The 71,430-nt window shown below is 43.7% G+C and overlaps 4 protein-coding genes and 1 pseudogene across 5 annotated transcripts; 1 reads left to right on the top strand and 4 right to left on the bottom strand.

Annotated features, from left to right (window-relative positions):
- The first annotated feature begins 568 nt into the window (after positions 1 to 568).
- LOC120660629 (transcription factor bHLH30-like) lies at positions 569 to 3,705 on the top strand. The gene is made up of 2 exons (XM_039939228.1): positions 569 to 1,465; positions 2,745 to 3,705. Exons 1-2 carry the CDS (start codon positions 1,013 to 1,015, stop codon positions 3,342 to 3,344), a joined length of 1,053 nt encoding a protein of 350 aa, XP_039795162.1. The 5' UTR covers positions 569 to 1,012; the 3' UTR covers positions 3,345 to 3,705.
- A 7,008-nt stretch (positions 3,706 to 10,713) lies between these two features.
- LOC120660628 (transcription factor TB1-like) lies at positions 10,714 to 12,056 on the bottom strand. The gene has a single exon (XM_039939227.1). The coding sequence runs from the start codon at positions 11,712 to 11,714 to the stop codon at positions 10,920 to 10,922; it is 795 nt and encodes a 264-aa protein (XP_039795161.1). The 5' UTR covers positions 11,715 to 12,056; the 3' UTR covers positions 10,714 to 10,919.
- Positions 12,057 to 29,392: 17,336 nt separating this feature from the next.
- Positions 29,393 to 37,414, bottom strand: LOC120662660. Its single transcript, XM_039941761.1, has 16 exons — positions 37,378 to 37,414; positions 36,891 to 37,239; positions 36,150 to 36,240; positions 35,977 to 36,061; positions 35,795 to 35,879; positions 35,358 to 35,427; positions 34,464 to 34,533; positions 34,154 to 34,199; positions 34,021 to 34,072; positions 33,611 to 33,679; positions 33,021 to 33,226; positions 32,840 to 32,914; positions 32,044 to 32,113; positions 31,891 to 31,971; positions 30,906 to 30,985; positions 29,393 to 30,793 (listed from the first exon to the last, which is right to left on the bottom strand). Exons 1-16 carry the CDS (start codon positions 37,412 to 37,414, stop codon positions 30,682 to 30,684), a joined length of 1,578 nt encoding a protein of 525 aa, XP_039797695.1. The 3' UTR covers positions 29,393 to 30,681.
- A 1,382-nt stretch (positions 37,415 to 38,796) lies between these two features.
- On the bottom strand, positions 38,797 to 55,006 carry LOC120660627 (transcription initiation factor TFIID subunit 2-like). Of its 2 annotated transcripts, XM_039939226.1 has the most exons (26): positions 54,655 to 55,006; positions 53,384 to 53,435; positions 52,482 to 52,938; positions 52,242 to 52,393; positions 52,087 to 52,153; positions 51,681 to 51,880; positions 51,384 to 51,537; positions 50,575 to 50,659; positions 50,394 to 50,485; positions 49,449 to 49,574; positions 49,313 to 49,366; positions 49,004 to 49,060; positions 48,404 to 48,501; positions 47,972 to 48,307; positions 47,792 to 47,879; positions 46,829 to 46,954; positions 46,699 to 46,755; positions 45,826 to 45,905; positions 45,669 to 45,711; positions 44,844 to 44,930; positions 44,578 to 44,667; positions 43,963 to 44,021; positions 43,787 to 43,877; positions 43,354 to 43,519; positions 43,100 to 43,283; positions 38,797 to 40,139 (listed from the first exon to the last, which is right to left on the bottom strand). In XM_039939226.1, exons 3-26 carry the CDS (start codon positions 52,875 to 52,877, stop codon positions 39,074 to 39,076), a joined length of 3,954 nt encoding a protein of 1,317 aa, XP_039795160.1. In that variant the 5' UTR covers positions 52,878 to 52,938; positions 53,384 to 53,435; positions 54,655 to 55,006; the 3' UTR covers positions 38,797 to 39,073. The 2 variants fall into 2 exon arrangements, with proteins under 2 accessions (XP_039795160.1, XP_039795159.1); XM_039939225.1 differs by lacking the exon at positions 53,384 to 53,435 and having other exon boundaries at positions 38,874 to 40,139; positions 54,655 to 55,005.
- A 4,391-nt stretch (positions 55,007 to 59,397) lies between these two features.
- On the bottom strand, positions 59,398 to 60,581 carry LOC120662659 (annotated as a pseudogene).
- Between the last annotated feature and the right edge of the window lie 10,849 nt (positions 60,582 to 71,430).

Raw genomic sequence — 71,430 nt, 5'->3', positions numbered from 1 at the left:
GAGGCTCAAGTAATCAAGGTATGTTTAACATCCCATCTTAATTTTGTGGTCCCTTCTTGGGCTAGATGATCCTGCACATCTAACAATGTACACCGTTGCGTTGTCATTGTAGCCAAGATTTACGGTTTCCATTTCGAATTTTTATTCACACTGAACTTTCTGGAAAAGAATAATATCCAAAGCTACGAGCATGAAAGAAACCTCACTTTTTTTCTTCTAAACTAACAACACCTTTTTTTCAAGAAAATACTTCCTCCGTTTTTATTTACATGTTGTATTAGGTTTGTCATAAGTCAAACTTAACTAATGTTGACCAAGTATATAGAAAAATAAAGCAACAATTATATTATCCAACTTATGGACTATCAACAGATACTTCATGGTGAATTCAATGAAATAAATTTAATATTATAAATATTATTATTTCTTTCTGTAGATTTGGCCAAAGTTTGTTAATTTTGATTTAGGATAAATCTAAATAAAAATAGAGTAAATTTCCAAAAAAAAACACGGTGTCTAGGGCCTCATGTACTGTTGCTAGTCCTACATGCCATAGGCAGCCATCGATGTCAAGTGAACTCTACTCCCTACACGCCTAGTGCCCCTAGTCACATCCCTGTTCTATTCAAAGCATATACTCCTACCACCGTAGTACCATGAAACATCTACTTGGAGAAAAAAAAATCTTTAGAAGACAGCAGGCCGGGCCCCCGTGACTAGTGTAGTGCCGTACACGAGCCCCTGGCTGGCTCCCTTCGCATGCCGTCTCGGCCACTACCGTGCCGCGGCCGCCAAAAGGGCTCGATAAAAAGCCACCCCCCACAAAGCCGTCGCCGTGCGCGGTGGCCACGAGCACCCGGCTTAAAAGGCGACGCCCATTTGACCGAGAGGCGAGAGCGAGCGAGAGAGAGCAACCGCAACCGGAAGGCACCATCGCCAGTAGTCCACCACCACCACCAACCACACCGGGCCGAGAAGAACTCCAAGATCGCCTTGGTAGCTAGGAGGAGCCATGATGTGGGATGGTGGCGTCGAGCATGGCAGCCAGGAGGCCGCGCACCAGCTGCTCCCGTGGCTCGGCGCGGCGGCGTTCGGCGAGCCGGCCGTGGCGGGCTTCGGCGCCATGGGGGCGGCCTACGGCGCCTGCGACGGCGTCAGCGTCGGCGGCGGGCTGCAGGGGCTCGGGCTCGCGCACGGCGGGGTGTTCGGGTTCGGCTTCGACGCGGTGCAGCCGCCGCCGCAGCAGCGCGCGGCAGGGGGCGCGGCGGAGGGGAGCGGCAAGGCGGTGGTGTCGGGGCTGCTGGGGAGCCTGCAGGCGGAGCTGGGGCGGATGACGGCGCGCGAGATGATGGACGCCAAGGCGCTGGCGGCGTCGCGGAGCCACAGCGAGGCCGAGCGCCGGCGCCGGCAGCGGATCAACGGGCACTTCGCCAGGCTCCGCAGCCTCCTCCCCAACACCACCAAGGTGATCGTCGGATCCATTATTCACGCGCTGAGCTTTTAATCGCCAAGCACCATATATATATACGCGTCCCCACGATCTAATAAACTTGCTAAAAATCACATCAAATCAATAACTCGAGACCTCGTCGTCGTTGTCGTTCTGGATGACGCGATCGGAGCATCAGATTGACTAAGAAGTGGGTAGATCCGTAATGGAACAGTCACGGATACATGACCCTAGCTAGCTAGTGTGGTGATATCACACACTGCAAGAACACAGCGAGATAAGAACCATGGGGGCTGATTGGCTAGAACGAGTAGTAGCTTGTAGTAACACTGCTAGTATAGCTTGTGGTGATGAGAACTACTACTATATGGCTACACCTATTTTGACTGATTAGGTCTTTTACTAGAAAGGCAGATAAAGCTTAGTTTGAATCAATTTGACTTGCGCGTAGAGCTTAGATCTAGCTTTGAGAAAAGCTGTAGTTTGCATCATTACATGAAGCTGCTTCCAATAAGAGGATCTACTTTGCTAGGCTTAAGAACCGGATCAAAAGTATATGTAGTACCAGTATAGTAGTACTACATGTACATATATTATTCATATATATCCACACATATATAAGTTGGATAAGATAAATTAAACGTTAGTGTTAACTACAACTAAAGTGGGGTCCTCGCAAAAAAAAAAGAGCTGAAGTGGTGGAAATAGCCCGGGCAAGAAGCAGCACGCGCACCCCATGACCTGCGTTGCCGAACTCCTGACACGGCAGGATCGATCTGATCGAGGAGTCATGCAGCACCAGCACAAATCTTTCACCCGCCGAAGCCGCTGTGTCTTCCTGCTTGTGCAACAGGCCAGGATAGGAGAGATCGGCTTCAGCAAACCCCGGTGCGACATGGCATGAATGCGTCGTGTCAGATCAGGTATATACATAGCATGCATGACCGTAGGACACGCGGCCACGAACACTACCTCCTACTCCTACAACTACAAGCGCCTGCCTAGTGTAAAAGCTCCAGATAAAAGGGTGGAGATGAGAATGCGGAGGGGGAAAAGCTGCACCGCAATTCTTGCAAGCCTTTTTTTTTCTCGACGCTCACACACTCGATGGTTTTACTAGTGTGAGTGCGCCACCCTATTCCAAGGTCTAACTACTCGAGACTAATCATCATGCTGCTTCATTTATTTTCATCTTCTTGTGAGATGTCAATGCTCATACTGTCGTCGCTGCTTGTTGTTAATCCACTCCAATCTGGTGTGATTGTATGTGCTGCGTGTTGACGCGTGCGTGCAGACGGACAAGGCGTCGCTGCTGGCCGAGGTGCTGGACCACGTGAAGGAGCTGAAGCGGCAGACCTCGGCGATGATGGTGGCCGCGGCCGCCGCCGTCGCGGGTGGCGGCGACGACGAGGGCGCCGCCGGGCCGGCGCAGATGCTGCCGACGGAGGCCGACGAGCTGGCCGTGGACGCGGCGGCCGACAGGGCCGGGCGGCTCGTGGTGCGCGCGTCGCTCTGCTGCGAGGACCGCCCGGACCTCATCCCGGACATCGTCCGGGCGCTCGCCGCGCTCCGGATGCGCGCGCGCCGGGCTGAGATCACCACGCTGGGCGGCCGCGTCCGGAGCGTGCTCCTCATCACCGCGGACGAGGGAGCGGAAGATGATGATCAGGGCTACGACGACGACGGCGGGCGCTGTCAGAACGCGCGCCAGCGCGGCGGCGGCGGCGGCCACGGGCGCGCGGCGTCGCACCGGAGGCACGAGTGCATCGCGTCGGTGCAGGAGGCCCTGCGCGGCGTGATGGACCGCCGGACGGCGAGCAGCGACACGTCTTCCGGCGGCGGGGGCATCAAGAGGCAGCGCATGAACTACGGCGTGCAGGAGCAGTGCGTGTAGTCCAGCTCCTAGCTAGCTTCATCTTGCAGTTCGTCAGTATGCTTTGCATGGATGCATGCATGCATGCGAATGCAAGTTATTTAGCATAGCTGGTGGTACCAGTTTAGCAGTCGTTTCAAGCTTTGTTGCCGTTGTTTCTTTTGGGTATAATGGTGGCGGTGGATGCATCAGTGCATGCCTCTGCATGCATGATGGGAAGGGAGCGTTTTATGTATCCCTTTGTGTGTTCATGTAACCATGCTCCTCGTGGTACTGATTACTGAATTGGCATGTACTGGGGCGGGAAAAAGGTGATGTGGGTGTACAAATGCACAATCTCTCGGGTATAATGCAAGGTGGAATTGGTGTTTTTTTCCCTTTTTTGATTCATGCACATTAATTGTTTGAAGTATTCGCGGTTCCGTAGCATTTTCTTGCTGTCAACACTCTTGTTACTTTTAGGTTACTTAAACTTCGCTATGCATGTTTTAAAGTGTTACTTTTAGGTTACTTACACTTCGCTATATGCATGTTTTAGAGTGTTATTTTTGGGTTACTTACACTTCGCTATGAATGTTTTAGAGTGTAAGAGCGTGTTTGGTCCGGCTTCGCGAGGGTGGAGCCGGAGCAGGCGAAGCTTTTTTTTTTTTTTTTGGCTCGGCCTGTCCGCCCAAAAGTGCCTCTTATCCTGTGATCAGGCTTTCCGGATGCTGTCTCGTTTTAGAGATGTTGCTGGGGCGGGGGGCTTTCAGCCATGCGCTCTGCCGATGCTCTGTGTGTGAGAGGACAGCATGCGGACAAAATCAGAAGCCCCAATGACAGACGAGACAAGAAAGCAGCAGCCTAGTTGCCGTTGTTGGAGGTAGTACTAGATAGGAAGACAGGCATAGAGGCTGCCAGGCTGGGCCTGGGCGCGGCGGCGCGTGATGTATGCGGAGGACCATGGCCCATCGGCGCGCTGCCCCTAGCTCCGCACTCCGCACCCACCCACGTTTCGGTCACAGCTCCAGTACTGTAGCCGACGATACAGGTGGCTCGACAGCTCTGGCCGGCGATGCATGTACGAACACCAACGCGCGTGAGGCTCAAAAGGTGGGGGTTAAAAAAGTGTTTTACATCACGCAGCAGGCAGCGTCGTCAAGGTCAAGAGATTGTGTTTCTTTTTTCTTTTCCACACGACATGAGTGGTGGTTGCAGTCGAGCTTGAGAGGAGGGAGAGTGCTCGTAGTGCGGTAGCGCCGCCGTTCAACGACGACGTACACGGTAGCACGCGCGCGCGCGCAGCGGGAGATCCGGGGAAAACGACCGGCCGATCGGAGGGGGCGGTAGGTTTCCTACTTTCCTTCCTCCCGTTCGTGCGCGCGTGTGGTGCCCCTGCTGGCTGCTGCCATGCTTTGCGGGTCAACAAAATTGGTCTCACGTCAGGGCATACCACGCTTTGCACCGGCGCTGGATCACGCGGGGCCCGCCTCAGGGGAATGTTTTTGCCGCCGTGAAAAGGACACGGAAGCAGACCACGCCGGCGGTGTCGCTCGGTCGGCGCGCGGCCGATGATGTGGCCATGTAGGAAGAAACATCCAGGTCACTCACTAGTCCGGCCTGCCTGCGCCCGCCAAAAGGAAAAGGCCACCCAGGCCCGCGCTGTTCGGGCAGGCGCGCTTTCTCGGGGCTCGCAGTTCGGCCCGGGAGCGGCCAACCGATGAGGCAGTGAACGATGGGCCATCATCAGCTCGAACGGAGAGGCCCGCGTGAGGCGAGAGAGCTGGGCCGTTGGGGGGTCAGGTCAGTGCTTGAGATTTTGGTGGGTGGCGGCGCCCCACGCCAAGCAGCTTACGCCTCTCATCGCGCACGTACGAACACGCGAAGACGTGCGCGCCTGCCTGCGTGCGGCAGCTGCAGGGCCGGCCGGGCGTCCCATCGGCACGTACTGCGAGTCCAGGGGCGCCGGTCAGCTCAGCTGCAGGCACGGCGCGACCGTGAACGCAGGTGAACGGACGATAAGAAGCCTTTTTGCATGTACTGTTTTTCCCCTTCTCTAAGAGCCCGTTTAGTTACCAAAAATTTTCACCTCCCCTTTGAACACATATATGTATGAATCACTAAATGTAATTAAATAATAAAACTAATTACACAGTTTGGATGTACACGACGAGACGAATATTTTGAGCATAATTAGTGCATAATTAGCCATAAGTGCTACAGTACCCCCACATGTGCTAATGATGCGGTCAAAGGCCTCAAAAGATTCGTCTCGCGGTTTCCAAGTGAGTTCTGAAATTAGTTTTTTAATTAGTGTTCGAAAAATCCTCCCGACATCTAGTCAAACATTGACGTGACGCCCAAAAATTTTCACCAAAAGGAACTAAATGCAGCTAGCGTGGTGCCGGTTTAATTACTAGAGAATGACGTGACGGATGATGTAAGTAAAGGTTTGAAATGTTGTTTTCCTTTTCCTATACGGCACTGAAGCAAAGTAGGTCCAAACATGGTTTTATTATAATGGTGCTAAAGTTGTGTATGCTCAGTATACTGTTTGAACTAATTCTTTGGTTGAATGAACATTATGATGGTTTCATCCTGTAATGCAGCATACTAGGTCATTCTAAACATGCAGCTATCTCTATTTAAAGTTTCTTTTATTTGACATTTTTTTACTTTTGGTATACAACTTCTACAATTACTATCTCTATCAAATATTAATAGTACGAAAGCATTATTTAATGAGCTTTTTTTGCTTCATTAATCATGCAATTGGTCAAAACTTTTGTTTTGCCGGATTTCAGGGCATCAAAGTAAAGAGGTATGGCGGAAATACTTTGCGCTTTTGTAAAATTTCCCCATGAAGAAGAAAACACTACTAAAAAACGATTTGTACGAACTCCTCGGCTTTTTTCTAGGGGCAGGTCAAAATTTGACTTGTTGCTACAAATGGAGCAGAGTTACTCTAGCACCCGACCCGCCCTTGAAAATGCATTTTTAGGGGCGGATCACACCCTCACCAATCCCTACAAATGATTTTCAAATTTATTTCAGAAGTTCATTTAAATAAAAATAGCAAAATACGTAAAAAATGAAATTTTTACCATAAGCCTATTTTGATCTGCAGAACTAGAAAAAATATTAAAAGCATATTTCATAGTATAAAGTGATTATGAGTGTGAAAACAACAAAGTACGCCTTGAGTTGTATGAGATAAGTTAGTGTGGGAGCTATTCATTGTGGTTTCCACACCTTGAACTAATATGGACACTCAAATTAGATTTTGGTATTTTTTTCTAAATTATACATGTCACAATAAGTTTCTGGTAAAAAATTTCAAATTTTTTAAAGTGTTTTGCTATTTTTTAATGAATTGAACGATTTTTCAAAATAAATTGAAAAAATATTTTTAGGAGCGGGTGGTGGCGTCACCCGCCCTAACAATGATTATTAGGGGTGGGTGACGGCGTTAGTATAAAAGAATACCCCCCCTATGAATCAACGTCAAAATTAGTATAAAAGAATAGCATACCCTTTGAGTCACAAGTGGCTGTGTAGTGTGGTGATAAAGGAGTGCCTGAAGCTTGAGGTCGGCGGTTTGAATCCCAGGTGATGCAAATGTGCATATTTCATAAAAAAATCATATCTTGACACTACGGGGCTTGTGATGGTGGCCGGTTCCCTCAAATATTCTTTTTTAATTTGCTGTTTTTGATTTTGTTTTTGAATTTCTTTTATTTTTTGGACATGGATTTGTATGGGCAGACCATGGTATGACCCACCCCTAAAATTGATTGGTATGATTCCACCCCCTAAAAATTGAAAGTACATCACGCACACAAAAAGAAAATTTTGTTAGATTTTCATTCCATGCTACTCGTTCCCATAACCGAGGTAAGCAAAAGGCCTGATTTACCCCTAGCCCCAGCAGGGTATGGAATCAAATCTCGAAGGCGAATATAGTGTTTTATATTGATCGAAAATGGTACAAGCTGGTCCGGCTTGTTGGTTCAACACTTTGATTGCGACGACTGCCATGGCCGTCGACGATCGGAGACTACGTGCAGGGGGATGGATACCAGATCAGAGGCCGGTAAATAGTAAACTCATGCAGCTGCCGAGAAGACACGGGGCCGAGCGCCCGAGCCTACGCCCTACGCACGTCGCCATGTCCAGGCGCCCTGCTAGGGTTGCTCCCGCAGCTGTTATATAGGCCGCGCGCGCGCGCGCGCCGACACGACGCAACATACACGCACCCCTCTCGCTCGATCGTCCTCCACCACGCCGTACCCCGTAGTACGCGCGCGGCCGGCCGCCTGCTCGTCTAGCGCTTCGGCGGGAGACCGGGCTTTCCCCCAACCCAAAGGCCGGCGGCCGGCAATCCACCACCCACGCGCTTCACGGCGGCAGCTCTGCTATCTGCTCCCCCCTCCTCGCCATGAATGAGAATCAAACTGCTAGCAGGTAGCAGCTATAGCTAGCTAGCTTTTCTCCCGGCCCGATCCCTCGCGGTGGTGGTGACGGGCGAAAGCAGTTTCCCGGGACAGCAAGCTGCGGCTGAGCTGTATGCGTGCGTGCGCTACGGCAAGATCAAGCACACCACCACTGCAACAGTGTACGCTGGTCGGCCGCAAGCCGAGATCAAATCAGGATCGCAGCAGCCAAGCCGAGCCGTCTGTATGTACTGTGCGCCTAGTAGATCGACAGCTAGAGCTGCTAGCCGCTACAACCCCTACTCGTATTGAAAATCTCTTCTTGTCGCGGTAACAGGGCTACGCAAACAGCTACGGATCGGAGAGCTAGCGTAGCTGGTAGTAGGAGCTAGACAGCTAGTGTCACCGTCGTTGGCCGCTGCCTGACGTGCGTGCAGTGCAGTGCAGTGAGAGCAAGTATAATAATCGGTTGAGATCCAACGTGGAGGAGAGAGAAATCCCGATCGAGCGCTTGCCAAATCGCCCGCTGGGAGCCGGGCGAAATGAGTGTGTTGTTTTGTTTCACTGCAGCGCATTAACGGTCCGTGGGGTCCGCCACCTTCGGAAGCGCTCCCAGCCGGCTGCCGACGAACACTATTATCTATTATCTTTGCTCTGAGTGCGTACTGCGTACACATCAATTCTCAGTGTGTGCTACGTGACGTGTAGCGTGTGCACAAGCAGATGCATGACTGGAGGACTGTCGTGCGTGCCTTCAGGTAAACTATATCTTAAGCTAGGAGATGCTCTCGATGCCATAGCCATTAATTATATACTACCTAGATTAGTAACTCAGGTTGTGTGGCAAATTCAGATCTTTCCACCATGCATTTTATGGCGGCACTCTGAATTAACATGAGTTCATGATCGAGATGCATTATTTGATCAAATTAGATTAGGGTTAAGAATATCTTTCCACCATGCATTTTATGCTCTTTGCCCCTGCTCTATCAGCTGTAGAAGGTTTTGATTTTGCTTCAAGCTAGGAGTATATTAGATGGTTCTTGCACACATGCTGCTCACAAGTCACAAGCAGCCAGGTGGTAAAACATAACCTAGAAGTTGAGTCCCATCAAAAGTTCATAAAAGGACAGCATCTCTGTTTCACATGAATTAATGGTAGGGCAAAGCAATACATCTACCCCCTTCTTCTAGAACATGAGTTATAAACAATAATGTGCATGAAGCATCATATGTAATTATGTATATACCTTCAAAAATATGCATGAAGTGGTGGTAGAAGAAGTACAGTAGTTAATGGCAATATATAACTTGAATTACAACTGGGACGAACATAACAAAGGAAAGGGTAAATAACAAATGGGATAATCATTCACGAATATAATTCCTAATTAAAAGGGTTCTTTTATCTAACTTGTATGGTTGTGAACGGAAGAATAAGCTAGTAGAAAAACTCGAAGATTTATTTTCAAGAGGCCAATAATGTGTAAACAATTAGTAATTCATTTTTAATAGGTAGTATATACTTGGTAGTTAATTGAATTTCATCATGCAGATCTTATTGATTCATATGTGTGGCTTTGATCATTTGCAACTAGCAGATCCCCCGCACCTAGACCATCTGTTAAAATAAAAGCACAACCATTTTACCTCATACATGGAAAATAGATCAGATCGATCGAACCATTCTGTATGAGAATATTCACCATTATTTGTTTTGGACATTGAGACTGTCACCAAAATCCAGCTGAACAATAATTCCTATTTAATATATTCATAAATTATAAACCTGCTGCAATGTTTATATATGATATATATAGAATATTTTGAGAATTCAGTTATCTGTGATAATCAATGTGAAAGCTAATAACTTTTGCCCTTTCTATTCAACTAGTTACACATCCATGCCATTAAATTGTAATGGTGTAAAGGTCAAATTTGCATGTGTGCAGCTTTGATAATACAAATTTATTAATTTTTATAATTAATTAACTTTTTTACTAAGTTCATAGCGTGGTATGAAAACTATCTTGTATGCCAAATAAAAGTGAACTAGCTATTTTTCATGGCTTTTAAACCTTGACACAACCTCAAACTAAAATTTTGGCTCCAAAGAAATATGAAAAAATAGTAACAAAGGTTTTAGATTTTGTTATTCCACTTTTCGAGAACAGGTAGTATTTTGAATGTATACGCGGTGTTCAAGCGAAGCATATATTATGAAAAATGAAATCAATTGGAGAAGTAGCCAAATTGGCGAAGTGATTTACTGGATACAATTCTATTTTTATTTATATAGACCCTGATCAACATTTGTGACAAGAATTTCTCTTTAATTTGGCGTCACAGTATCTTGAAGAAGTTTCAATGTACACTTCATTGCCTTTCGACCTAATTTAAGATTTGTTATGTGACTCATGTCAATATATGAACAGAAACAGAAGAAACGATACATAATTTTCTCAATTAGAGTCACTAAAAAATTGTGACTTATTTGGAGATTTAATTTCAATTTTATGGCCATGTTCTAGATTCTGTTTCAACCTACCATCGAAATCGGAAAAAATGCACCTACGAATAATGGTTGTAGCTACAAAGATACATGAGATGAGCATGTGTAGTCGGTGTGCTGTCACTAATATATGTGGGCTATTCTCTAGTAACATAAAAAGGATAGGATGCATTATCATTACTCTTGGCACAACCAAAATTAGGAAAACTTTAGTTGATACACAAAAGGATAAAGCAATCTAGTTTAGAAAAATTAGGAAACCTTTAGTTTGACGATGATATATATAGCATCTTTCTGATGTGTCTATGCGCCAACAAACTTTATTATATGCACTGTCACAAGTGATGAGATAAGATTATTCAATCAAACAAGCAACCTTGTTCCCATAGCCCCTAGACACTAGTGTATTTGATCTTCATAAAAAAAGCCCACAAGAAACAAGAATGTCCAAATTAAAACCTGGATGAAAGCCGGATCATAAATATAGTTTAATAGCTAGTGACGTTAAAGCACAATGCAAGAGAGTAACATCTGGCACAATTAGCACTAGCTTATATTAAAGGAGTACATATGCATTACTAACTAACGGCAGTGTAGTGCTTGCCGGATCAAGACCTAAATAAGCTGCCAGCAGTTACAAGCTAGTACGTAGAGACGACCAGCAAGCTGCTGCTAATACTGCATACCGTCCAGGAAATCATCACCGTCTTCCTCGTACTCACCTTCGTCGTCGCCTTCTCCTCCGTTGTTGCTCATCATTTCGCTGAGGCCGGCGTAGTAGTACTCCCCAAGCGCCGGCGCGGCGGACACGAGGCGGTCCAGCTCGCAGCCGTGCTCCAGGAACGCCGCCGAACCGCCATTTCTGGTCCCCGCCTTCTCCACAACCCCTCCCCTCGAGCTCTTATTACCTGATCCGTTAGGCGCCCCCGACGTCGGGGATGACAGGGCCGCGTCACCGCCGCCGACGCATCGCTGATGAGAGGGCTCGGTGAGGCGGTCGATGGCCGGCTTGGACTGGGTGAGCAGCCAGTCCACCGTCTTGCTGGCCTTGTCGAATCCGAGCCGGTCCTGCAGCGCGAAGAAGTCGCGCGCGACGTCGAGGGACAGCCGCATCCGGCGGTCGCGCACGCCCTGCGCCGTCCGGATCTTGCTGTGCCTGTCCGTCCGGAACGGCCGATTCCGCGCCCTGGCGTGGCCTTGGCCGGCGGCGGCCGCTCCGTTTCTTCCACCCTGCGGCGGCGCCGTCACGGCGGGCCCGCTCTCTGGAGCGGCGCGCGGCGGCCTCAGCACCGCCTCGAGCGTCTCGGAGTTGAACTGGCCGTGGCCGGGGAAGAAGTGGTGGTCGGCGTAGTGCTGATCCAGATGCGCGGCGGGCGGCATCATCGGGAAGCCGGTAGGGTTTGGGTGTGGCTGTTGTTTCTGGGAGTGGGAGACGCCGAAATGGTGAGAGTTAGGGTAAGGTAACATCTGCGTACTGCTTGTACAAGCTTCCTAGCCAGCGAGAGACGAGATCTAGCTAGTTCGAGTGCTGCTGTCACTGCTGCTACTACTACTTGCTTCTTGATCTTCTTCTTCGCTTGATCTCGATCGGTTCCTCGCTCTCACATGTGGAAATGGAACTACACTGGAATGAACAGATCTTCAGATCAAGAGCTAGAGTGTGCCCATTTCCATTGGTGTGGTGTGTGTGCATCAAAGCTTAGGGGAAGGAAAGGCAAGATCGAGGAAGAAGGGGGGAAAAGTTAGTGATGGCGAAAGGGGCCGGCCGGTTTGTGTGCACAGGAAGAAGAAAGAGATGTGAGTGAGCGAAGCTTTTAGGTGTTGTGTTGCTAGGACATATTTTGTGCGTCTGCTGTATATGTTGGTTCGGGCTGCGTTTAGATCCGTAAAATAGTGGTAAAAAGGTCATATCGGATATTATAGCACACTGTATTATTTTTTGTTTATTTGTGATCAGTGGCGGAGGACGCCAAAATAATGAGGTATGGCCGGGGGGGAGGGGCAGTCGGCTGAGGCGGCGGCGCTCAGGCGGGCGCCGCAGGCCGGGGCGGGGGGGGGGGGGTGCAAGGGGGCGGTGCGTGGTGACGGCTTGCTTGGGCGGGGGCGCAGGGGGGGCGGCGCGCCGGGGGCCGGGGCGGGGGCGCTCGGGCGGGGGCGCAAGGGGGCGGCGCGCCGGGGGCCGGGGCGGGGGCGCGCCGGCGGCTGTGGCGGCGGCGCTCGGGCGGGGGCGAGGGCGGGCGCTGCAAGCCGGGGCGGAGGGGGCCGGGGCGGGAGCGGCGCGCCGACGCCGACGCCTGGGCGGAGGCGGGGGCGGGGGGCGGCGCGCCGGGACCGGGGCGGGGGCGAGGGTGGGGCCGCAGGAGGGCGGCGCGATGGGGCCGGGACAGGGGCGGTGGCGGCACGGCGTGGCGTTCGGGCGGGACAGGGGCGGTGCGGCGGGAGCGGAGCGGAGCGGGAGCAGGGAGCGGAGCACGCTAGGTATGGCGCGCGCCATACCGCGCCATAACAGGCGCTCCGCCACTGTTTGTGATAATTGTTGTCCTACCATGACCTAACTAGGCTCAAAAGATTCGTCTCATCGTATACATCAAAACTATACAATTAGTTTTTTATTTACCTACATTTAATACTCCATGCATGAGGTAAGAGATTTAATGTGATAGGTGAATAGTGAAGTTTGGATTCGGAAATTTTGAAACTAAACACAGCATCGTTTGTTTATGACAGTAACTCTGGAGAGAGAGAGGCATGAGCTAGGCACACAGCATTCAGAGCAATGGCGTCGCTGACGACCTGTGCTACTGTTGCGTCACTGCAGAGGCTTTTGGCTAGCAATGCAAGTAACTAGGAGAGAGCCCTAGAGGTAGCTGCGTGGCGTTGGTGTGCGCCGTATGGAGGAGTTAGGAAGGGAATGATGAAGGCATTATTGGGCTCGATTGATGCAGATAGCTACAGGGTACACTGTAGGGACACGTGGTCAAGCAGGCAATGCAAAGGCACGGTGAAAAACATATAAGCTATTTAGGTGTGTTTAGTTTACTTTACATTTTATATTTTTGTGTTTTTGGAAGAAAATCTTTAATATTTGAAGTATTAAATGTAGACTAATCACAAAACTAATTACAGATCTCGTCTGTAAACTATGAGACAAATCTAATGAAACTAATTAATCCATCATTAGAACTTTTTACTATAGCATTACTGTAGCAATTTAGTGTCTAATCACGTCCTAATTAGGCTCATTAGATTCGTCTCGCAATTTACAGTCCATTGGTGTAATGCGATTTATTTTTTGACTATATTTAGTACACCATGCAAACGATTTACAAAAATTTTACATTTTGCGTTTTGGAATCTAAATAAGCCCATAGCTGGGTGCTCGCTGCGGTACATAGGGTGGTACGTACATGCATGTCCATTCAACTTCGATTCTCTACTACTAGTCTGTCAACCCGTGCCGCCGCACGGGCTAATTAAAATTAATATAAAAATAAGATCAATAATTATAATTATCCATCTCACGCTCTTTTCATCTATTAAATATTCTAACACATACTCTAAAATATATATTTTCATTATTTAGTTACAATAGATTTTATTTTGTGCACCTCCATATGTATTCAATATATATTTATTTGAACTATTTATTTGTGAATTGGTGTTCTTATCTCTTCCATCATACATGAATATATAGTGACATATATCACGGGTAGTATTTTTATAAAATAATAATATAAATAATATATTAATAATGATAGAAATAGTAATTTTAGAATTTTGTATTCATGCACTTTAATATATTACTGTAATTATATAATTTAAATTTAGATTTATGAGTAATTTAACTTGTAATAATAATGACATAATTGGATAATTTATATGCAAATTTAGGGGGCATTTGTATTATTTTTATAATGGCATAGGTGGGTAATTTACACAAAGATTAGGGGGTTACTTTAGATTTTTTTTATAGTGGCAGAGGTGGGTAATTTAGATACATGTTTAGGGGGTTACTTTAGTCTATTTTCATAATGGCAGATGTGGGTAATTTATTAGGAAAGATAACAAATTCGATGGTTATTATAATTAGAGTTGTTGAATTGATGGTTGGATGTTTCTGATTTTTGTAAGAATTTATAGGATTTCTCTGTTTTTTTAGAGTGTCCACCTAGGATTCTAGGTGACTTCATGTGAAGGCTCCAAAGGAGCCTCCAATTAGTAATAATAAGATCGTACCTACACCATCTCCTACCCCTAAAATACTGAAAAGTGCCTCATACATCCTCAATAATATCAGACCCAATAATTATAGTGATCATCACTAATGATCCACCCAAACTCTCTATCGCAATACCATACACTTTAATTAATCTTCATCATTGACGATATGCCATCATTGACCGCCCAACTGCCTGTGGCTGCCACCACCTGTCCCTCCCTATGCATTTGTGGAGTGTGGTTTTTCCACCACTACTGGCCCGGGCCTGTATGTTTTGAACCGTCGGATCCACTTCAATTTTTGTGCGACCGGATCCCCTACTCGAAGATGGTCACAAAAGCTCCAGGCCGCCCGACATCGTTCGTGGCCCACGAAGCGAAGCCAAGCAAGTTTTCATGAGCAGCGGAGGCACGGGACAAGGCATTTCCTGTGGGACCAACTTCTCCCATTGGATTCTTTTCCTTGGTGCCGCCACCTCTGTTTGCCCGAATCTCATTCCACGAGCTGAACAATGGAATCTCCCTGGTTTACCTAGATCCATTTTTTTGCGGAAGCTTGTCAAGAACTGCAATGGCGGATGGGAGAGAGGAACGGAGCAATGTGGAAGCACCGCACCATCTCATTTCAAATGATAGTACAAGTTTCATCCTTGTTCCTCTTCACTCTAATGCCAATCTGATTTATGTTTTCCTCTGTTCTCCGTTCAATGGAACTAAGTTGCGCTTGAAATTTCAGAACCAACATTTAGATTTGTTTCGAGTGAACAGGCTGCCGCTCCTAACTGCTATCCGTTTAGGCTCCATTCTCACTTCAAGCAACAATTGGTCAATGGAAATGGTCTCTGTATTGTTCCTAGTCTTTTCCAGAACCTCGTTTTATAACAGGTGTACTTGCATTTTTGTTTGATTTGCTTAATAGAGTTTGTGACTTCTGATTTTGGTTATGCTGACCAACACATTAGTGGGGGCATGACATTCTAGGATATGGTTCTGAGAGCAAGTCAAGGAGTACTAGATTATACTTTAGATGACTTCAATGGAAAATCCATCACTGTCTTTGTAGATAAGGATGGGCCAACGAAAGATGCAGTAATTTATTTTGATGTTGAATGTTGCTGTGATGAGCAAGTTTCACCGGGTCCTTCTTCATCTTTTTGGTAAGAATTTAGAACTCAACATGTGTTCCTCCATTTTTAGCACGGCATGCATTGCACCATTTAGGTACTGAATTTGTTCCATCATTTGTCATTGGTACTGAACACCTGCTTAAATTGTTTACTGTGTCTAAATGGCTTGAATGTTGATAAGTGTTGGAGATAGTGCAAGAGAGTCAACATGTCACTCAATCGGAGACAAACATGGCAACATGGACGAGTCAATGCCGATTGCCTCACAAATTGAATAGCAAGGCAATGTTTCTGAAAACATGCAAATGATGAGTACAGGAACTGAATCTAAGCCATGGCATAAGGGGTATGTCTGAACTGTCTCATTTAACTTGGGCTAGCCCATTAGATAGTGATTAGTCTGATTGATTTAAGCTAAGATGCTATCCTATCAGTTTGATTGATTAGTGTTCGGTTGGATGCAAAATGTCTTTGAAATCCACATGTACTGTCATGCTGGTAATGAATAGATCATAAAGAAAAATATTCCTGTGCCATGGATTGTGTTGTTTTGGACTGGAAATGACACGGAGAAATTTATTGGTCAAGTTTAATAATCCAAACATACTTCTCAACATATATAGCACAAACAACACCTTAAAAGTAGAGCTGTCTTTTTCCAGGAAGAGGCTGCCTAAAGATGCACCTGATGGTTGCACGCAAAGTTTAGTGGGTGCAATTGAGAGGGCCTTACGCAATGGTTCAAATAGAAAGGGCAGACATATATTTGAGCCCACACCTGGAATGACTTTTGATTGCGTTAGTGAAGCACAAGAGTTCTATAATATATATTCTTGGGAGGTTAGTTTTGGTACAAATAAGGGGGGACAAATATGGTAAAACAATGCAAGAATTCCAATGCCAATACCATGTAAGAGAAATCAACTCGATCTTGTAATATTATTATTTCCTTATCCTTGTCATATAATGGTGCCTAACTTTTCAGTTTCTTGTTTTAGGGATCAGACAACCGAGTTGAGTACAAAACCATGAAGAAGATGTCCTGCACTTCTCTGGTTACATCGGACTAAAAATTTTGGTTGGTACGTAATGAAGCTACATGGTCAAGGAATTCTATAGCAAATCTTTGCAAGCGTTTAGCAAAGGAGCAAAAGGCTGATGATTTCAGGAAAACACTTGAAGTGTTCAAGGAGATGAAAAAGCAAGACCCTGGTTTTAAATGTAGTGTTGACTATGATGCAAAGAACAAGATAAAGACTCTAATGTGGTGCACTGGGAATAGTAGGAGGCTCATGGTACCTGGCTACAACCCCGCCGGGGACTTTTAGTATACCCAGATCTGCTTGCCTTACCACCCAATATCATCTTCCGCATTGTTTCACAATCAGAAGCCTTTACCCATGGAGTTCCGTTTCGGGGCCGCAAAGCAGGAGCAATACGAAGAGACTCAAGATAAATAAGCTATTCCATAAAATAACAAGCCAACAGTTAGGACCAAACAAGCAATTGTACGATGACTGCACAGCACCACAACATCATCAACTCTATAAAATAAAGGTCAAATATAGTACCTGAATCAACAATGAACAACCGGTGATGTTTGAGACTTCACACTTAGAGCGCAGGTCTTCCTGAACCCTGGCAGTAGCATGAATTATATGTTCTACCACATATGTTATCCAATTGAATTGGTTTATTTCATCTGGTTTGATTAAAGCACCCCAGAAATCTAGGTTCACAGCATTGTACTTGGGTGTAGGAGCTAAGAATGTGCCAACCACAAAGACAACAAAGGCGACCTTAAACCGATCCATCTCAACTTTGTCCATTCCATTAGGATATTGCTTTGTTACCACCAAGGCACCAAATCCGTTGATTTCAGACTACGAAACTCAAACTAGTTAACTCCATCATCCGAGTTCATACCACACACAACCTTGCTGCCACATACTATTCCAAGAATTCTTCGCACGTCCATGCCAATAATATCGGTCTGATCATCCCCATTGACAACAATCACCTGCCTCAGACAGTCAATCCTACTAATCCAGACGGTAAACTTGCAATCAACCTTGTTGAACAAAGGTAGGTCCAGAATACCTCCAAATCCAATGTTCCTGACCAGATTCTGCTTCAACTCCCCAAATTTAGAAACAATCAAATTGACTTTGCAGGCACTGCTCCAGTTCTTTCCCGCCTTGATTTCTGCAGCATCTTAATCATCCCCCCCATTCCTCACTACTTTCATCTTCATAAAATGGCCTCTTGTTCCTTCGCCCACCTGAATCTGTGCTAGCTTGTGGTTGCCTATGACCATCATGCCTCATGGGCCATAGAAAAAAAGAAATTGAATAGGAGGGAAAATTAGATCAGGTTTTAGAAGTTCAAGATACTGAGCATGTATTCTCCATGCGAAAAAAGAAGACACACTATGTGCTAAAAAAACTCTATGTCCATACTAGATTCCAGCACAACCAAAACAAACATGATTGGAAATTCAACATGGGTTTAGGGATGTGTTCCCAACATGCTGCATAGTAGTACCAATTAGAAACAAAATGCATTATAGGAAACAAAGCATAAGCTCTCAAAAGGGCGAGCAAAAGAAGAGGGGCAAAATGCCACAAGGGAAAAAATCTGAAAGAAAACATGGACAACAACCTACTTGTGAAAGTGACTGATATCAAGACATTAGAAAACTAGGACACAAGATGAAAAGCAGCAGTGATTACTCACCAAAAATTTCTGCCCTTATCCCTACAGGAGCAGAAACTTGAACCAATCAGAAGTTCAGGTCCTCTCTCGAGTAAGCCACAAAGACATGAGGAAAAAGCCAGAGTATAGAAGAAGGAAATAATAGAGAAGAGAGAGGACATGGAGGAAGACAGGGTAGATAAGAATAAATAGACTACCATGCGAAAAGTAGGGGAGTAGGGGAGGGTGAACAGTCTGGCATAGAGTCAAACAATACAATCACATCCAACATGTACTGGAAAAGTAGATTTGAATAGTATTTTGCACCACATTTCACCAAAAGGCTACTACATTAGATAGTTCCTGAACAAAAGGCTACGAGTACAACACAACAATCTGCATAATCATGGTTACATGACTAACAGTGGCACTAAGCACATCCAAACTAACCATAAAGTCTGAGGATAGAACCAAACAACAAAACTAACCATCTTCAGTCCTCCACAACTACAACCTTAACTAATTATGATAGCTATTCACACATCGCCAGACAAATGCAAACATCACAGCTAAGGTGGTAAGAGTCTTCAACCAGCTTGCCTGATCCTGACGCAAACACTCCACTATACACTGAGACTCTTGCAACTTCACTTCCAAATCATGGATTTTGAACAACAATGCATCAACTTCTTGGGAAACCCTAGCAAGATTTCCCTCACTGTTGAGCAATGCTTCACGGGACATGGAAAGTTGTTCATGGAGGCACTCATGCGTAGATGCGGTGCAGTACAGAACCATTTCATCCACATATCGTAAAAGAACATCATCCCAAATCCAAAGCTTGCAACCCTATAATAAAAAAAGCAGATCTCGATTCAGAGGTGGAAAAAAAGACAAGGAAATGAAGAGGTCAAAGGCAAGAACAGCGGCACATACCCTACCGAATCCTGCCTTGTGGCAGATGAAGAATTTGCGACCAGGATTCTGCGGGGTTGTAGAATCAAGAACACCGACTAGAGGAAGAGGAGGTGAATAGGCGGTTTAAAACTAGAAACACAAACACTAGAGAAATTTAATTAGTAACACAAGAGAGCCCCTATGTCAAGTATCAACTACAACTAGTTTGGTTTGCAACCTAGGATGGCAAGACATAATTTAAGCTCTAGTAAAGTAAAGTGCTCAAAGTAAATGCAATAATTGAAATGAGCAAGAGAAATAACCGAGCTTGATACAAAAAAAATTTCCCGTGGTGTCGATGACTTGCCGGTCACCCCTAATCCACGTTGAGGTGGATCCAAAGAGTCAACCGCTCCTCTATCAAGAAACCTCTTGATCTTGAGCCAGCTTGAATCAATGAACCGCTCCAAATCTCGATTCCATTAGAGTTGCTCTTCACTGCAACGGTGAGGTGAGCACAAGAACCTCTCACAACAAATTTCGGGGCTCCTCAACAATCTCCTTGGAGGGCTACACAAAATCAACTCCTCCAAGCCGTCTAGGGAGCGGCAATTCCCAAGAGTAATAAGTCGATGACGCTTGCTTGAAGTTTCTCTAGTGCCACAAAGCTCAAACTCTTGATGCAATGCACTATGAAGCTCTCACACTCATAAGAATCCAATCTCTAAGAAAAGAGAGTGTGAGAGAGGGGAAGACCAGCTCAAATGTGTCAAGAAATCTTTCAAAGTGGCTAAGAGAGACCTCCCATGGCCGGGCATGGGATATATATAGAGCTCCCCTCAAAAACTAGCTGTTACACTCTAATCTGTGTAATCGCGGACTGTCCACGGTTCAAAAACCATACTGTCCGCCGTTCAAAACCAGTGAGCCAGAGTGCAATGATTGCATGTCAGAAGTGACCGTTAGAGCCCTGTCGGACCGTCCGCGCCCAAGGGGCGGACCGTCCGCAGTACAACTTTTCTGACCACCAGAGATGAAACCGTCTTTGGACGTTTTTCACCAAAGACCGGCGGACCGTCCGCGGCCTAGGGGCGGACCGTCCGCCGTTCAACTTTTGAGCCCAAAAAGAGTTGCAACGTCTCTGGCCAAAATCCTCAAATGACCAGCGGACCGTTCGCACCCCTGGGGCAGACTGTCCGCCGTTCAATGACTTAGCGTACACAGAGCCCACAATGTCTGTGTAAAAGTTTGAAGTCAGTGGGGCGGACCATTTGCCCACATGGGCCGGACCGTCCACGGTTCAAGGTTTTCGCCCACCAGAGACAAACTTGTCTCTGGACACAATTCTCAGTGAGTGGCAGGCTGTCTGCCCATCTTAGCCGGACTGTCCGCACTAGGCAGTCAGTACAACCCTGTGAAACCACGTTTCCATTTTCTCTACCGTAGTTAGCCCTCATGCATGCAACTAGGATTTTTGAGCAAAATGGCACTAGAGATCCGTCAAGCAAGGGTACAAGGACCTCTCTTGATAGTACGATTATTTATCCTATTAATCCGATCAATTTCATCCACTAATCGCTTTTTGACCGGCAAAAATTAGAAAAGCCCTATGTTATACATTTGCTTTGAGCTCATGCTTTGCATATCAGCCCCAACATGTTCCATGATCATAATAAAACCTCATTCATCCATGGACTAACCTATGCTCATCATCTCAAATGAAATTGTTAGTCCATTAACGTTGTCATTAATTACCAAAACATGAATTAGGGGCCTAGATGCTTTCAAGGTTTCATGAGGTCACGGACCAAGTGGGATCACCACAGAAACAACGAAAGATGGGCTCTTCTAATCGCTGCAAACAACGGGGTGTCCGTCTAGGATCCATGGTGATGGAAGGTCTGGCCGGCGCGTTGGCAGGGGCAGGTGGAAGGTCTGCCCGAGGCGTTGGATTGGGGAATGCCGGCGGAAGCTTAGAAGGAGGAGGCTCTAGTTAGTAAAAGGCGGCAGCAAACAGAGGGGAAAGAGGAAGCAGAGCCAGGCGAGGGGGTGGGGGTGGAGGAAGGGGGAAGACCTGACAGCCGGGCCCGGGCTGAGGAAGTTGTGCCTCACTCGTGAGGCATAAAATGGATGGGGAGGCATGGTTCCTGGCAGGATTGAAGATCTCGAAAAAACGATCCAATCGCAGGGAATATGGCGGCCCGAGCCGGTGCCGCCGGAAAACATTCAGCCGTATTTGTGGTGGCTGTAGACCCTTTCAGCCTTAGTTACCGTGGCTCAAACCATCACTAGGGGAGTGTGCCACACAGCCCATTGCAAGGCATCCACCACCTACTGTGCTGCACCTCACCTTAGTTGTCTCGACCAACCGCTCTGTTGCTATTCCAATACACTAAACTTCGCATGTCTGAGTGCTAAAAACTATGTCATGATTCAAGATGGCAACGGATACCTGAAACCCGAGCACCTGATGGGTTTTACCCGATAAGAAGATGGGTATGTAATAAGTTTTCTACCCGTGGGTACGTTATTGGACAAAATTCTATACCCATCAGGTATGGTGGGTACGGGTATATGGGTGTATACTATCCATACCTGCCGACCCCGTGGGTAAGAAATACCTGTACAAAAAAAACAAGCCAGCCTAACTCATTTTAGCACATATGGCCCATGAATTTAGCCCAAATCCAATTAAACCCTTCTAGTATATATATATTATTGAACCCTTTAATTAAACTTAGTTCTATTAGCTTGTTGCAACGAAGCTTGAATGATTTATTTTCATGTGAATGTCTGGCATTTATATGTAATTTTTTGGTATGTTTTTGGGTGCGGGTTACCCGTCGGGTTCAAATTACCCGCATGGGTGCGGGTATGGAAGCATTTTCCTACCCGTGTGCGGATACGGGTACTTGACAGGTAAAATTTAATCCTAACGTGTGTAGGTATGGGTAGCCACTACCCGTCGTGTACGTAGCCGTTGCCATCCCTAGTCGTGATCTTCCACAGTGACAATCCTATTTCGACCACCACCTCACGCAAGGGAAAGAAAGATGTAAACCTCATCCTACTCTTCTCTCCCCCTCTCCCTTAGAATAGTGCTTAGAACCATCCTAGAGCAAAGCTCCATGGATTTCCTGCCTTTGCACATGGCAACACCGCTAGCTGCCATTGTCGTCTCTCTTCTCGTCCATTTTCCCAGTTGAACAATAGCAGGCCTAAGACTTAAGCAACCACCTCTTAAAATCTCAAACCAACTAGAAGTCTAGAACCGATAAATTAAAAAGAATGGATTATTGGGAAACTGTTGTCCCCAGATAACCCTAAAAATTGAATTGGGTAGCCCCAATAGCCACTTATTGGGATCTGTGTGAGTTACGCTCTTATTTATATAATACAGTACTCTTGTATCTTAAGCTTTTTTGTTTGGTGTGAGGCTAAAAGGTGACTGGACAATCAAGCCTGTAGTCGAAAGAGCGAAATAATGACTCGAGGCGGCAGGTTGAGGGATTTGGAAAATTCTCTAGTAGATCTCGATCTATAAGCTTGTTTCATCCTTGTCGAAAGTCAATGTGCCTCGGCTCTGACCATGCCGCATGATAGTTTTGGCTAGTAATGACACCATCCAACAAATAAAAATCTTATAGAGGCTAAGATAATTCTAGACCACACTTGGCTGGAGGATCCTCTAGATCCATCCATATGCAGAATCCTCCACCATCTTGCCTAGAGGAGGCCTGCACCAATCTTCTCCATTGTTGACTATTGGGTCAAGCTTTCTTCCTCTAAATCTCAATCTGAATCTAAAAATTCTAAATCCCTAACATAAAATCTACCAATAACTCGGATGCTAGAGTCCACCAGGGATGGAGAAGATGGAATGGGTCTCACTAGGGATGGAGGAGACTAGGACGGATCTTGCCAAAGATAAAAAATTGTGGGTGGTACAACTAAGAAGAAAAAAATTGGGTGTTCGAGAAGGAAGAAATCTTTCGGGTTCAGGATAGTGTTCCTTTAAGATAATTCGGGGAAGGTTTCTCATTAATCTAATATTTCTTGACACTTCTTTGTCAAAAGAAATTAAGGACGCACAAATTGCTCCGAGTCTTACACTTCATCACTCCACAATGTGTCCACCCACCAAACATGATAGAAATTTTGGGGCATTTGCAAAATTGTCGTTTTAATGATGGATTTGGTGGCAGTAATTGTCTAGTAACTAGCTTGCATCAAAGGTTCAAAATTGGTGACAAATTTGTAAATTTCAAGATTTATGAAGAGAGTGCAACCCCTTCTTTGCATATTTTGTCTAAATAAAGATAGATACATAGTTTTATTATTGTGGTATCCAGTACTCCAATCAAATGCTTTGGAGGCTAGGTACGACGTAAGCATTAATCCGGCTGGGGATCAAAGGTTGTCCCAATCAAACAAGCCTTTTGTCCTTGATCCTCCATGACTATGGAACAAAACTTGTTTCAGACCATAAAAATCATATTTACAATATTATATACTTAAATATGTCCTATCCGCGACATATTCATAGTGAGCAGCTTTATATATACTAGATAAGTTAGAGGCGTATGCTTTTAGTATGATGGTAGAGTATCGCAAAGTGTAGTGAGTTGTAAATTTTCATTAGACTTTTAGTACATCTCAGTACTATTACCATGTTTCTATGTTAAATATCTAATATATTTAAAGTAACTATAAAAAGGTCCTCAAAGAAAAGAAAAATATCTTTAAAGTTTCAAAATGAAAATCATGCCATCCTTAATTTGATTGAACCAGACTATTTAATAGTAAAAAAACAAATGTGTGCCATGTTATGTGTACTCCACATTTAGGGAGGTCGGATGAGTTAGCATGCATGAAAAGTAGAACTAGGGAGCACCATGCTTTTCACTTGTTTTTTTTTACCTTAAAAGAAATACCTGCCTTATCTTTTGATCTCAATTTCCAATTTTATTATACACATTCTCATCTCATAGAAGCAGATGCTCATATATATAATATATGCATGCACACTGAGCCATACATGATTGCACGTGCACACACTCTATCCCTAGGGGAGAATGGGCTAAATCATGAGATTGGCGAAGTCAAGCTTCACCTCATTTAAAAGGGGCACATCTTCTACCACGGTAAGAATGAGCAACCTAAAATGTGAGCAGACTTGTAGTTTAAGATTAAAACCAATTACACATTGAAAAGTATTGGTGGCAAATCCTTAACTCTAATTAGGTGAAACCTATAGTGAGTTTTGAAATCATTCATGTGTTGATGACGATGTAAATACCAATGGATTGAAAAATATTATTTAAGCCGCCTTTGATCGAATTTTTTTCATAATAATTGAAGAAAAGAAATTAAATCCTCAAAAGGTTTCTATAGAAACCATTTGGAACAAAGTAATAACGGAAATGTTAAAAATCATACGAGAAAGAAACATAAGCCCAAACATCTTTTTTTCAATGTCCCGATGCATCTTTGTTTCTCTCCATCTCCAGTCCCTCTCTTTGTTCCTCCAAATTCATTTGTAGTTTCACTAGTACACCTAGGTTCCAGGACTACGAAACCTAGGTTGGCTCTGCCAATCCAAAAAATTACCCCTTGTTTAGTTACCTTCAAAATTCCAAAACTTTACAAGATTTCACATCACATCGAATCTTTGCACGCATGCATGAACTATTAAATGTAGCTAAATAAAATAACTAATTACACAGTTTGTCTGTAATTTGCGAGACGAATCTTTTGAGCCTAGTTAACCCATGACCGGACAATAATTACCAAATACAAACGAATGTGCTACAGTACTTTACAACTTCCCTTTTACGTATCTAAACAAGGGCTTAATTGACGCAAGCACAGCTAACCATGGTGTTCGTGAGATTCAAACTCATGACCTCTTCATTGCATATAGTTTCTTTACCATTCTACCTACGTAGAACACATGTGACTCAAGTTGGGATGCTATTCTTTTGAACTTACCAATGGAGAACCTTTTAATCCGGGTTGACGGTGTTACCAACCGGGACTAAAAGTTAGACTTTTAGTCATGGCTGGTGGCACTAACCGAGACTAAATGTCCCTACCCGACCCTAGCTAGTCTTTAGACCCAGGACTAAAGCTGTCATTAGTGTCAAGCCCAACAACAGCAAGAAATAATGTCAAAGATCAAAGACCATTTCTGTACTAGTGTTTCTTGTGTGTCATGCAAACAACTGTTTGGTGTTTTAAAATCTTGGAAGATACCATAGGACGACTCAATCTGTTTATGATTTTTTTTATTCCTACGTTTTTCAACTTGTATCACAAAGTAGACCTTTGGTGTGGATGGTACCCCCTCTAGGCTACCCTACCTAACTCAAACACTTGCAATGAGCCGATTAGATGAACTTCTCAAAAAAAAACGATAGTACTACTCATGTTCAGGTTTTGTACTTGCTAATATGTGAGCACAGGCACGTGGCATGTCTTAATTTCTTTCAGCGACGCGCTACATGCATCCTGCAGGTAGTTCTCGTAGCTATCTCGGGTCCGGCCGGTTGAATGCTTCGGTCGGAGAGCAGTGCATGCGCCCTAGCTACACGCACGTTTCCGTCAATCTTGGACCATTCTAGCTAGGGTGTTGTTTACAGTTTCTTAAAAGTGACTATGTTGGTGGTGCAAGATGGAGTCCTTGCTTCTGTATGACATTAAAAAAGGTGCAAGATCAAGCAGAACAAAAAAAAAGGCAGGACAATATAGACTGATCAAACAAAGCTAAGTATTTCCTCCGTTCCAAATTATAAGACATTTTAACTTTTTTGAAGAGTCAAAACATTTCAAATTAACCAAATTTATACAATAAATTACTAACATTTATGATACCAAATAAGTATTTTTACAGAATATCTTATTGGCATTATAAATCTTTGTAATTTTTCTATAATTTTGATGAAATATAAAAATAGTTTGACTCTCCAAAAAAAATAGAATGACTTACAATTTAAAATGGAGAGATTATAAGACAAATTAGACTTGTCCACTCAGCTTATTGATAAAGCGAGTGAACTGCTTGAAAGCAACGCTGCGTCAGGATATTGCAGCATGCAGAGTGCTGGGAGCTAGGCCGGCCGGCCGGCGAGGCCGCCGCCGCCGCCGGTCCTGCACGCTGCTGCGATGTAGGGGCCACTGCAAGCGCGGCCTGCAGGAGCAGGCGCGCGCGCGCACACACTGATGATCTCGATCGCTCGAGCCCTAGCCGCTGCAGGCCGGCTGCACATGCATGCCCTGCAGCGGAGCGGACGAGCGAGCGAGAACGGCCGTACCCTGGCGATCCCGGTCAGATCTCGACATGGCCCGTACCCTGAGTCATTTGACGGCCGGGGCCGCCCCCCCGGAGAATCTCACCCGTGTTCGTCTCTGCGCATGCATGCGGCTCACATCCCTGCTGGTATGTTCCTCAGCCTTTGAATATGTTTTTTTTTCCCTGGCCTCTGTCGTCTCTCTTAGCTTCCCTTTCTCTCATAGTAGTCATGGAGTATGTGGCAGTACTTGTGCGCTGCTCATGCATGTCATCCCGTAGTGCATGTGTAAGCTTGCTTGCTTGCACTTTAAATGTTCCAGCCTCCAACCCCAGAAAAGCACAGCTCGCTCCTCAGTCCCTAGAGATCTCTCTCCACTGTACACGTAATACTAGGTCCGTTCATAAATATATGACGCTTAGGACAAACTATTTATTACTATTAAAATGTACTAATTTGCTTATATCCTAAACGGAGAATGGAAACAGTAAGCAAGGACGAGTACTTTACATAGACGCACATGCAGTCTTACCTGCATCGATGGTGGACGGTGAAAAAGCACGCAAGGGACGACATGATGATAAGAGCAAGGGCAATAATCCGTCTTTAAGCCCCTTCCATGTCATTTAGAGACATCACTTCGAGACATATACTACATTAATTTGTCTTTTAGATTGTCCCTTATGAGATATAAAAACATTAAATTTTTACATATAAAAGTAAATAAAAGCTCAAGAGATGCGTGTGCAAGAGACGGGTTGGGCTCTAAAATCGACTCTTGTACGTGCTTTGTTTCTCATGCTGGAGGTGTCTCTTATGAAAGAACCCGTGACACTCTCTCGCTCATGTAGGACTGATGCTGACATGAACGGGTTAACAAACATTTATTGTACCTGCTCTAAGGCCAAGGTATAATAGCAGCTAGCTAGCAGTGACCGACCTACATCATCTTTAATAATTTGATCATATCCGCCGGCCGGTTGCTTCTCGCACTTGCCCTTTCCATTTCTGCATGCCGCCATTGCTGGCTTTCTGTCTTCGTGCTAAAAACCAGTAGTGCCGACTGCCGAGACGACTAGACGATAGAAAGAGGAGGCTAGCTACCTCGTGGACGAATTATACGCACGCAACTGCAGGCTGCATGTATAGCTAGCTCCACTACAGTGGTGTGCTTCCTAGCTCTAGCGTGCTGGCTTGGCGTGCAACGACGCCCACACGTCCACATATCCACATACCATATACATCGATCGGGTAAGTAGATGGTCAAGGCGGCTGCACAGCTGGGACGGTACGTCGATGATCGGGCCGGTGCATGCATGTACGTGCTCCGTCTCGTCGATCTTGTCCCTAGCTTTAATTTTAATCCCACCCGTTGTATAGTAGTAGCTTTTAGATGGTTAGGGTGTTTTTCTGGATTCGATTAGGCCAGGGTCAGGGAAGGAGCCTGGGGCTTAATTAGGAGGGGCCCTTGCATTGGGAGGTAGAGGCTGCAAACTGTGCCTGGTCCAGGCAGCAAATCCAGGCCATCAATTTCTGACACGCCTGGTGTGCTCCGATCGATAGCTAACAGGAGCTCGTACAGCATGCTAGCGGCCATGTAACGGATGCGGTTGGTCGACTGGAAAGATGATGATAGTTTCTTTATTAATGAAATAGACACAATTTCGTGCCCGTTCGTTCAAAAAAAAGAAAGATGATGATAGCATGCATCACCTTTAGTTAGCCTTAGTTTTCTTCCGATGATAAACAAAGACCGCACTGGATATAAAGATAACTTAGCCACTAGGAATAATACTAGACCCGAAACCCTTGGGGATGGCGAGCTAGTCCAGCAACAATCATTCCGCCACTCCAAAAAATGGCGGGATCTCGCTTGTCCCTCCCACGCTATGTTTGTTTGGCTTGTCAGTCAACCAGCCAGCAGTACTGTTCTCTCATACTAAGGCATTGTTTAGTTGCAGGGTGTAAAATTTTTTAAAGGGAATCTTTCTATATTTGAAGTTCTAAACATAGACTAATCACAAAATTAATTACAGAACTCGTCTGCAAATTGCGAGACGAATCTAATGAGCCTAATTAATCCGTCATTAGATATTGTTTACTGTAGCAATTTAGCGTCTAATTACGGGCTAATTAGGTTCATTACATTCGTCCTGTGATTTACAGGCAAACTGTGCAATGCGTTTTTTATTTCATCTAGATTTAAGTCTCCATGCAGGTGCCTGGAAAAAATTTTTGGAATTTTGAATTATGCAACTAAACAAGGGCTAAATCAGCACCAGCCACCAGCCAGTCAGCAGTACTATTCTCTCATAACAAATCAGCACCAGCCAGCAGCCACAGCCAAACGAACACAGCCGACAAGCCGCCGCTCCTAGACATGGACCACGACAGCACTGTGGCCTGCCGTGTGGGTCTCCGGACAAGGCAATTTCTGCGAAGACATCATTGCATCACCTCCTGGCCGTGGCGGCTCATCACATGTCGTAGTGGAAGCCCCAAAGGCCTACATGCGAACGCACCTGCTGCTGACCATTCCGCGCGCGACGCGCCGAAGCCAAACGTGCTGCGGCGCGCACGATCTCGCCTGGATCCTCCCCTCTGCACTGCACCTGCCGCCGGCGCGTCCCATCTGACAAAGGCACAAAGCTCCCCCGTGCTCGGTCGCGCGCATGCATGGTCATCAAATTGCCACGCGCGCCAGTGTGTCCAAGCTGATCGATCCACACCGATCTGGATGCCGCGCCGCTGTGTGGGCTAAAGAGGCAACAGCGACCGCCGCGGCGAGGCAATGTGCCCTGGGCATGCATCCACTGAACAAGACTTGACCTGCTGAAAGGATGACATGATCAGCTAGCTCGCCTGGTATGGAAACATGATGGCAGCAAAGAAACTAATGGAACAAATGCATCAGGCAAGAGAATAAAAGGGCTGGCTGTTCTTGTTCCTCTGTTTATTTAGTCTCGAAATCCGAATACAGAACAATAACATTAAAGCGCTGAAACGTTCTCTCGCAACCGGCATCCTAGTTTGAATAGTCGGCTCAAAATAAAAGGAAAGCCTTGAAAATATTCGGCTATAAGTTTACTAGCAACAACCGGTTCATGATTTCCTGAAAAATAGCCGAGAAACCCTTGATTCATCAGATGTATGCAGTATTGTTTTCCCATTCTACGCTAATCAAACAAACATGTGCTTGTCAGCATTGCTACTATCTTGCCATCACATTCTGGACACGTATCATCCATCACACAGAGGTAGCAAAAGCAGGACTACAGCAACAAAGGTGACCTACACATGAAGGCAACAAGGATAAGGATGACAAAAATGGAATGACCAGTCCTTGCAGATCATGCGGAGCATGCACCTAGCAACTTCCGGGCAAATACAGGCGCCAGCACACAAATCTTGGATGTCCTTCCAACGCTAGGCGGAAATCTCCAAAGGGTACCGGAGGATCGAAGGCCACAAGACATGCGAAATCATAGCAATATGACAAAAGAGGTGTGAGGTTGTGGCTGCCCACAATTGTTGACTTGAGAGCAAATTCTCGTACTGCAAAAGTGATGTTCTGGTATGGTGGAGAAAGTCGCATGACGTCGACAAGCGCAGACAATAGATTCTCACGCTCTCATTATTTGACATGACCAGTAGAAAGCTCAATGCTCTTATACCTTGGAGATAAAATTGACAGAGACATTATTGTCGCACCTGTACATATGGATGTAAGCTTTTTGCATGTCAAAACTCCATTGGGAAAAGATGGCACCATTGTTGTGTGAATGTGTGCCTTAATAAACTCGTCAAAGCAGAACAGACTGAAATTTGCTTCTTCCCTGAATGCCAAAGACCATCCAATAACAACCTGAAGTTCCAGTATGCACATGTTTTCTTGGTTCCTCTGTCCATCTTTAAATTCTGGGGAACTAATCAAAGATGGCTATACTATATGTGAGCAAGAATCCAAGAAGTAAAGACCTCATATACTTCCCTGTTTCCTTTGTGTCATATCACTGCAGAAGAATGTACAGTGTGGTTTTTTATTTTTCTTGTACTCCAATCTGACAATAGGAGACTATCCTCACTTTCTTCCAAACTTCGTACCAAGAATTTCACTACTTGTCTTCCTCCACTAGCTAGGAATCTTGTGGGCCATCTTTGCCGACACCAGAAGTCGGTACCCTAGAACTGCTGCCGACATGGGAAATACTAAACTGCATCACATAATGGATTGGCTGACAGCACTGCATCATAAACAGATAACCTGCTCTCAATGGTCAATCGGCAAATTGGACATGACTGGCACTTGTTAGAGCAAGGCCTGCAAGGGGAACCAATGGAGAGCTTCAGAATTCTCATATATTTATGGTAATATAGATAAATAAAACAGATCCAGAATGTGACGATATATCAAGATGAACATTCAAACTAACTCGCAGAGAACATGATGGCGGCAGGGAAGCAGAACAATGCAGATATCTCTTTCAAAGCAAATTCGGCACAAGATCCGTTCCTGCATTGATGCAAATATTTTGGTAGCATTAGTTCAGGAACAGCAAATATTAGCCCACATTTAGTGTGGATTAACCCTATAGTGACAATACATGAACAATTTATGCAAGCTATACATGAACAATACATGTGCAAATATACGACCTTTCAAATAAAGGAAAAAGGCTGATTTACACTCTCAAACTACCACAAAAGTCCGATTTTCAACCTTCAACTACAAAACCGGATAATAGAGGCCATCCAACTGTTGAAACCAGGCAAATTTGGCCCATTAGATGGTTTTGAAGGTGGTTTCCCATTTTGTGAGAATTAAAATATTCAAATTTAAACTAAAAATTTCATTAAAAAATCATTTTAAATTAAAAAAGTATGAAATGGGTATTAAAAGTTTTCTAAAAATGTAACCTGTCTATTGGCATGATACTTGTCAATTATTGAGATCCAATTTTTTATATTCATAATATTTGGTTTCTTGTAATTATATCTATTGTTTTTGAACAACTAAGAATCAAATAGAGCAATAATAGATACATCACATTTGTGGAAAAATTTTAGCACTAGTTTCATATTTTTCTGATTTAAAATGAATTAGTTTTGATAATTTAGATCTAACTAGAATTTTATATTTTTTTAAAAAAATACAAAACCACTTTCGAACCACCCTAAGGGTCAAATTTGCTCGGTTTCGATAGTTGGATAGCCTCTGTTATCTGGTTTGTAGTTGAAGGTTGAAAATCGGACTGTTGCGATAGTTTGAGGGTGTAAATCGGACTTTTCCCTTAAATAAACTGAACATTGAAAGGCAAATAATGTCAATAATGATATGCAGATGGAGATCCATTAGTGAATATATTAAAATTGAAAAGAATGTTTTGGTGTGATAGAAAAGGGGATAGCAGGTAGTACATTTTTTAGCCTATCACACAGCTGTTGGCTATGATTTGCCATTTCAGTTTGCTCTTCCAAGGCTAGTTGAAGTCTCTGTACCTGGAAGACAACAAATGATTTATTAGCTTCGTGTGAACAAGGAAGATATTAAAGCAAGTATGATGAAATAACCTCTTTGACAAGAACTTTCTTTGGCATCTCTTTTACCACCTCTGGTGGATAACTGCAAAAGGTACTATAGCTGCGGATAACGAACAAGAGATCAGTCATTGAAAGTATCAAGCTACCTGAAAGCATTTAGAATGCATATGAAGTGACTCCATCCTTCTCTCCCTCTTAACGAAGTATCAAACAGTGGGTTTAAATTGCTTTGTAACTTCAAAAGGGTCAATATTAAGCTCTACTCAATCAAGCAGTTAGTTTTAGAATATCCTTTTAATTGTCTTTCTACATTCTGCCACCTAACCATAGGTGGGATCTCCCATATGTGATTTGAACTTATGTATGGGCCTAAATGATACATTTATACAAACACCGATCTTGTCTTTTTCTTTTATTTCTTATCTCTGCTAGGAAAAAAAAGATCCATCTCCCCCACAAGAGACCATGATGCTCTATCCTGCAACCTCCTCCTCCACCGAGTCTCCAAGCAAAATAAAAAAAAGGTGGAACACAATACCAATATGCCATTTTCTGTTTAAGTTGATCGCAAGCTCCATGTAGCATTTCATGGCAAAAAAATGTTTTACAGAAATTTATGATTCCATAGACTATTGTTTTTCATATGTTTAATTTGCAGCGATGCATCACATACTCAAAAAAATAGCATGGGTCATTCAGTGATTCTAACCCATATATCCAAAATATCCCCATACACCAACTTTTTAAGGCAAGCACATATGTCAAAGTTATGTCTAGTGTCTATACCCTATAAAAATACGACTAAACAGAATTCTGTCATGGATACCCAGTATTATTTGCATAACATAAGTGAGCCTGTTCCTCTTTGCTATCTTCATCAATAGACCACCAGTGGAGGAGCCTGTTCAGCAATAAAGATTAATAAACTGAGAATTCCATGTACAATCCCTGCTAAGTATGCAATTTGACGCATGGTTAATAGAGTAATGCTAGAGAGTATATAAAACCTTGAACCATATTGTATCATCATAAACAGCTCATCAACTCTTAAGGACACAGAAATATGTCCTTGACTGATAATTCCATCTTGAAGTTTAGTAAGAAGCCTGTCAAAGAATCTCCAAACAGCAAAAGATAAAGCAGACACTTGTAGCAAAATTATGGGCAGAAAAATAGCTCGCATTGGGATAAAATGAGCATTAGATGGAGTTCCCTGCAATCAGAGACAAATGGTACTCAGATTAGGCGGGTAACAGTTTCATAGATGGCATCCACAGATAGTGCAACAAGCGACCCAAAAAAAATATACAAAGCATATTTGGGGGAAAATAAGTATGATATTTAGCACAGAATCGTCACAACAATCTAGTGGCAGTACAAAGTACACAAAGCACTGGTAGGCAGCTTCAAGATTTGACTTCAAATGTTTCTTTAACAGATAATGGCAGCTGAAATATTAAGAAGAAAAGGATGCACAGTATGTGTATGGACATACAACACTAGGTGCAAGTTATCAAAGTACAAATGACAGCAAAGAATAATATATAGACGCTCTATATTAAGCAAATAAAGAATCTGGAAATGGATTTGAACAAACCTCTAAGTGCATACAAAGAAGAACTTGGAAAACTATTATAGGAATTATCAATACAGGGCCACCAATGTCCTGCAGACCACACAGTTAGTCTAAGTCAGCATCCTTTTTGCAGAAAATGGAACACTGCTGTTCCAAATCCACTCTACTCCCTCTGTCCCAAAAAAAATTCATCCTAGGAATTCTATGACAGATCAATAAGAAGGTGAAATGACCTCGTTTGCCCCGATTTGTTAGCCATATTTGGCACTAATTGATTGTTGGCACATGCACATACTGAATTGGGTAAAATGTCTTTTTTTTGGGGGGGGGTGCGAACTTTGAATCCTAGAATGACTTTTTTTTGGGGACGGAAGGAGTATGTCAATACCAGGTGAATTTACTGTTATACCAAGGATTGAATGTCTACCAACCATTGGATTTGACCATCTTGTGCATACCAGAAAAGCAAAGCACTGGGAAATCCTGTAAAAGATTGTCAACTAATTAGTAGGAATAAGTCAAAGTGATTAAAAGCATGATTTGAAATGGAGAAAAAGTATTTACCCAAAATTAATGAATAAATCCCACCATCCCAGAGTAACTGCACCACCTGTTGCATACAGTGTAACTATCACTTAAGCGGTCAAAAGGTACTATTGCTTTCACCTATAGCTAAGCACTACGAAATATGCAACGAAGGTTCGTATTTCTACTAGAGCATATAAATACATAAATAAGTGGATCCTCAAGATTTATCTATAGTAGTTCAGCAAAAGATATAAGCCATTCAGGTGAAAAAAAAGGCCTAGTAATATTATTCACTCTGGAACTTCTGAACAGCAGCTATAAATTCAATAGTATTCATATAGCTTACCACATAACTTCAGAAGCATGAGTGAAGTAGCCGCTAGTAGAAACACCATGGAAATAGCTACCCAGAAATACTATGAAAAGGTGAAGTTGTTAGTAACAGCTGCATATTCGGTCTGCATATAGGGCATCTAGTTATCAACATTAAAAGGTCTCAAGCAATGGCATCCATCATGTATAGGCTTAGCTGTTGGCCTGTCTCTGGTATCCAATATACACATGGTTTAATAACTTTATGTTAAATCATGCTGTAAAAAATCATACCAGCAGCTCTAATGGCACAATGTTGCAAATGTGGTAGCCCTAACAGGTCGTGGTTTAAGAAAAAAAAATACTTGGAAATAGAAGACTGTAGCCTTGCATTCAGCTAAAATCTGTAGTTGTATTGATATAATATACATTAACACTTTAGTGGATCTGAATATCTTTCAACTGCTATGTTTAAGAAGAGTAACCATTTCAACACAGTTTTTGGGCCAGACAGCATGGTCATGGTGGTACTGGTACTGGTAAAGATTCAAATAATGAAATAACTAATTAGATTCAGCAATGACAAGCGAAATAGGACAACTAGAAACTGTCCCTTGATATAAAACATCGATTCAAATAATGCTAATATAAAATAAATGGTTGATTTGAGCTCCATATCCAATGGACCCTAGGGGAAATGATCTCAATTATTAAATACTATTTCATAAATTTGTTCGGTATAACTATAACAAATAAAATCTAATTTTATTGGAGATAGCAGCTTCTATCATGAAGTTGCACTTTTGGACAGGATTTACAACTGAATGATTTGATCATTTTTATTTAACAAAATGGGAGAACATATAACCACAATCTCAAAGTTCGGGGGCCACAGGTGTAACCTAGTCTTAACTCTTAAGAATCTTACAGGAAGCCTCTCCCAAATTGCTTCTTCAGTTATAGTTTCTCCATGTCCAGGCATTAGAGCACCACACATCCTAATGAGAATAGAAAAAAGAGGAAGGAATTAAAGTATGCAATCTGTGCAAATAAGCACGACTAATCTGCATACTTCATTCATACCAAATTTTCTGGTAATTACTCACATATGAAAACAATCCTAGCAGCAAGTTTGCACTTACAAGTGAAAAACGAACAGAAAGACAACGATTATCAGCATGATCCTTATATTAAGAAAAGATTATAGTTTGAAGAATTTCCTATAGATTAAGGTGATGGTTTACAGGTTGGATTACTGATGTCGAAAATGTAAAAGGAGAACTATAGAATGAGTATATGCCAAGAAGTACTACTGTAATTGTTCTATAAGCAATTTGCATTATTCCACTGGTTTCATGTGATCACCTGAAATTGTCCACCAGTGTAATGATTTCTAAAGTCAAGAGTGGAAGGAAGACAAGCTTTAAATCTATGAACGGTTCGCCAAGACCTGAAAAATAAAAATTCGAGCTCACAGGGTGAAGAAAATCAACTCAGAAGGCAAACAAACAAACCAAATGGTATATCACTGTAAGCAGTGGATTCACCATTGAGGCCTTCCAGGTAAACACAGAGAAGCAGCTCAAAAGCAACTAGCAAAGGTGTCGCGACAATGGAATGGCATGGCACCTGCTTCACAGTTGAATGAGCTAATTAACTTGCTGCTAGGCAACTTTGAAAAGAATGTATCCACTTTAAAAGCAAAAGTAAAAAAACACACTTGACAACTTTCAGGTGATGATGGAGCAGGTAACGAGAATCGACATCGAGCAGCAACAGCATGGAACAACCATAGAGGGATGAAAAGCACCCTGCAGAGTTGATAGTCATTTTCAAAATTCCAATATCAAGACATGAAAAACTGACATTAAATGTGTGCTGTAGCTGTTTCAGTATTTTTGGCACCTTTATGATACACTGCAACATTTATGCCTGCAGGTTCTTCAATTTGGATGTGCAAGACTAAGTGCCTGTCTGCAGAAGTTACATAACCCAACATCTCACCACCTTAATCCCTAAACCAAGTTTGCAAAGCATAACTCTTGGCTGGTATCCATACCCCGATCCAGTATAACACACAAGAGCTAACTTCCAACTATTAACAAAGCAGGAATTTCACAATTCCCTCAATCAGTGACTCAGTTGCACGTCAAATTTACCAAATCACCAACGCTTCGTTTCGTATAACTTAAACCAAAAAGGTGCATGTTAAATTAGGATGCACGCACCATCGAACTCTTGTGCCTCATCTAAGTATCAAAACCACCACGGCTACACGAATATTAGACTCCCCAACTCCCAAGTGACGTACAATTTCACGACGAATCAGTAAATTTTAGCCAAGCGCCCATCTCGGTTCTCCGTGGGAACCAGTGCGACCCAGCGAACAGCACCACTTGCCTGAAGAGTATGAGGTACGGATTGGACGAGGGTTGGGCAGGAGGACAGGGTTACGGCTTACCACCAGGACAGTGAGACGACGCCGTCGAGCTTGAGCGCGAGGAGCGCGGTGAAGCAGAGCAGCAGCGCGTGCGCCACCGCCCCCTGCCCGGCCCTCCGCACCCGCTGCCACGTCGGAACCGGCGCCGGCGCCGGCGCGGCGGCCCCGCTACCCTGCTCCGCGCCGCTCCCACGCTCGGCGGCGGCGCTGCTTCCCGCGGCGTCGCCCGTTACTCTCGTGCCATGTGAGTGCGCCTCGCTCCTCCGCTCGTTTCGGCTTTCGGTGAAACAAATCCTGGTGGAAGGGACCCTCTCTCGTTCGCGTGATCCCTGGCGGCGAGAGCGACGTGGGGGCCCATTGGGCTTTCTCTCTTACCGCTCGCCCTCTGTGTGCTGGATATGGGTTCTCTTCTCTCCGAAAGAACGTGGGTTTTTTAGATAAGGTTGGTGTTTTTCTTCCCCAGCTCTGTTTTTCGGCTATTTTCCTCATGATAAAAGATGGAGCGCACTGTTAGGATCCTTCCCCATCCAAAATTTTTCAGTCATCACATCAAAGAGAATTTTACATGTATGAAGTATTAAATATAGATGGAAAAAATAACTTATTACACGGATGAGCTGTAAATTGTGAGACGAATTTAATGAGCCTATTTAATCTATGATTTGCAATAGTGATGCTACACAGCTACAATAATCATCTGCTAATTATTAATTAATTACTCTCTAACTATCTTCATTAGATTCGTCTCGCGATTTACCGTCCCTCTTACAAAGGACGATGCTATCACGTCGAGCCCGTTCCTAGGGAAGCAGATCAATATATCTGTTATGTAGCTTATCCATTAGACCTATTTAAAGAGGATTCTGTTATTAACATGTTTACTTCCATTATGGGTAACGTATTTGGTTTCAAAGCCCTACGCGCTCTACGTTTGGAGGATCTACAAATTCCCCCTGTTTTATAATTAATACTCCTAATTAGTGTTGTAAAAGTTGCCAAAAAAAACTTGGCCAGAATTTTTTTGGCAACTAAACAGGCCCTAGATATCCAAGAGTCCCAAGTCCTTATGTTCGTTCGAAAGTCCAAACAAGTTGGGAAGGCTTTGCTGTGGGGAAGAAGTTAACTGAAGTCTGAAGATCTAAAGCATTGTATTTGCATCCCATGGACGATGGATCTCAGTTTGCAAGGTACAGGTGGAGCTATACTGGCACACTGTAACGAATCCTAGCGGCAAAGCAGGACAGCGACAACCGCAAACTTTTTCACCAGTGCTCAGTGGATCGAGGAATATCCCAGTGCCAATCAAGCCATGGTCAGTAGCTTTCATTATCCTCCAGCAAGACCAATAAAAAATACAAATCTCAAACTGCAAGTCTCGCTGTTGAATTGCTTGCCAAAACTTCATAATGGATTCTCGGAATATGCAAAAGATTGTTCCTTGATCTTCCGAATAGAGAGTCAAACAAGTAGCCAGGCTGGACCCGTGGTCATCACAGTTCAGATTTTGTTGCAGCTGTAAAGCATGCAGATCACTCTTCAGTGGTTTTTCTTTTTTCAATTGTTTTCAGAGTACAGACCAATGTGGTATCTTGATTTGCAGGCTGCTGCTAGTGGCGCGACCACCAGCAGTCCTTCCTTGATAGGACACCTGCTGCACAATACACACCAAAAGCAAAAGGGAGCGCGAGTCCGCTAAGCAAACTCTAGCGTCAGCTTTACTAGACAGATACAACATCTGAATGACACGGCTTACAGTAACGATTTTATTGGGCAAACTCAGCAGAGAAGATAAAAAATATAGACCAGTCAATCATACTGTAACAAGAGCTTAAACCTCCAGCACATGCTATGGAGCTTAAACAAGCGCAACAACGACAAAAAAAAGGGGGGAATGTTGCCAATACTTCTCAAGCCTGAAAAGAGTGCATCAACAACGACAACTTGAGCATATCGATATTTCCAATCCTAGAACTCATGGAACAAACAAAAGAAAGAAGCAATGGCTACTCATGGACAACCCTAGAACTCGATTTCAATTACCCCAGAAATTACTAGGGCAGCAGCAGTATTCTTTCTTACAGGATACATCAGCCATTAATGAAAAACTGGCTTCTCATGGTACAACCTACAACATACCCACATTTGCCTTGCTGTACAGTAATCCTTACAAATGGTGCCCGCCTGGTCACAATTCTACAGTTAGTTCAACTTTCTTCTGGTTTTCTTATCAAGGGCTTGACTTTGATCTTTATCCTTGGTTTGGCTGCTGTTCGTGCAGTATCTACGGTTGCTTCCTTGCTTGATATTTGGGGTTCAGAGCTTCGCACTACTGCTGGTTCAGCACTTTGTGATGGAGCTGGTTCAGCACTTCGCACCGGAGCTGTTGGCGGCCTTGCTGGCAAAACTTCCTGCAACCCTGAAGGTTTCACTATTTTCTGCTGTTCAGGAGTAGCCTTTCCTTCACCTTCCAGCTGCTTCCTGGCCGACTCTTTCTCCATTTTTTTCTTCTCTTTCTTAAGCCGCTTTTTCTCCAGATACTCTGGATCATCTTTCTTATCTCGTTTTTCATCACGTTTCCGCTTTTTATCTTTCTTGTCTTTTTTCTTCTTCTCTTTTGTTTCCACTCCATTCACAGACTCTGGAGCTTGGTTTCCATCGTAGCTGGTGGAGACTACTTCAAGCTGACTACCAGGCTTGTCTACAACTCCCAAAGGATTAACGGCAGGAGAGAACTGATCCTTGGGAAGGACATCCAGCCTTGAATCAGCAGTACACTGTAGTTCCTTGGAAATCTCATGCCTGTCAATTAGTTTAGCATTGCCAATGCTTGCTGACATCCTTGACTCACGGTCATGACATGAGTTCTGTTCCTCAATGTTATGATTGCTTACATTTAATGGTTCAGTTGCTGCTTCAACCATTGGGGCATCCACTGACATAGAACTACATGGACCCGCTTCATTTTCATTTCTTCCACCATGAGAATGGACTCTGTGGTCAGCATCCGACGCTTTACTGGAAGATGCAGTAAGCTTCACCCTAATTTTGACGACATTCCTTCTTTCACTGCAGTTAGATATATTATCAGCATCTTTAGTGGGTCCAGAGGTAGGTAAGACCTCACGCACACTAGGAGTGCTAGTGGAAGGTTCTTGAGGCCTCGATGGTTGAGGAATCGAGGAATCAGCTTTAGTGTGGTGATCACTACATATGTCCTGGACCACCAGAGGGGGTTCGACAACCTTTGGAACACCAAATAACGTTGGAGACCTGACAATGGAAATATGTCGTTATGAAACAAAAATTAGCACAACAGACTTAAAGAATGGATGCTTGATGACCAAACATCGCATATTTATGACATGGTGGCAATAATTACAGGGACATTTAGTCCTTTTCTTTTTAGTTTGTGATGAAGTAGATCCCAAAGCTGATACTGCTGAAACCCATTTTTTGTCATTTTCTATGTCCCAAGAACATGTCTATCCTGTCACTATCCATACAGGCAGGGGTGCAGACAAGGGCCAGTGCTGCAGCATAGACCCAGACAATGAAATCACCCGTACTGTGTTGCTAGGACCTTGCACAATAAGAGCCTGAAAATTTTTGATAAATGTATTTTCTCACTCCTGCTCTTCGCTTATTGCAGCATCAAAGGATGGCCACAATAAGATTTCAGCTTTTACAATGTATTTGCAAAACTAGAGTTTGCTCTAAATTTGTTGAAACATAGTACCAATTTGTCAAGTTAGCACCCACTTGTCTCATTTGGCTCCACCACTGCTTACAGGGATGCTGGGAACTGACTGAATTAGTAGGAATATCAATGTATAGGTAGTAGGTAATAGAACAGATCCAATAGGGGGAATATTAAGCTTGATGCCTTGATGAAATAGTGCATGAGACAAAAAATCTTGAGTAAAAGAACATGGAGGTTCATGTCCATGTAATTCAAACTGAAATCAGTTTGTACTTTCAAAATACCCTCTCTGATAAGGAACTTTAACTAGCAATATCTATATCAAAGCAGTCCTTCCAATCACAAATATAGGTATTGATTTGTCCTAAGTTTTTTTTAGCTTTGACCATTTCAAAATACTTCCAAGTCCATTAGGGTTCCGATACCCTCTCTGATAAGGAACTTTGACTAGCAATATCTATATCAAAGCAGTCCTTCCAATCAAAAATATAGGTATTGATTTGTCCTAAGTTTTTTGTAGCTTTGACCATCAGTAACTAAAAATTCAAAAAGTTTTGCAGCTTGATACTACTAGATTCATCATAAAATAGAATTTCATTATATAACCTTTTCTATTTAAAACAATACGTTTCTAAAGAAATTATGTCCTAAACAGCTTATATTTATGATTACAGGGAGAATTTATCTTAAATGGAAATAGTTAATCCCTAAAGTTGATAAGTGAAGTTTGGGGTTGTCTGTAAGTAAACATCAACCATTCTAAAAATTTGTTACAAATTATTATACGTGTTGAATTTGGATATTTGAAAATGGTACAGGTAGAATAAATTGTTATTTAATATCACATTGTGATTGCTAACATTGATGAATCAGCTTGAAATGTAGTTTCACAGTAAATATGTTTTATAACTATTTTTGTAATAACATGTACTAGTAAAAGTTGTGTTTGGGGACCATGTTGATGTCCAAAACTTCACTTGTGTTAGAGGGTGTATATATTATGAAAATATTTTTCATGATGAATCTAGTCATGTCAATTAATATAACATTATTGAAATTATTTTTTGTTGTAAACCGGCTGAAACTTGGTCCAATCGTTTTGAAGAGAACTCAGCTTCTGGTACTTGGATACTATTGAGTTGCATGCAATGTTATACAGTCGTCTAGTCGAACCTAGTCGCCATGGCACCGATAAGGCGACTAGTCACGACTAGTCGTCGATCAGGTCGATTAGTCGACCCTAGTCGGTCCTAGTCGTCGCTATAGTCGTCCTATATATCCCACGACATATATGTACATGTATATGTACTTATATACTATATAGCAAGTAGGAACACCACAATGATAGTCAGTTTGGTGACACTTACTTGTGAGATTTGATGTTTGAACTGTCCAGAACTCCATATTCTTGTCCCACACAGTACAGGCTAATGGCTAATGGTGCAAGTTATATAGTTAACCTAACCCTAATGGCTAATGGCTAATGGCTAATGGTGCAAGTTATATAGTTAACCTAACCCTAATGGCTAATGGGCCTAATTGAGCCCAGTACAGGCGGCGGGCTGGAGTGCTGGTCTGCTGGACATCTTTTGGTTTTGGCCTGATCGTCCAAGTAGCTAGTCGGACGACTAATCGCGATTAGGCGACGATTAGTTGGACGATCAGACATCTGATCGACAAAAGCTAGTCGTTTCACTTATCGAAGCCAGCGGAGCGATAAGGTCGACTAATCGCGATTAGTCGGACGACTGTATAACATGGGTTGCATGCACCGAACAGGTCAAACCAAAAGCTTAAGCTGATGGGGAGAGGTGGGCAATTCACTTATATTCCAACACTCCCTCTCATGTGGAGGCTCCCTCAGGCCTCAAATGTGAAATAGGAGCAAGCATCAATTTTTTTTTAATTGCACTAACTAGGATTCGAACTCGAGACCTTCGGCTTTGATACCATATTGAGTTGCATGGACCGACCAGTTCAACCCAAAAGCTTAAGCTGATGGGGAGAGGTGGGCAATTCACTTATATTCCAAGAGATACACTGGCAGCATGTAAGTACTGATGGAAAAAAAAATGCAAACTCTTTTCCTGAATTAGGCCTGATCATATGTCGGGTTGGGTCACTTCGGGTTTCGGGTCAAAAAACATTGGCCCATGCCCGGCCCATGACATGGTCGGGTCGGGTTCGGATCGGGTCGGGTGGGCTCGCAAATTTTTGTGTAATTTTCGGGTTTGATCGGGTTTTTTTGAGTTTCAGGTCAAAAATTTCAGCCCGTACCCGACCCGTCACTTGGTCGGGTCGGGTCGGGTCTGATTTTTTTCATCATTTACACCGTTTTTGACCAGGTTGACCATCTACATGCGTTCAGTGTTTAATTTGGTGACTAGGCCCTAAACTACACGCATACCCTCTTTTTCATTTACACACGCATTTAGGCGAACATTGCTTGTACGTGAACGTCACATGACGCAATAACAAGTAACTAATGGAACAAAAATGATGAATACATGTGAACAGAAAATTTGCTAACCTTCCAGCAGCAACTTGCAATATGCAGAACACATGATGACGAAGAAATACATTATTGTATGCTTTTGCACCAGCAAGCAGGTGAAGAAGACCAATTAGAGTTGTCAAACTTATTTGATCATTAAAGTGGGGAACAGTACTTGCTTGACATAAACGCAAGACATGAACAGCCAACTTCGTCGCTCCTGCAACAAGTGCATGTCAAAAGAAATCAAAGCATGCAAAATAAGCTAAAAAGTACTCCAGCAAGCCAACCTCGCAAAGACTTTTCTTCATCCACATATTTCAAGAACAATAAAAGAGCTGCATCAAGGCCTTTATGGTGCAATTCAAGATCAATAAGAACCTTGCTAGCTTCAATTCGAACTTTCCATGGTTTGTCCATGTTGCGAAAGGGGGAAATTAGTTCAGAAATGCGATCCTGCAATAATGCGAGGTGAATGTGACATGATAAGCATAGCTGCTACTTAGGGATGCAAGTTATATATATTTTGGGTCATTGGGTTGACCCAAAAAGTTGATAAAATGAACAAGAACGACATTATACGTAAATAATATGGGATTAGAAATGAACTAGAGTGGCATGCCATCGTAATTAATTAGCTGACCCAAAAAACACTATTGGGTACCCACTTGCATCCAGTGCTACCGTAGAAGATGTGGGGAATATAGATGGAATCTTTCTTACAAGGCATATGGAAGATGACACCCTCCTTGCTATTCGTGCAAGGGTACGAATGCAGCTGACAGTCAAGACCCCATTGTAACCAGGCATAAAGCTGCACAAAGGTTTTAAGGCACATCATTACCAACTTTCCGAACAAGACATGTAAATATAACACTGTTGGGGGAAGTTCCACAAACTTGTCAAATTGCAAGAGACGATCAATTCGCTTGAGTAGAGAGGATAGGAAGCCCATGCCCTGTGGAAAAGCTTGAGGTTATTTTTGTACAGTCATCAGTATCTTGAATGAAATTTGTGAACAGCATTAAAACAGCAGCTGGCAACATTTCAAAGGCATGAGTGGTAAACCCCCAAAAATATCTGGTTATATTCCATTTTCTGTGGCGATAAAAGCAGAAGTGTGAAACAACATTTGCTCTGCTTTGATTGGAATCATTGGGTCTGGATGGAATCCACTTTATCAGTTTGGATTGCACTAATGTCATGCAGACAAATCTCCAGTGTAAATTTCCACAGGATTGAACAAATAAAGCACTAGATTTATAATAAAGCATTAGATTTACAATACCAGTTAACAGGTGTACAAAACAATACAGTATGTCCTATATAGTAAACCAAACTCTATCTGGAACAGATTAGCTTAATTCCATGAAAGTGAACACACATTTTTATAACTAATCATTTTTTTTATCTTACCAAGCATACAAGCAAAATTTTCATGAAATGATTTGTCGAAATGTGTATAAAATTAAATATAAGTCATACTTTATTAGATGATATGCATCCATACAAACCTGTTGGCCTAATTCCAGTTCGCCTATTGCCTGTACCATTGCAGATAGCCAGTACACATCAGAGTAAATATTTCCGTTGTTATCATTGTACTGAAAATGGGTCATACAAAAACATGTGACCATTAGAGAATTATGAAAGTAATATGCATATAATCATGAATGATGAACAATAATTACTCAATGATTTTATGAAAAATAAAATTAATATGGTTACTGGATCATAGATGAACATTTAAGTAAAATGAAAACCAGAAAGCTGCAGCAACCTTCAGGAGCTGAAGAATAAACTCAATGGCACCCCTTGGGCTATTCTTGTCTGATGATCTAACAAGAGCTACCGCATGGGGGATCGCCTAATAAAAAGAACATAAAAACATTAAATGTCATCACATATTGTATGCTACAAACAACAATAGCTTAGGAAACCACAATAACTAAACTATCAGCACGATCAGCAGCAACCAAATTTAAAATGTTCAAGTATACTTTTGCAAACAATGAAATGCTCGAACATATGGTTGAGGGAACCCCAAAAAATATTGATTTCCCTGTATAATCAGATTTGGACATTCTCTTGGTCAAACATTACCATTTTCCCAAGGAAAAAAAAACAAAGCCCATGAACAAGCCACATTTCGAATTACATCAAGAGATAAATGAACATCAAATGTTGTATCTCAATTGGACTGTCATATAATAGATTATATAAGATGACTATGCATTGCATCAACAGATAAAGAGTTTGCGCTGCTACAATCAAGGTAGATAAATATCTCATACATTTGACCATACAGTTTGCTATGTGGTCGGATATGCGCATTTTTTAATGTCAAGACATTAACAAATGGGTTTGTTATCTTAAGTCTTTCATTTCTTATTGAGAATAATGACAACGTAAAGAAAGGTAAACGAATTCTAACATTGCATACCGTTATTATATTGCCCAAAACAGCTCTATATTATTTTATTGAAATGTGCATGACAAACTAATATACATAGTTCCAGATACCAGAAATGTTTTAAATACTGCTCTGCATCGCATTATTTTGCCATGAATACTCACAAAACAATTCCTACCTCAAAAGCATTACCTCAAGAACAAAGTACTCTGGGATATCATGGAAGTCGTTCGGCCTATCAGTAAAACAGAACAATACTTAATTAACCTTAAGTGCAAAAAAAAGGGAACAACTATACATGATAACTGCTGATAGGGAAAAAAAAGTTATGCATAGTGCCGATTTTGACCTGGGCATTCCAATATCTGCATCAAAGCGGCGGCTTTTATAAAACTTAACCAGATGAAGCAACCCAGCTAAATCAGTTGCCTGAACGAAGCAAAATAAACTCATGTAAGATACTTGTGAAAAATCAGACGCATCCAAACAAGATTCCTAGAACAAATGGGAAAGAACTACATTATTTCCCGTTTTGCTGCTGAGCAGTGTAAAACAAATGCATATATCACAACATGAAATGTATAAAGTAATGTATGATAAGATGTTTCAGTACTTTCAATTAATGGCTCGTTTATGTAACCATTCACGGCCAATCTACATTGCTTGCAGGAGCAAGGAGAACTTCCTGGCGCATTCTAATTTCATTTTCATTGTTAATTTTATTATTTTCTTTAGACTATATCACTCCCACCTACAACTTTTATCTGAAATACATTCTCATCTGATTCTTTTTCTTTGATTTTCATCACATCTTTAAGAGCTCACTATAAAAAATACATCAATTCTTGAAATGAAGAAGTATGCAGAAGCTACTTTTTTGGACTATAACATGAATCTTAAAACCCATATAACCCTATATTACAGCACATTCATTAACAAATACAAACCCATAAATGTGTAAACTTTGGTTTTCAAATATCTCGAAATAGAATTGTCACTGAATCTGTAAAGCAAATATATGACTGACAAAGAGTAGCAAACATTACAGAAGCATAGCGGTGTCAATTAGTGACCCTTAGGTGAACCTCCAACCCTCTTTAGTTCAAAATTTTGTACTACTTCTCCAAAATCAAATCTCATTTTGGAAAAATTAGTACAAAATTTTAGAGAGGGTTGGAGGTTGACCTAAGGGTCACCAATTTGCACCCCTACAGTAGCATACCTCAGATGCTGTAACTGCTAATGCATATGCCGCTTCAACTCTAACTCTCCAGAAGGCCTGCATTTAACTAATCTGTTACATAACATTGAAATATAAGAATTCAAGAAACAGGTTTGGGAACTTGAAATACCTTTGTGTCATTTAGGAAATTATTGAGGGCATTAATCACAGCAGAAGAAAGCTGAGGTAATTTCTCCAGGACAGATATTGCCTGTGATTGTGATATAACATCTTTGTCTTTCTCCAATTGATTGATCTGCCAGATGGTTCAAAATTTGAAATAAGAAAGGGAGAAAAAAAACAGCATACACTTATTGATCCTAACACCATATTCAATTGATCGATAATGTTATGCTGTATCCAAAGCTTAAACTACTGGCACAAATCCAATATGCATCACACTGAAAAGTTTTGAGGGAGAAAGGAAATGCACAAGCTAGTTTACTTATCAAAATCTTATTTTGGCAACTTCCATCACTTTATGGACAGTTATCCTAATCTAACACCTACTTCACCAGATAATAAATACTTTGAACTGACTAATGGACATATGATGCATCTGTTTGAATCACCAAGGAAGCACCACCATCAGTAGATATGTCTATCTAAAAATCTTAAAGATAGAAAGGCACCCATGTCCTGGTAACACTTCACAAGATGTGATATGTACCAGAGGCTGCACATGTGATGCATTAGCACTTATCAAGTAGTCAAGAGGCAAGCTCATACGTGGAAATACCTTCAAGAAATAGGTATAAAGGGTCAGAGTCACACAGGAAAGAGTCTGACAGCGTGACTTAGTGACTCTCCTTTGATACCTAAAACACTACACACACCAGCACATCTCGTAGCTGGATCTTCACTATTAAGTGCCAACACAATGAATTTGGGAAATATCATCATATATTCAAAGAGAGAGGACTTCTCTCATGGTTAAACATCTTAAATCACCAACCACAGAAATTCTTCAGCGTCAACTTACTCCATGTGTGCAGTACAATAATCAATAATAATTTAATTATCAATTTTAAACAGATGAAACACAGGAGTCCCTTTTTATCAACAAATATTAAGTTTATATGGTGATACGCACCCACATCTGAACGGGCTGGTGAAAATGGATCGCAGCAAGATATTCCATTTCTGGGTCTACTCTAATCCATTGTAAAGGCGAATCGATGCTGCATAAATCAGCAATGTATGTGAGATATCAGGAAAAATGGGTGAGAAAGAGTAAATAACAGATGAAAAAGGCAGATTTGTGAAAATAGACCTTGTGCGGTTCTCTTGAGTAGAGACATCTATGTTGTCGTCAGAACCATCAAATTTGGTGCTTTTTTTCGATTTCCAAACACGCTTAGCTGCTAGTTTGGAATGGCACTGTATTTCAACCACCTGCAAAGCTTCACCAGCCATTGGGAGAACTGGATGATCGTATGCCCCATCAGTTTCATGAACCCGTACACTCATCATTCCTGGCCATCCAGCATCACCTTCTCGAGTGTCACCATTGGTATGACTATCAGAATCAGGTGTAGCTTTTGCGGTGCAACCCCTTGAAACGGCTAATTCAATCATATTCCGTTTTTTGCTATATGAGATACCCAATCTTCCAAGAAGAATGATATGTAATTAAGTACAAGGAGATAACGAATAAAGAAATGTTGAAATTGGAAACATTCAAACAACAAATAAGGTCATTCACCTCATAACCGGACATCCACAAGACTCGACCCACCGTGGAAAGAATTCCTTTAGGAATGGGCGTTCGAGGTTACCAACCTTATTTGCAAGATGTCTGAACTGAATAAGAGGAAGTAAAAGAATAAATCCGAGTCCGGGTGAAGTATGATTTTGCTGCTAAATTCATATTACATGTTTATTTGTCAATAACATGAGTGTGGAAAGGGATAGAAATAATTTATATACTGAGTGCAGAAATATCCCACATTATAATGTAACATCATCATAAGCAAGACCACATACCATATTCCTCAGCATATGCTGCTACTGTGCTTGGGCTCAGTATACTGTAAAAGCAGCACTACCCCAAAATGCAAGTTCTTACTTTGATTGCATATCTAAGTTTTTTAGCCTTAAAAAGTTTTTAGAGAATATAGGTCCTACAACTCTCGGGTATATTTATTTATTTCATCCTATTCTACCCTTGCTAAATTTATGTTCATATATATTCTCATCAGCAAGTGAGGCTACCAAAAAGGTAAAGGGATGGGAAAGATATGTAGATACATGCTATGAAATTGACCAAAATAACATCATAGAGCCAACTGCCAATTTGTTATACCTCTTTCGTACTAAGTGTTCTCGAGGCACGATTTGGGGTCACTATCAACTGCAAAATCTGAAATTGGGATCGTTATCAGTCTATCAGAAGCTATATAACTATATTCTAACTAAAAACAATAAAAGAATCCTCAACTGTGGATATAGATAAAATAAAAGTTGCAGAAAGGATTAGTATCAGAAACTCAGTAATTCCTATCATGGATAATTATGTACTTCTCGTAATCAACACAGTGTTTAGTCAAAGCGCTCCAATTATGTACACAAACATTAACAATAGTGCAAACAGCGGTACTAAAGATGCAAATACCTTCCGAAAGGAGTCTGGCCCCATCTGCTTCTCCAACATTTGAAGAACAGCTACCTGTTCAAAATTCAGAAAAGAAAACAAATTGAGAGAACAATATGTATAAGCAGATTTTATAGTTCAAATGCTCAAAACTTACTGCCTTCAATGAACGAACTTTCCCATATGAACCAATTGTTTGAGTTCCATATAGATCACTTGAAGCAGCAGGAGAGCTCAAAGCAGTTGCACCACTAACATCAGACTCACAAACGGTGATGTTAGCCTGTTACAAATCCAAAACAAAAGTTAATAATGCTACCGAATGATCATGTTAGTTGAATGAACATATAAATGCATGGCTGAAGGAACAATTGCAGCACCGAAGCCATAAATCCAATCCTGAACAAATGTATGAATGTTTTTCCCCTTCCAAACAATGTGTAATTGAAGAGCAGGCATGGAAACCTATTTCAAGAACTGAAGGTCCAAATTCTATTTTAACTATCACAGATTAAATGACCATACAAGGATAGATTAAAAAAATTAACAAAACATGTGCTGAACTCAAACAATTCTGATAACAATGAGATCACAGAGACCTAGCACCTTTTTCATTGTTAGCAGTACACCGATTTAGTATACTCCAGCCTTCCTTTGTAGGAAAATTTGCTGGGAAAATGAGACATCTGTATCCTCATTTCTCAGATTCAACTATGAGAAATTTTCAGGTTTTTGACTAAACAAGTAGTCAAGTACAAACAATTTTGATTTCATTTCTAATACATATGATAAATCTATAGGACCCCATTGCAGAACCTAAGTTTGACTGTTTGAGTCCTCTTCTAGATGAATTTGGGTGCCTATTTCTTATTTACAATGCCCACCTATTTCCTCCTAGGTTGGTTGAAATTTTTAAACATTTTTTTCTCGAACAAGTTTCTTAAAGATTGAAGGATCCCATTGAATTAGGTCTGAAACACAAGTATGAAAAAATTTAATTTCATTTTAAAGTATAATATAACAAACCTAAGGGATCCCCCATAAAATCATATACCACAGTTGTAAGAAATGCATAATATGTGCTTTTAGCAAGAACACCAACCTTGAAGCGCCTATACCGTGCCTCATTATTCCCAAGGAAAAGCTTGATAAATATCTCAGTAAGAAAACCAGCCAAACCATCCAATAGCCATTCTGCTCCAGCAGGAAATTATTTGTCAACAATGTTTTATTATGTAATAATAAGTAATAACTACATAAATTAACAGGTAGAGATGAATTACCGTCATTGGGCTCCTCTGCACTTGTGTATATTCCAAACCATTGCTTTGCAAGGGCATAAGCTAGTTTGATTCTTGTGCCAATTATCTGAACTATTTTACAAGTTAGTCACGACATTGAAGTTATAACTAGCAATAAATGTTAATCAAAATGTGTTCTAAAAGGATACTAAAAAATGATGAACTATAGGACATGAAGCAAAACTGCAATACTGGAACGCATGTTTATATAGCATTATCAAGGCTCACCAATTAAGTGGATAAAAAAGTAAACAAGGTATTATCCCAAGTAAAGAAAAAGTAATAGTAGCAGTGGGTCATGGTTCAGGCACATGAATTGCAGATTTTCACATGCTCCTATCCAAGGATGACAGGTTCACAAAGCAATATATTCAGCAAAAATTAAAAAAAAAATATAAGGCACCCAAACATGCAGTGCACATATAGTTTCTCATAAACATATTTACTGTCATCTTCTGGAGGTGCCAAGCGAATTGATCGAATTAACAAGCATGAAATGTCATACAGGGAAGTACACCAGTTGCAATTAGTTGGAACAAAAAAAAACTGATGTAACGAGAGCTTGCACTATCAGCAGAAGTTATGCATTATTGCATTGTTTACTAATGTTACATGCTCTTACTAGCAAGAAGGGGCGAAGAAAACAGGAAAATAGCTCAATGGAGAATTATCACAATCGATAAGTAGGCTCTAATAGTAAACACATAAACATTCACATCTCGTGAAAGAGTGAAGTGCCAAATTGTTGGTCAAGCTGAGAGGGAAGTAAAATAAGGGAGACACACACGCACCTGATCTATAACCTTCTCATCATGCAAGATATCTGAACTGAATATGCATGTGGAGGCTCCTAAGCTTGTTGGTAACACTGTCATTTCAGGAGGGAGAAAAATCTGCTTGTACAAACCTAAGGGAAATGGTGTAGCAAGATAGTCTTCATAACAGCTGCAAAAATGACAATATAAGGAACAGTTATGAGTTATCACTAAAGCGCAAATTTTGAAATCAGTAAAAACAGGAGCTTGTTGAGATACTAGTGAAATCAACACTGAACTAAGCATTTTTCACATTGTTTGTTTGGTTAGCACCTGTATGCATCGTGGAAAAATGTGATTGTATTCCGAAGCTTTGACAAAGCAGGGGATAAACATATGTGTGAGACACTTATGTCATTGCTGTCAGGAAGAACTTCAAGTGGCCCAACAACCAAGGATATCCAATGTGCACTAACTGGAGTGTTCAACTTATACACATAAGTTTTTTTTGTAGGATCTTCCTTGCTTAAGACCTGCATTATGTAGCACAAGCAGAATGTGAACGAGGAAGACCTAAGATCATGAAATGAAAGAGTACAAAAGGAGATCATCACGTAACACTCACAAAGAAACATTTGCTAACAATCTGTAGCAAGTTATTAGTTCTTGTTCCAAAACAAGGAAATCAATGAGTATTTTGCCTCTAGACCACCATTGTCAATCAAGACTGAATGCATACCTGGTAAAGTAAGTCACCATTGCTGACAGCAATTAAATCCATGCTAACTGTAAACTCTAGGTCAAATCTGGGTATTATATAAAAAGAATTATTAACATGCAAAAGAAAATATAATGCCAAGATTTGCAAGCAGGGAGGAAATAAAATTTACTTACGGACAGCGTTGTGTAGTGCTATCAATGCAAGGAAACCAACAATGTGCCCGTCTTATCTGACTGCTGCTATACAGAACATTGCCGACGAAGTGGATGCCAGTTTCAGCCTTCTCCAAAATATAATCTATGTGAACCAGCTTTATGTTCTTCACCTATAATTTATTGCAATGAGGTATCATGTCTCCGCATATCCACATATGTAAATAGCTGGTAAATAATGTTTGTTAATGTTCATTCTACCTTTTCAGTTTCAGTTTCAATTCCGTTTTCCTTGCCCTTCCCATTTCCGTTTTCCTTTTCCTTTTGCTCTTCCATTGCAGAACCATTGCAGCCATTAACAATTTGATCAGGCTTCAAACCATGTTCTTCAAGCCTTCCACTATTTTCTTCATGCTTTTCACTGTTTTCTTCTAACTGTTGCTCAGTTATCGACTTAACTGATCTCTCATATGATACAATAAGATTTGGTACAGCTTCTCGATTTAAAGCCGAAGTATATGTTGAGCATGCTGCATCAGCAGCAGTCTTCAAACATGATATTAAAGACCAATTTGGTTGATCACCTTCATTTTTCCAATGAGGGGAATAGTCAAACTCAGCAGTTTCACCATCCACAAGAATACTCCTGATTGTCATATTATCAGCATGTAGAGCAAATGTGTCGTTATCGGCTAGAAGAACTTTTATCTCGGTGTACCTTAATGAATAGACCAAAAACATGTTCTGTCAGCTTCCCGCAAAGTCATTTTGTCAGCATGCACAGCAAAGTTCATCCAGACTGGTCTCCAATATTATTTGATTTATACCTTAAACTTGGTTCCCTACGGTTATGATGACTTGACCCTCTATTGTTACAATCAGACAAGAATGAGTAATACATTGAAAAATAACTAATATATCAAGAAAAATGCAGGTAGTACATGTACATAAATGCAATTCATCGAAAGAACAGTTCCTCTTTGTTCGGGCTCCCACCGGCTCCGGCTCCACACTATAGTGCCACTATAGCATGGAGCTGGGGGAGCCAGAACAACTGGCTCCGGCTGTGTCAGTGAGAGAGGGGAGGGGACAGAAAAATGGATTTGATGAACAGTATCACTACAGTGATTTGTGGAGGGAGCCAGAGTCGGCCGAAGCCCTACCAAATGAGCTCCTATTATGTTCCACGTCCAGATTGTGCAGTTATTACCGAACCTAGCATTAAAAAATCAGTGAATAAATTCTTCTGCGACAGGCCTGGAAGAATATTCACAACAACAGCAACTTCCTCATGGTGTCAGCCAGACAGCTATTACCAACTATGGTAGTTATAAACGGCTACAGTGCACTTTCAATGTGAACAAAATCATTATTCCCCCAACCCATTTACTGAGCCCATATGATATTTTCTCAACAATAACTATAAGGAATTATATGCATTGTTTCTGACAAATAAGCAAGACCAAACATGCATGTTTTTTTAAATTTTTCAATACAGTAGCTTAGAGAAAATGCAATCCCTGTACCTGGACTGCACAAATCGAGTGAACTCGTTTCAAACAGGAAAGTTAATGGTGTCTTCCATGAACATGTTGAACCATGGAGACACATTTTATAGTTATGAAAACAAAGCAATAATACTTCAAAAAATCAAATGTGGTACATATAGCGGACTACATTGGTTACCAGATGCAACACAGCTGCAAATGACCTTGCATTCGCTCAACTTCAATAGTGATAACTTAAACCATAATTTACACATTGCAGCTCATGGTTTTGCAGGACAATGGAGACAGCTCATGGTGCACACGATCATAATTTTGCTCTTTCAGCAACGTCCTAGAGACAGCTCATGGTGCACACGATCATAATTTTGCTCTTTCGGCAGCGTCCTAGTAATTAGTGCCCTCTATTACATGAATCTAGTATAGAAATATGCTGAGGAACTGTCACAACATGAAGTATCATAAGACGCATGGTTTATTTCGTGGATGCAATTGACAGAATTTTTACATTAGGTGCAATTCCGCGAATAATGGGCAACCAAGCACAAGTAGAAGAGAAAAGCTGGATACATTATTAAGCAATCACATTACCCAGTTCACTACTCGGGCAGCTGCATTAACTTCAAATAATACCCGGCAATCACATTGCACTATCAAAATCTGACAACTCCGATTTTTGAAAGCAGTCAAATAGAACCATAGTATCTTACAAATCGATCGAAGCGTTTTTTAACTCCAATACACCCAGACGCTAGCAAAGTATGTGCCCTCCTCCACCGCAAACTCCAAACCCTAATCCTCGCGCCTCAACCCGGCCCCCGCTAAGCAACCGCGAAGAGCAGCTAAACCCGCACAAAACGTCAGGGCACGCGCACCAGGAGAGGGGATCGCAGCTATTTCGGCACATTTAAAGCTGCGGCGCGGCTCACCCGTAGATCAGCTGGTTCTCCACGTCGATGGAGACGCAGAGCTTCTGGTGGAGCACGGTGGCGCCTCCACCTGCACCGCCACCATCACCCTTTTGCTTCCTCGCCTTTGCCATCCCCGAAGCTCCGCCACGCTTCTCCTCCTCCTGCGCTAGGGTTTGGAAGCTTCTATTTGGGGGTTGGTCGGAGACCCGTGGGGCTCAGTGAGGCGGAGCCGCGGAGGTGGTGTTGAGGTACGCCACGTCATCCCGCGGCTGGGCTCTGAGACGGGAGAGGAGGAGCCGGGGGGCGGTTCTTATAGGCCGGGGATGGGCGTCTGCGCGAGCGCTCGCCGGCGCTCGAGCCCGTCGCGGCTCAGATCTTTCGCCGCCCCGGCGAAGGGGTTCTGTGTGGACCCGGTCCACGGGGTCGAGGTGGGGACGGGAGCCTCGGCGCGCGTGAATGACTGACTGGGCGGGGCTGTGTCTTTGTGGTCTATGGACTGGGTTTATCCTAGGTTGCGGTAGAAGGCCCTCTTTTCCTTTTTTTGATAGTACGTATTTGTATTACTCAGATATGGAAAACGTACAGATACAGATCCGTATATACAGGTTACAAGGGTAGCTGAACCAGCCAAACAACACAAAGGACCTTAAACAAAGAAGAATAAACAAACAAGTCTCTAGATCCTGACTCTGCTTCGGTCGACATCGTCGTCGCCGGCCATCACTGACGGAGAAGAAGCCAAACACCACCGTGAGCTACAGAGATCCCATCGCACTTGACTTTGGTTGGAGTCGCAGTAGAAGAAGTCATCGGCTGTCGCACGTCGACCGGGGCCTCGCCCCAAACCCCAGCAACTCCTGGATCTGCCACCATCGATGATCGCCGCCGCCGAGGAAAGAAAGAAGCAGATCCAGCCACCAAGCGACCACAGCACCCGCAGCCAACCCTGCACCCTAGAAAAGGAAGGCCAGCGGTTTCCCCACCAGCTAGTGAGGAGGACTTACCGGCCACAAGCTCCTATACGCAACTCGCCGACCCCACCGCCAACGCCGGAGCAAGGCGCCCCCGGGCGAGGAAGAGACCGCGAGAACTTATTCCCCAGCACCGCCGACGTCGCCCAGAAAGACCAGCCACAGAGGAACTACCTCCCGGCTAACGCTAGCTCCACTGACACCCACCGCCGGCGAGCACAACCTAAGACTATGTAGATATCTAGCTATCATATATACATCCGCGCGTCGATTCCCCGGCCATCCTCCCTCTCCGGTGCCTAACGGCCGCCGGAGAGGAAAGAGGCCGGCGGAATCGCCGCTGGAAACGCACTCCGCCTCCTTATCGCCCCCAAGCAACTGTAGCAGGGGAAAAGGAAGGAAGAAGCAAGTTGGAACTATGTCCTTTATACGCGCATTAATTGGATAAGGCTTTTTGGCCCAGTAAACAATTGGCTATATGGGCTCTAAGGTGACCCTAGCGAGCTTTTCAAAAAAAAAAAGGAAGTGACCCTAGCCAGCCTTGTTAGCCAAACGGGCTGTTAAATGCCATATGCTTTTCAATTAGAGAAAATTTGGCCCAGTAAAGGATTGGTCATATGGGCTTTTAAAGTGATCATAGCCATCCTTATTAGCCAAATGGGCTAATGGGCTGTTAGATGCCATTGGTTTTTGAATTAGCGGGGGACTGTAAAATTTTATGCATCTTCCATTAGATTTTTCATAAATATATCTTCCAATTCTGAGATTTGTACGATGTATAGGAATATAGGATTGCATCTGCAGCGGGCAGCAGCGTGCCGGAACGGAGCCGAGCAGGCAAACAGCCTATGGTAGGCACGTGTCACTCACAACATCAGTGGAGGGACTTGGTTGGAAAGCTAAACAAGTCCCTATCTTCAAATATCTTTGTTCTTAAAGCATAAATCGAAATTAGAATACCAGAATATTCTTTGAAATTAATGGATCCAATATGTTATTTTATTTTTCATTTTAAATTTCAACATTCAATATATCGTCTGGACATTTTAAATAGGTCATTTCAAAATATATAGTATACTTTGGTGCAACCAGGTACGCTGCTTGTACATCGTCAAAATCACTATCCATGTGTTGTAAATGCTAGTTTTTTCACCATATGGATTCATTCCCTCTATACTCAATGCAAACCGTACATTCCAAGTCATTTCTAAATTTCAAATAATACTTCCCTTAAAACTTCTTCCACTGGCGAGCATCAGCTGGGTGTCAAAACTTTCCGTCACCCTTCTTGTGCTTATCTGAATCCCAGCATCGCATCAGTTCAGCATCTTTTGGGTTCGAGAAGGAACGCCTCAAGCAATCGGAAACTGGAAGGTACCATATGACCATGGTATGAATTTTGTTCTACTTCAAATGCCAAAAGTAATATCTGCTGGCTCAACAGAGGCAACATTATCTTTGCACCTTTCCTCTTTCTTTTATTCCCATCGGTTACACCTTGATTATTGCCACCACTTTAACCGGTATTGTTTTTTATCGACTTGCAAAACATATAGAGCATTTGTCCAAATTTTAAAGATCTTCATTTGTTGATAACATACTTCATATCAACAGGAACAATTTCAAAGAGAAGTATTATTAAGTGTGATGTACTACCAAGAATGGAAATTTTGGCGAATCACAACCTGGCTCGAGGAGGGATTTTCTAATCAGCGCGCGCCAGGAGGCTTCCCAACAATAGATTTCAGACACCCCCACCCCCCGTGCCGCCGCCGCCAGCCTCTACTAAGACATTCTACACCTTTCCCTTTTAGGAAACACATACCCGATTTTTTGGGATTTCATTCTCTTTCGGGATTTTATGTTTGATTGGCGATAAAACTACAGTTCAAACAAACTTTGGAAACAAAAACTTTGCAAAAAAAGGTTTACATAACGAAATTTGAAGCACAAGTTTGTAAAAATTTGTCTAACAAAATTTTGAAGCAAAAGTTTGTACACAAAATAATGAGTTACATAATTTGAAGCAAAAGTTTGTATAGAAAGTTATTGCGTAAAATATTTTGAAGCAATAATTTGTACAAACAAATTGTGTAACAAAACTTCCACACACAAAATTTGTACGACAAAAATTGGAAAACAAAATCAAAGAGAAGAGACAAGCCATTACCAAATAAAATTTAAGACACCAAAATGTATCAATTTTGTACAACAGATCTTGTGCGAAAAAATTTTGTGCAACAAAACTTGTGTAACAAAATTTGTACAACAAAATTTTGGAGCTGAGCTCTGCGAGCTCCGCGCAAGCCCTCGATGAACGCTAGGATCCACCATTGCCACCATCCCCACCACCTCGCTTTTTTCTATGTGTTGGTGTTCTATATGACCGACATAAGACTCGACTTGTTAGATATTATGGAGGTTTAGTGAGCACCATGCCGAATTTCTCTACCATTTTCTTCTTTTTCACTTTAGCCAATATGAGTTTACCCGGCACCAGCAGCTTTATGGGGGAATTTCTAATCTTAGTAGGAGCTTTACACCTTGCAAGCTGTTTCTCGCAGTCTCCCCACCGGCCCATTGAGAGTTGTTCGCCACCAAACTCCATCGCCGCTCGGAGCTGCAGACCACTAGGCTTCAAGCATGAGCATCATCGAGACGTTACCTCGCTCAGATCTACATAGCTAGGGTGAGAAAAATACAAAAAAAATAGAACAGCACGCTACCGTGCGTGCGAGCTCCGACCACCGCTCACTGTGGGGGCCGTCACTGCTGACTGCCGCTTGCATCTGAGGGGGAGTAATAGCATCTCCAGCAGATTGCTCATATTAATCCTCAATATTAAAAAAAACTACTATTTGAGATATTTTAGAGATTAGAGAGAGCTCCAACAAATTACCAATAACTTCCTCAATACCAAAAACTTTTAAGCAATTGTCAAAATCCGATCTCATCTCCCCTAGATGTAGGGGGAGAAGCAAGCTCACCCTATCGGCGGTTGGCTTCGCGCCGGATTTTTCCGCTCGTCCGGCGTCGTCGTTCCCCCGGCCATACGTCGCTCCTCCGCCCTCAGCCCAGCGCCATTGCTCCGCTCGCCCGGCGCGGTTGCTCCGCGGGCCGTGCGACCCAGCCTCCGGCGGCGCCGCCCGCCAAGGGCCTGACGGCGCCGCCCTGCGCTGGCGATGAAGCGCAGGCCGCCCCTGCCACCGGCCGCGCCCTGCCCCGTCTCGCCTCGCGCCGGCGCGCCCGTGCCTCGCCACCGGCAACACACTCTTGCTGGCCGCCCGCCGAACATAGAGCCCAGCTGCTCGGTCCAAATCCTACATCCACGATGAGCTTTGTTTCGATTCATTCTACAGTCAAGTTCCTCACCTCTTTGCATTCCTCTCAGTTTGCTCCTTGCTATGAATCTCAGGCCGCATGAGCCAGAATCAAAGTTCTTCCTGCCACCCACGCCTCCATCTCCATTAGCACGCATCCGTGCTCCACCAAGCAAAGCAAGCCAGCAGTTGTATCTTCTTTAAATCCAGTACCATCGAAGCTTGCCCCCCCTTCAATTCCAACACAAGCAGCTCCTCTCCCACAAGCAGCTCCTCTCCAAGCGCTTGTCTCCGACGCGGCGTCGCAGCAGTGTGGAGAGCGCAGAGCGCCGTGTGGAGGAGAGGCGAGAATGGGGAAAGAATCCAGGCGCTGACAGATGGGTCCTACGATTCAGGAGAGATATGAGATTGAGTGTTTTGGTAGTCTGTTGGAGAAGATGTCAAAAAAGCACGCTGCCGATTTTTAGGTACTAAGATTTTGGTAATCTGCTGGAGATGTTCTAACGGAGCAAAGAGAAAAAAAAATAAGGGAAAAAGAATGGAGAGAGATTGTGTGTGTCAACCGGAGGGAAGAAGGTTTATCGTTTCGCCGCTGAAAAATATAGGGTAAAGTCTGATTTACAATCCTAAACTTTCACGATCGTCCTATTTTCAACCCGGAACTCCTAAACCAGACATCCTACACCCTTGAACTAACGAAACCGTGCAAATTGCCCCCCTAAACCGAATCCACCCCCGTTTTCAGCCACGTCACCCGTCCACGTGACGCCAGTCGCCACGTCAGCTACCATATCCTCTCTCTTTCTCTCACAGAGGTGGCCACCACCTCTCCTCTATCTTCTCGTTGCCGTCGCGGCGGGGGCGGAGGCGCGCGCCATGGCCTCTGCGAGCTCGAGCTCCGCCGGCGCGGCCGGCGCGCGCGAGCTCCGCGTGGCAAGGAGGTGGCGGCGGTGGGCCAGATCTGGCCGCCGCGCCCGACCGTCTCCGGGGCACGGGCCGGCGAGCCAGCTCCGCCACGCCTGGCCGCCGGCAGCACGCGGGCTGGCGAGCCAGCCCCGCTGCGTCCCGCGGCCGGCACGCGAGCCAGCTCTTCATCTGCGTCGGCGGGCAACGACAGGCGATACTCCCTGCTGCGGTGGTCGAACTCGACGCGCGGTGAGGCACGCGGCTTGAAGAGCCCCGCCTGGTGGTGCCGAGAGGCAGCCCCGTGGGGAGGCCCCTGGTTGCGCGGCCCCACGCGACGAGGAAGTTGCTGGTGGCGTGGCCGTCGGCGGCGACATGGTTGGACGTGAAGCCCACGGCGAGGGAGCCGCAGCGGAACCTGGTGAGCTGCAGGCGCACCACCTCTTGGAGGTCCCCCTCGAGGTCCGGGTGCAGGCGCAGCAGCTCCGGGGTGGGCTTGGCGGACGCCATGACCACGAGGTCGGCGTCCACGGCTGCCTCCATGAAGTGCGCAGCGGTCGTTGAGCAGCAGGGCCGGGGTGCCGTCGGGGGCCTCACCCAGCTGCCCCGCGAAGGCGCGGTACTCGGCCAGCACCGCAGCGAGCCCCTTCTCGACGGCCGCCATGGATGGCGCCGGCGGCGGGAACGCGTAGATGATGGCCGCGAGCTCGAGCTCGGCTCCGGTGCGGCGGCTCGCACCTCCATCCTCCATTCCTCCCTCCTCCCTCCCCCTCCCGCGGCTCGCGCACGCCGGGTGTGGTGGAGCTCGAGCTCGCGAAGGCCATGGCGTGCGCTGCCCCCTCCTCTTTCCTCCTCCCTCCACGTATTCGGATGACTGGGCAAGTACCGCCACGTCGGATGGTGACGTGGTCCAAACCGGGCTGGATTGAGCTTAAGGGGGTAATGTGAACAGTTTGGTTAGTTCCAGGGTGTGGGATAACTGGTTTCGTAGTTCAGGGTTCAAAATCGGGCGATCGTGATAGTTCAAGGTCCAAAAACGGACTTTACCCAAAAATATATGTGTGGGTCCCACGCAGAGACGCGAACCGCAACATCAATTGTTGGTTTGGAAAGCAACACCCGATTGTGAAATTAGATTTGCGGCTCGAGGACAATCACACAAGGAAATTTTAAGGACTCCCCGGCGGCCTCCTGACTCAAGGCCGCCGTACTAAACGTACCCAAGCCCCATCTAAAGGACCGACGTTAGGGCAACTCCAACAGCTTATGTAATCACCTTGGAGAGGTAAAAAAAGAGAAAGGATGGTAAAAACTCGTTTCCAACAGAGACTCTAAATTTGTGGCTTCTGTTTCTTCTTCTCCATCCCGGGAAAGCCGGTAGGCTTCTTTGCCTACTCCCCGCCGTTCGCCATCCTGCCTTTCGCGCGCATCCGTCGCCCTCCCGCGTGCCAGCAACCCGCGCCCGCCGTTGAGCCGCCCAGGGAGGCGCCCCTCCGCTCACCGTCGAGCCGCCCAGGGAGGCGTGCCTCTGCCCGCCGTCGAGCCGACCAGAGAGGCGTGCCTCCGCTCACCGTTGAGCTACCCAGGGAGCCGCGCCTCCGCCCGCCGTCGAGGACTCCCCGGCGTCGAGGATCCCCGCCGTCCTCATGTATAAGCCGCTGCGCTGGTCGACGGCGGATCGTGCAGCGGGGATGTGGAATCCTCCCTCCCCTACTGTTCCCTTTGGTCATGATGTTCAGGGAAAGGTTCGATCCGGAGGCCCATCGCTCCAATGGAGATGTTGGCGCAAAATTCAACACACTGGAATCCGAGGGCAAGTGTTCACCGAGTCACGGAAAGTCAACCAAGCGTGCCAGTCAAATTGACCTGAAATTGACAAGGGAGAAAACAAAGTCAAATTCGAGAGCGTATCGGTTGGGATTCCGAATATCTCTAAGATGGGCGTATCGGCAAGCTTTGCCGATACTATAGACGACAAAAAGATATTAAATACAAGCGCGTAGTAAAAGAGCACATCGGCAGGATCAGCTGATGCACTAAACGACAAAACCGGCTTTAAACAGCCGATCGTGTATGTATGACAAGATCTAAGCTACGAATGTGTAACTTAGATGATGTGAAGCTAAAAACATATCTAAACCGGCTCTTGAGATAACAAAAGTGTTACTCCAAAACCTAAAGCCGATCTAGTATGTTTTTAGATGTGACGATGGCCAAAAAGTATAGGAAAACCTACAAATCTAACCTATATCGATAATTGGTGAATAAATCTAGACGAGACGACAGTGATGCGCCCGGAAGTCAAAGCCTAGATAAACTCGATAACTTTTGAATAGATTTGAACGAAACCACAGCGATGCGCCCGGTAGCTAAAGTTCAAATATACTCGGTAAAACGAAAACTCACCAGCAAATCAAGTCACTCGAATGTGAGGCGTCCTTGATCAACTTGAAAGAACTCGTCGAAAAAAGAAGAGAAAAGGCGAAGTCGATGAAAAAGTGCAAAGGAATTATAAAGTTTGTTGTATTGGATGTGTATCAAATTTTTCCGGCCCCTTACGACTTATATTTATAGCCTAGCGTTATCAAGTCCTAACCGATTACGGCGAATATTACTTGACTTAAAAGAAAAGACTATCTAAAGATAAACTATTTTAAATATTATAACCGAATCATCAAGATTCTCGTAGAGTCCGGATCCTCTCCTCATTGACTTCATCGGCAACTATCTATCGGCCGAACACCAGAACGGACAAATCAGCATCTTCACGGCATATTCCTCTGGTCCATCGGACGGACTCCATCGGCCGATTCCAATACTGTGCATCTTTTGGTTTCTTCCAAATCGGCCACCTTCTCTTCACAAAAATCACATACTTTGACACGTGTCAAAAAAACGGTGTCAACACATACCCCCCAGTCTCAGAATAATTTATTTTGTTCCGAAACTACTCCAACCAGCATTTAAAGCTATTCCTCGTACCCCATGCATACAGCTTACCCCATACGATCGGGTAAAACTCTTCTTTGCCCCTGGCCTTTCACCTTCCGTCCGCACAAACCCAACGCGCCGATTCACCTTTCGTCTTTTCACTTACCCAGACTGGGCCATAAATATCACCTTCCGTCCTTGTATCGGCAACAAGTTTCCATTAGCTACAGAGTCTCCTCGCTTCCTTCTTTAGCAAAAAAACCCTAGGTCTTCCTGTAGCAATGGCGGGCTCCAAGCGCCCCGATAAGGGTCCCTCTAATGCCACGCCGGTGATCCGTCGCCGTGTGGAGTAAGCCCCTCTTTCTTCCGTCTTCGGATTGCCACGCTTTTGTTCAACTTCGATCTCTAATTTCTTTGCCTCTTTTCTGTAAAGTGATGACGCCTCTTCCGGTTCCTCCAACTCGGAGGGACCCCCTTTTCCTGGTGTTCCCGAGAGCACCAAGGAGTACATTCGCCAGCTCCTTCGCGAGAAGGACGAAGCTCGGCAGAATTATTCCCAGGAGACTATCTGGTCTCAGTACCTTGCCGCCGAACTAGAGGCGGTGCAATCCGATCGGGCAACCCTCCAGGCCCAGCTCATCGCCGCTGACTCCAGGGTCGCTTGTAAGTTGCCCCTTCCGAAGCATTGCTCTCTCTTATTTTTTCTGACTCTTTTTCTGACATCTTGCCTCAGTCCTGGAGTCGCAGGTCCAAACCCTCCATGCCCCAGCAGCCACCGCGACCGGGTCGGTGAACGCTCGCCGTGACACCGTCGCTGCCCGTCTACAGGACATCCCCAACCGCGTCCGGGAGGTCGTCGGACATGGGGTCCGCTGTGGCACCGCTGTAGCCCTCGCCACTGCCCAGTTTCAGACTGGTCACGACCTCCAGCAGGTCGAACTGGTCCACCTTTTGCTGGGCAGCGAGGACTGGTGGGCCTTCGAAGAGCTCGCCGACGACATGGAGATGGCAGCCGCCGCCATCTCCGAAGATGTTAGTATAGAGGTGGTCATCGGCAACATCTTTGCCGATGATTAGATTTCTAGAAGTAGCATCTTCCTAGAAACAATCTTTTGCTGTATCGGCCAGATCCTCAGACCGGCCCCTTTGTAAATAGTATTATTAATGAAGTACTTCCCTTTTCCTGCCAATTTCCATTGCAACTTCTCACCTGATAACGCAAAAAACCAACCCTGGCCTGAATCTGAGTATCTTGGATTGTGTGGATTTTTTGCACTAAGGGCGACACATATCGTGTCGGCCATAATAATTCAACCGATAACTCAATTAATCGGCTATCCATCCACCCAAACGCTAGGGTAATACTTCTTCAAATATTTTCCGTTAAGAGCTCTAGAATACTCTTCCCCTTCGAGTGTCTCTAAAATATAAGCATTGCTAGGAACGCTTCTGTTTACTCTGAATGGTCCTTCCCACGTTGGCGACCATTTGCCGAATTTTGAACTCTTTGTTCCTATCGGCAGTATCAACTTCCAAACCAATTCGCCTTGCTCAAAAGATTTGGCTTTTACCCTCTTATTATACCATCGGCTAACTCTGGCTTTATTCGCCTCAACATTTATAAGAGCCTTCAGCCGATGGCCAGCCAAATCCTCTAATTCATCTTTCATCAGAGCAGAATATTCATCGACCGTCAATTGATTTTGAAATGTGACACGCCGTGAATCAAGTTTTAACTCCCATGGGAGAACAACTTCATGTCCGTATACCAAATGATATGGAGACACCTTTGTAGCGCCATGACAAGCCACTCTGTATGCCCATAAAGTTTCATGAAGCACAGTATGCCACTTTCTAGGATATTCATCAACCTTTTTCTTGATCAATTTGATGACCCCTTTATTAGATGCTTCTGCCTGACCGTTAGCTTGAGCATAATATGGAGAAGAATTCAGCAATTTGATCCCCATTCCAGTAGCAAATTTCTCAAATTCATCTGATGTAAACATAGTACCCTGATCGGTCGTAATGGTCTGTAGAATACCAAACCGATAGATAACATGTTCTTTGACGAATTCAATCATATCTTTTGATGTAACATTTTTCAGAGGAATTGCTTCAACCCACTTGGTGAAATAATCAGTGGCCACCAAGATAAACTTATGATTTTTACTGGATGGAGGATATATCTGGCCGATCAAATCAATTCCCCATCCTCTAAATGGCCACGGCTTAATTATGGGATTCATGGCTAACACAGGAACTCTTTGCACGCTCCCAAACTTCTGACATTCTTGGCAATCTCTGTAACATGTAAAGCAATCTTCCAGCATCGTTGGCCAAAAATATCCGTTCCTCCTGATCACCCATTTCATCTTATAGGCCGATTGATGGGATCCACAGACACCTTCGTGAATTTCACCCATTAACACCTTTGCTTCTTCTTTATCAATGCATTTGAGCAAAATCCCATCAATTGTCCGATAATATAAATCTTCCTCCAACAATACATACTTGATTGCCTGGAATCTGATTTTTCTGTTCACTTTCTTGGATGGATCTTTCAAATAATCAATAATCTCTTTCCTCCAATCATCGGCCGTTAACTCCAAGGTCATTATTCCTTTCATCAGCCGATATCCTGAAGCATGCTGAGCCAGCCGATTTGCATCACTGTTATGAAATTTGGGAACATGCTCGATGGTTACCTTCTTGAATTCTTTCCGCAGCCAGAGACATTCTTCATGATATAATTGTAAAATATCATCTTTACATTCATACTCTCCAACTAACTGATTGATCACCTGCAAAGAATCTCCAAAAATCTCAACAACATCGGCTTTGATTTCTCGAAGTAATTGAATCCCCTTGAGAATAACACGATACTCAGCTTGATTATTGGTTGCAGAGGCTTCAATTGGAAATGAGAACTCAAAATTTGCCCCCCGAGGGGAAATCAGCACCACACCAATTCCAGCACCATTCCCACACGAAGATCCATCAAAAAATAAAGTCCAAGGAACAAGATCTACCATGTTTAGCTCTGGTCCACAATGTTGCACAACAAAATCGGCTACGGCTTGACTCTTAACAGCTTTAGCCGATTCATATCTCAAATCAAATTCTGATAATGCCAAAATCAACTTCCCTATTCTCCCTTTTAAAATCGACAATGAGAGCATATATCTAATAACATCATCTTTGCTCACAATAACACATTCAACCGACAATAAATAATGTCTAAGCTTGGTACAGGAGAAGTATAAGCAAAGACATAATCTCTCGACAGGAGAATACCTGGTCTCAGCATCCAGCAACCTTCTGCTCACAAAATAAATAGCTCTTTCTTTTCATTCAAATTCTTGAATAAGGGCCGATCCGATAGCACGCTCATCAGCCGATAAATACAACTTAAACGGCTTGTGCTTTTGGGGAGAAACCAACATCGGAGGCTTTACCAGATAATGTTTGATTTCATCCAATGCCTTCTGATGTTCCTCTCTCCATACAAATTTCTGGTCGGCTTTCAACTTCAGTAAAGAACTGAACGGTTGAATTTTTCCCGACAGATTAGATATAAATCTGCGAATAAAATTAATCTTGCCGACCTATGACTGAAATTCAACCTTCGTCATAGGGGCTTCAACTTTGTCGATGGCTGATATAGTCTTCTGATTAACTTCAATCCCTCGCTCATGTACCATAAAACCCAAGAATTGGCCCGCTGATACACCAAAAGCGCACTTGTTTGGATTCATCTTTAAACCATATCTTCTGGTGCATTCCAAAGCTCTACACAGATCGGACAAATGTTCTTGGTGCCCCTTTGACTTCACAACCACGTCATCAATGTATATCTCCACAATTTTGCCGATGAATTCATGAAAGATATAATTCATGGCTCTCTGGTACGTAGCACCGGCATTTTTTAATCCAAAGGTCCTGACTACCCACTCGAATAAACCGAGATGTCCTGGACATCTGAACCCAGTCTTGTGGATGTCTTCCTCTGCCATAAAAATCTGATTGTATCTAGCATTGCCATCCATAAAACTGATCACTTTGTGCCCAGCAGCAGCATCTACCAACATATCAGGTATCGGCATAGGGTAACCATCCATCGGCGTAGCTTTGTTGAGATCCCTGAAATCAATGCACACTCGTAGTTTGTCATTCTTCTTGTAAACAGGAACCACATTAGAAATCCATTCGGCATAACGACACTGCCGAATAAAATTAGCTTCAATTAACCGTGTGATCTCAGCCTTTATATTTGGCAAAATCTTAGGATTGCACCGTCTTGCTCCTTGTTGGTGTGGCCGATATCCCGTTTTATAGGAAAACGATGTTCCACAATAGACCTATCCAAGCCAGGCATCTCATAGTATTCCCAAGCAAAGCAATCTTTGTATTCTTTTAATAAACTCTTCAATTCCTATTTGTATTTGGGATCTAAATTGGCACTAATAAACGTCGGGCTTGGTCTATCACCATCTCCAATATTAATTTCTTCTAACAAATTGGTTGACGTAAATCCCTGTCCCAATTTCCCTTCTTCTTTTAGGAACTCATCCATTAGGAACTTTCTGAAGAAACGACTGCTTGGATCGGTGTGGAACTGTTACTGGCCGATTCACCATCGGCCTTAGCCTTGACACGCCAGACTTGTGATTTGACTCCTTTTTTGTTCAGAGTCTGTTCTCGCTCTTCTTCAATGATCTTCAGCTGGCGTAGCCTCTGAACACGTCGCTTCTGAGACCTGGTAAAACCTCCTGGACACCACTGAAATTGATCCGTGTGATCAGGCTCACGTTCTGGATCTTTTCGCATCGGTTGATCATCTTGCACTCTTTCATCGGCCATCTGCTCTAGCCGACCGTGTGCAGGCACTCTTCTCCCAGCAGGATCACGTAACATTGTCCTGCCCCCCAGTCGATCATGCACCGATACCCTTTTTCCTAGCCGATCATGCACAGGAGTGCACTCACGCCGATAGGGCTCATGACGTGACCTTTTATATGATCGGCTGCCTTGACCATTGCATTCGGAACAATCATATGCCGATGGCAATATCAACCCTTCTTCCCAACAGTAGACAAAGAAAGGACACCTCCAATGATCTTGCTCGCGTCGTTCCTCTTCTTCTCTACGTTGCCGCCTTTCACGATCATGCTGAAACTTGTTCAACAGTATTTGAGACGTTACACGTCTACGTGGTGCTGATGAATGTTCAGCATCCTTCATCGGACCCTTTTCTTTGACCTCATCGGCCGCTATCTGCGCTTTAGGATCAACAGCTCCAGATTTCTTGGCCGATGATGATATCAGAATCTTGACTTGAGGAGAACCTTCATCTCCGGCCATATCAACCATGTTCGGGGCGAAAGGATGTCTGTCGATCTTCATTGTCTTCTTGGGAGCCTCAAATTTCAATCTCCCTTGTTCGAAAGCCATCTGAATCTGCTGTCGGAAGACCTGGCACTCATTGGTATCATGCGACATGGCGTTGTGCCACTTGCAACACTTCATATTCTTGAGCTCGTCCTCCGATGGAATCTTGTGATATGGCTTCAACTTGATCAACCCTTCCGACAATAACAAGTCAAAGATCTTGTCGGCTTTGGTGATGTCAAACCCATACGACTCAGGCTCTTTCTTTCCAAACGGACACGTCACCGGCTTTTTGCTGTTTTGTGTCCATTCAGCCGATGCAACCATTTCTTGCTGCTCTTCAGACTCATCATTAGCAGAATATTCTACATAGTTGATCTTCTTCTGAAAAGGCTTCTTGGACTCGTAGGATCGAGTCTCTCCTGTCATCCGACTCGCGATCTAGCTAATACTTTCAAACTCCTGCGATGCATATTTATCTTTAATATGCGACAAGAGCCCATTAAATGCTGCATCGGCCAACTGCTGATCGGACAGAACCAAACTGTAACATAGGTTCTTGACATCTCTGAACCTTTGGATAAAAGCAGCAACCGATTCATCGTTTCTTTGCCTTAAACCAGTCAAATCGATCAACTTCAATTCAGTAACCCCAGAGTAGAAAAATTGATGAAATTGTCTCTCCAGATCGGCCCAATGTAATATGGAATTTGCTGGCAAAGTAGTGAACCAAGCAAAGGCCGATCCAGACAAAGACAAGGAGAACAAACGGACTCTAAGTGCATCATAGTTGCCCTCTTCTCCCAACTGTAGAAGGAACCTGTTAATGTGCTCCATCGTATAAACTTCTCCCTGCCCTGAGAACTTCGTGAAGTCAGACATCTTGTACTTGTGGGGGAGAGGAATTTGATTGTAAGCCGGAGGATAGGGAGCCTTGTACAGAACAGATTGTTGCTTCGGCCTTAAGCCAAACTGCTCCCTCATCACTTCAGCTATCTTCGTGCTCCAATCAACTTGTGTTTCAACATTTGGCGTTTGTTGGGGAGAAGCCACGCTCGCTGCGTTGGTCATCATTGCAAGTTGCTGAGCTACATGATTCATCGGCTGTTGAGCCGATTGCATCGGTTGTGCTTGCTGGGACATCTGATTGGGTATCTGCTGAGTCATCATCGGCTGTGTAGCTGATGAGTTAGCCGATTGTTGACCAGTAATATCCATGTACGGCACATTGAAACACCGTATCTGTCCGGTTGCTTGATTGTGGAATACCCAGTTGACTCCCTTCTGATGCGGAGATTGCGACAACAACACTTCTGAAGGAGACTGGGGTTGGAGCAGGATAGCAAGACGCTGCTGTGGGGTCATTGGTGGTGGCACCGATGCATTAGTTTGTGCCATCTATTATGGACTCCATGCACCTTGTGCATTTAGCTGTGTTGCCGATGCATCCTGCTGTGCACTCATCGGCTGAACGGCCGATGGATCAGGCCGAGAGGCTATCGGCTGAGAAGCTGATGCGTTAAACTGCATCTTGGGTGGCGTAGAAAAGAAATCCGGATGCATACCATACCCAGTAGCAAGATTCCATCCTTTAGGAAATACGGATGTAGATCCATCTTGCACATTTGTAGCAATCGGCGGCGTGGTTGAGTAGATAGGATCTGCTGTACCCACCGATGCTGCAGTAGTCATCTGGGGTGGAGTTTGACTGTTGCTTGTTCCTGCCTGGCTATCTTGAGCCGACAGGGCTGCTGCCATAGACACCTCCAAGGGAGTATATTGCATCGGATCTGGTTGTATATAGCAAGGACCCATGCATCCTGGTAACATGCCTTCAGCAAAAGTCTTGACCACTGCATTGTGCACCGTGTTGCTCATGACTGTTGCACTCTTGATGAAGGCTTGTGCCACAGCTTGGCCAATTGCGTCTATCATCTTGCTTTCACATTGAGCCTCTGTCAATGGTTGGAAAGATGGAAGATTAAACTTCTTGATCACCTCACCAGATCTGTTGACGCTGTACGACTTGAGGCATTCACATTTGAATTTCTCCACCAGCTCTTCATATTTCTTCTTTTGTTCTTCTTTGAGGTTGTCTTCAGGAACAGGAATCTGGTTCTCTTCACTGACTGCAGATTTATCAGTAATGTCCACCATGTTGAATCATTCGGTCTCACCAGGCTTGCCAAAAGATGTGTTGACGTAAAAATCAACACATTGGAATCCGAGGGCAAGTGTTCGCCGAGTCGCGTAAAGTCAACCAAGCGTGCCAGTCAATTTACCTGAAATTGACATGGGAGAGAACAAAGTCAAATTCGAGAGCGTATCGGCTGGGATTCCGAATATCTCTCAGATGGGCGTATCGCCAAGCTTTGCCGATACTATAGATGACAAAAAGATATTAAATGCAAGAGCGTAGTAAAAGAGCGCATCGGCAGGATCAGCCGATGCACTAAACGACAAAACCGGTTTTGAACAGCCGATCGTGTATGTATGACAAGATCTAAGCTACGAATGTGTAACTTAGATGATGTGAAGCTAAAAACATATCTAAACCGGCTCTTGAGATAACAAAAGTGTTACTCCAAAACCTAAAGCCGATCTAGTATGTTTTTAGATGTGATAATGGCCAAAAAGCATAGGAAAACCTACAAATCTAGCCGATATCGATAATTGGTGAATAAATCTAGACAAGACGACAGTGATGCGTCCGGAAGTCAAAACCTAGATAAACTCGATAACTTTTGAATAGATTTGAACGAAACCACAGCGATGCGCCCGGTAGCTAAAGTTCAAATATAATCGGTAAAATGAAAACTCACCAGCAAATCAAGTCACTCGAATGTGAGGCGTCTTTGATCAACTTGAAAGAACTCATCGAAAAAAGAAGAGAAAAGACGAAGTCGCCGAAAAAGTGCAAAGGAATTGTAAAGTTTGTTGTATTGGATGTGTATCAAATTTTTCCGGTCCCTTACAACTCATATTTATAGCCTAGCGCTATTAAGTCCTAGCCGATTACGGCGAATATTACTTGACTTAAAAGAAAAGACTATCTAAAGATAAACTATTTTAAATATTACAACCGAATCATCAAGATTCTCGTAGAGTCCGGATCCTCTCCTCCTTTACTTCATTGGCAACTATCTATCGGCCGAACACCAGAATGGACAAATCAGCATCTTCACGGCATATTCCTCTGGTCCATCGGACGGACTCCATCGGCCGATTCCAACACTGTGCATCTTTCGGTTTCTTCCAAATCGGCCACCTTCTGTTCA

Source organism: Panicum virgatum, chromosome 2N, assembly GCF_016808335.1.
Source record: "Panicum virgatum strain AP13 chromosome 2N, P.virgatum_v5, whole genome shotgun sequence".
In the NCBI taxonomy this organism is placed as follows: Eukaryota; Viridiplantae; Streptophyta; class Magnoliopsida; order Poales; family Poaceae; genus Panicum; species Panicum virgatum.
This window is presented reverse-complemented; position numbering and strand designations above follow the sequence as displayed.

Excerpts from the sequence above, each read along its gene's own strand:
- LOC120660629 (XM_039939228.1), top strand. The coding sequence starts at position 1,013 with ATGATGTGGGATGGTGGCGTCGAGCATGGCAGCCAGGAGGCCGCGCAC. Across the intron at positions 1,466-2,744 it reads TCCTCCCCAACACCACCAAG|ACGGACAAGGCGTCGCTGCT; the intron begins GTGATCGTCGGA and ends GCGTGCGTGCAG.
- LOC120660628 (XM_039939227.1), bottom strand. The coding sequence starts at position 11,714 with ATGTTACCTTACCCTAACTCTCACCATTTCGGCGTCTCCCACTCCCAG.
- LOC120660627 (XM_039939225.1), bottom strand. The coding sequence starts at position 54,767 with ATGGCAAAGGCGAGGAAGCAAAAGGGTGATGGTGGCGGTGCAGGTGGA. Across the intron at positions 47,880-47,971 it reads ACTCAAGAGAACCGCACAAG|CATCGATTCGCCTTTACAAT; the intron begins GTCTATTTTCAC and ends TGATTTATGCAG. Across the intron at positions 46,756-46,828 it reads ATTTCCTAAATGACACAAAG|GCCTTCTGGAGAGTTAGAGT; the intron begins GTATTTCAAGTT and ends AGTTAAATGCAG.
- LOC120662660 (XM_039941761.1), bottom strand. The coding sequence starts at position 37,414 with ATGACTGAAAAATTTTGGATGGGGAAGGATCCTAACA. Across the intron at positions 34,073-34,153 it reads GATTTATTCATTAATTTTGG|GATTTCCCAGTGCTTTGCTT; the intron begins GTAAATACTTTT and ends AATCTTTTACAG. Across the intron at positions 32,114-32,839 it reads TGTTATGCAAATAATACTGG|CTATAGTACCTTTTGCAGTT; the intron begins GTATCCATGACA and ends CGTTATCCGCAG.